General features: G+C 39.0%; 1 protein-coding gene and 2 non-coding genes across 11 annotated transcripts; all 3 read left to right on the top strand.

Annotated features, from left to right (window-relative positions):
• Positions 1–26,107: 26,107 nt before the first annotated feature.
• Positions 26,108–26,244, top strand: LOC118710512. The gene has a single exon (XR_004985431.1). It is a non-coding gene; the product is annotated as a small nucleolar RNA SNORA43 (small nucleolar RNA).
• A 652-nt stretch (positions 26,245–26,896) lies between these two features.
• Positions 26,897–27,024, top strand: LOC118710554. The gene has a single exon (XR_004985442.1). It is a non-coding gene; the product is annotated as a small nucleolar RNA SNORA18 (small nucleolar RNA).
• Positions 27,025–42,361: 15,337 nt separating this feature from the next.
• Positions 42,362–69,890, top strand: PI4K2B (phosphatidylinositol 4-kinase type 2 beta). 9 transcript variants are annotated; one of them, XM_045573609.1, is made up of 11 exons: positions 42,365–42,844; positions 48,799–48,935; positions 51,016–51,216; positions 51,802–51,933; positions 53,438–53,591; positions 54,986–55,047; positions 58,681–58,780; positions 62,194–62,327; positions 62,863–62,922; positions 66,618–67,422; positions 67,743–69,890. In XM_045573609.1, exons 1-10 carry the CDS (start codon positions 42,541–42,543, stop codon positions 66,789–66,791), a joined length of 1,458 nt encoding a protein of 485 aa, XP_045429565.1. In that variant the 5' UTR covers positions 42,365–42,540; the 3' UTR covers positions 66,792–67,422; positions 67,743–69,890. The 9 variants fall into 9 exon arrangements, with proteins under 9 accessions (XP_045429574.1, XP_036275152.1, XP_036275131.1 ...); XM_036419231.2 differs by having other exon boundaries at positions 48,781–48,935; XM_036419259.2 differs by lacking the exon at positions 51,016–51,216 and having other exon boundaries at positions 42,363–42,844; positions 48,781–48,935.
• The last annotated feature ends 223 nt before the right edge of the window (positions 69,891–70,113 follow it).

Here is a 70,113-nt window from a genome sequence, read left to right as displayed (position 1 = left end):
AGAAGCAAAGCAAGGGCTCCAAGCTATAGTTGAAGGCCTTATATCCTTCAACCATATGGGTTTTCTCAGACCCTGCACTAGCCCTTCTTATGCTTTGGTCTTGCAAGGGAAGAAACTAGATGGATAAGGTATTTATTTTTTCAAGACCTCAGGACAATTAACAAAATTTTTGTTTCTCACTTGTCGTTAGTACTAATCTTGGCATCAGTTCTACCTGAAGCTACTTGCGCCACTGTACTGGACTTTTGCTTGCCTTTTTTGTTGTGCCCATCAGGATACCACATTGCTTTCAGTTATCGTGTCTCCCTAGTGTCCTTGGTTTATGACAATTTCCCAGTTTCTTCTTATTTTCCATAACTATGACAATTTTGAGGCATACTGGTTAGGTATTTTCTAGAATGTTTCATCGTTGATCTTACTAATGATCTCTTTGTTCTCCATTTCCCTAAATTTCCAGTCTCATCTTTATTATTTCTTTCCTTCTATTTTCCTTGGGTTTATTTTCTATTCTATTACTAAATCCTGAGATGAAATCATAGCCCAGAAAGGTTTGGTCATTTTTTTTTCTTTTCTTTTTACTCACTATTAGCAAAACCAATTATGGTTTCCATGAAAAAACTACGGGTGAAGTGAGAGGGAGAATCCAAGTCCAGTGGCCAGGAAAACTGCAAGGAAGGGGGATGGGTAGATGTGCAACAAGTGCCCAGGGAGGGAGAGAAGAGACCAGATTTTCAATCAGGTTTTAAAATGAAATGTTGAATACTCAATCCCCATCCCCCATGTTCCTATGAAATGCTTAGTAAAATCATTTTTTCTTGTTAACCCACTGTGGGATTATTAGCTCTATTTGGGGGATGTCTCAAAGCAGTAAATCCTGCAGTAAAGGTGGGTGTATAAGGAAAGCAGGTCAAAAGCACCTGATCCCTCTGACTTATACTAATATGAGCTAACTCTGAGCCTGTATGCCAGGTGCTGCTCTGAGGACTTTACCTGCAGTAGCTCTTCCAATTCTCCCAGCCACCCTATGGGCTAAACCTGGAGAAGCCAGGTGAGATTGCACCATTAGTCAAGGGAAACAGCCAGGATTCACACCAGGCTGTCTGGTCCTGGGGGGCTATACACTTAGCCATTTCCCCCCAATGTCAGAGCCAAGAGGCATCTCGGGCTGTAGGCTCTCGGCAGGTAATTAAGCAGCCTGAAAGTTCTGTCCACTGGGATGTGGATGGACTAACAAGAATATAGCCAGAAATGTAGAGAAGACAGGTTGCCAAAAGTATATTACTAAGTCAGCAAACCCACTAAATCCCGTGGGCAGAAAAGATCGCTGCCATACTGGTGTCAGGATTCCTTGATTCTGAAAACCCAAAAGTCATCACAGAAATCTCTGCTCTGCCACCACTCAGATCTCATCTATCGGCAGTCTTGTCTGGCCTCACCTCCCCCCTTTCTCTCCATCTCCCTCACCACCACTAATCCAGGTCTCTGTCATCTCCGCATGGCAGAGGACAACCTCAGTGGCCTGGCTGCTTCCACTTTTGGGTATCATCTTCCATCCCCCCATTCCTGTCCCATCCCACTCCACAGAGAAAATTATCTTTTAAGTATCCATCAGATCACATCCTTCACCTGCTTAGAATCCTTCAACTCTTTCCCATCACACTGAGCATACAATCCAGACTCTGCACCTTGACTTAAAAGGCCCTGTAAGGACTGGCCCTCATTGATACTGAGCACTATGCTCCCTCGAGCTGGCGGACTCCCAGGCATTGACCTCCTTGCAGACTATGAAAACACACCACATGTTCATTTTCCCGCCTCCATGCTGTGCTTGCTGCCTTAAATGATCTTTCCGTTCTCATCTTGCATGGTGGCTCCTGCTTTTCCTGCATTGTAAATGTCACCTCCTCTGGGAAGCCTTCACTGACCACATTATTGAAGTAGGAACCTAGTTTGAAGTAAAAACATATTCTCCCCCAAATTATGTTGTGAGTAGTTTACTTGTGTAAGTAACTGCATTAGAAGCTTCTGGAAGACAAAAGCTTGACTTTTTACCTACTCTTCCTAGCACCTAGCATGTGCCTAGGACCTGGCATGCATTCGGAAACATGTTTAAGTGAATAAATGATAAGAATGGGTCCCAGTGATGGCTTATCACGTAATGGTTGCTGAGTAAACCCAGATGTGGAGAGAAGAGAGAGGGCAGGAACCAGGGGCGAAGAGGTGACACCTCATGTGATGAGGGTACTCTGAGGAGATGGTTTACAGTGGCAGATGCAAATACACAAAGAATGACCACATGCCTTTGTCATTCCGTTCACACGTGTTCTAGAATGTTTGGGGCAGGAAATGACAAGTCTTTTAAGAAGCATGGCAGGATCTGGCTGTCATCAACCTCATTAATGCGGCCGCTCAAGCAATTGGAAGCAAAATAACTTCCCCGCCAAGGCCAAGCTTCAAAGAGCAGTTGGAAGGAGGAAGTGAGGGAGCTGTAGAATCAGTAACTAGGTTGTTCAGAGAAGTCTCCTGTGATTAGGAAAAGAAAAAAATATATATAGTAATTACATTTTGCTGAGACTCAGAGAATCCTGAAAGCCTGGTCTCGCCTTCATCTTCTCTACTTCAGATGGAGAGAGATGAAATAGAGGTAGATGTGGATGTAGCAGAAAGTAATTTCAGACCTTCCCTGGGATGAGCAAAGAAATTCTCTCTCCAGTGGGAGGACAGGTAGGGAGAGAAAGCTTCCTCCAAGCAGTGAAACTGCTGAGATAGTTGCAAAGTTACAATACCCAGGGAAGAGCAGGAGCCAGAGAAAAGCTGCAGGAGACTTGTCAGGAGTCTGTGAACTGGCCCAGAGCCTAGGCTTGCTGACATCTGAAAGAGAGTGAGAAAGAGGCTTTGGACTTAGAGCAATGGCAGGTGGTAGAGCAGTGATGACAGGATGTAGTCCAGGCGTGGTGGCGATCAGGCAGGTGGAGTTCAGAGCCTGGTTCCTCTTCTTCCTCCAGCATAAATTTGCACAAATGACCCCATCTCTGTAGCCCCCAGCTCACTCCACTGTGAAAGGAGCATAGTAATGGCAAGGGGTGGCAATGACGGATGTTAAGGGGTCAGCGTAGCATGTGCCACAGAGTGAGACAATGATCTCTGCTGTTGCAGAGACAGCACGTGTGAGACAATGATCTCTGCTGTTGCAGCCGGTCGTTGCCAGGAAGGTGAGTAAGCCACTAGAGCCTGGGTGTGGAGAGTGTGGCTGGCTGGGTCAGCGTCGTTCTCTGGGCCTTACCAGAGACTGGACAGCTACAAACTACATTTCCCAAACTCCCTCCCAACTAGCAATTCTTAATTCTAGAAGCAAGTTAAGTTTGACCAATTAGATGTACTTGCATGAGACTTGGAAAGTGTGCCCTGCTTCTTTTGACTGTGCGTCATCATTGGTGAGCTCCGCAGTAGACATGAGACGTGAACAGTGGTTTTAGCCTTTTGGAGTCCATTCCCCAGCCTCCTGGTGTCCAGACGGCTTCTCGATTCCAGAAACACAGCCTCAGCACTGAATTCTGGACATCAGTGGCCCTCGTGGTGGCCTCAGAAGTGATAGCTCCCCTGGTGGGTCAGTTCTGCAGAATCCTGGGAGCCATTTCTAGAAGCCAGTCTAGAGCCCACACCCCTAGACTTCCCGGGGATTTTGTACACACATTACTCCTTACAATTAGTCCCTTCTAGAGTCTTATCTACTTCCAGTCCTGACTGCTACACAAGCTGTTTACCTTTAGTTCCTTCACAATCTCAATTGTGTACCATAATTTTTAATGTGAAAACAAAACCTAAGCATTATTTGTTTCGCCTGGTAATATTACTTTTCCTGCATTATTCTCACCTACAGAAAAGACTGACCAATGATTCCATCCCTCTGTCCTTAAGCCTAAGGCATTGTCATCCCCTGGTGCCAGCTGCCCAAATGCAGCTGTGACACTGGGAAGTGAATTATCAGTCAGAATGGAGCAGACTTCGCAATCCAAACCAAGAGAGCAAAGCCAGTCAATATTGATGTCCTCCTGCAATATTGAACTTGGAGACGTTGAGAGAAGAGAATTTCTCCAGGACTGCCCAAGAGAGAAGGAACATTGATGACTCAATATGACTCTTCCTGTCAGCGTGGCAGATTCAGCATCTTAATTGAGAATGACTCACCCTGCCTCGATTGTGACTGTATTACTTAAAAATAGCCACTCCCTTTGCAATGGATTCAAAGCTTTTTTGGAAGGAGGCAGAACGTAAACATACTCTGCATCCCTCTTGTCTTAACTTCATTTCCCTTTTGATAAAACATTATGCTGACCAGTCTGATATCTGTGCTGATATGATTGTCACCACTTCATTACCCGAGACACTAATAAGTAAGCTGGCTAGATTGTTGTTTTTTGGTTTGGGGTTTTCTGTGTTGTTGTTGGTTTTTGGTTTTTTTCCCTTCAGTTTTCTGTGAGTCTGAAATAATTTGATCAATGATTCAGTTCTATAGAGCCTGAACCTAGACTTGAGTAAAAATCTGAGCTCATCCATGTAAGAAGCCCATTAACCCTGACACCTTCTTTTACCCCCAAAGCCTGACTTGCATTCCCAACAAGTGAAAAAAACATACACGCTCCTTGGTCAGTTCTTAATTATGGGCATGAGGCTTATTCAAACTGTTCTTTTTGATCAATGAGAAGACTAGTTAAAAAGGCCAGGCTCTGAGTTCAATGGATAATGGGTTCAAATCCTGACCCTGCCACTTCCTGTCTCTGTAATCTTGGACAAGTTACTTCATTTCTCTGTGTTTCATCTCCTAGTCTATAAAAAAGGAGCCAATAAGAACACTTACTTTGTATGAGATAAAATATTTATACATCAACTACACTAAAAAAATAGCACTTAATAAATAGTAGCAATTGGTATTATTTGCTGGATAATGTAGGAATGCAAAAAGCAAGCCCCAGTCAAGACCCTTTAGAAATATCTCATTTGTAGGGGAGAATATAACCTGTCCATTAGTCAATATAAGAGTCTGAATGAGATGTGCCATATGGCTGAAGAGCCCATCCAATGTAGACACTAAGCTTAAGTAGGAGGTACCATTGGAAAACAGCCAAGGGCTCTGTTCAAAAGTAAATATAAAGTGGCCCAGGAGAAATGAAGTGAAAAAGCAATAGTGTGGAGAGAACACAAGGCTGGTAGACCTCTCTGGGGAAGACCTTAAAGGCCAATTTACACTTGAATATTCAGATTGCAAAAGCAGCCACAAGTGCTTCCTCCTCCTAGTAGCCACACATCCCTCCTAGTAGCCACACCCTTAGGTAAATCGGCCCTGCACTGATGCTGAATTTTGTCATGCAACTTGCTTTGGTCAGTCTGATGGATGGTAGCACACAGGATTCAGGTAGAAGAGTGGAAAGGGCTGGCTTAATGCTGCACTTAGACCCTTCATGCCACCATATAAACAAGCCTGCTGAAGCTGGTTAGATGTTCTTGAGAAACCTGTGGTCCAGTGCTCTCTATAGCGCCAGCCATCAGTCAGCACTATCAGGAGAACAGCAATTAAGTGCAGCTGACTATACCCAACCCAATCACAACCCACAGAACCGTGCACAAAATGAATAGTTGTTGTTTTAAGTCCCTATATTTTGGGGTGGTTTGTCAATGCAGCAAAAGCTTTTATGATAATGGGGAACCATTAAAAGGTGGGGCAGCCCAGCCAGTGTAGCTCAGTGGAGAGCATCCACCTATGAACCAGGAGGTCACAGTTCGATTCTCTGTCAGGGTACATGTCTCGGTTGTGGGCTTGATCCCCAGTATGGGGTGTGCAGGAGGCAGCCAATCAACAATTCTCTCTTATCATTATGTTTCTATTTCTCTATATCTCTCCCTTCTTCTCTCTCTAAAAAAAATCAATAAAAATATATATTTTTTTAAACTTTAGAAAAATAAAAGGTGGGGGCAGGTCTGCGACATGAGCAAACATGGTATGTGTGCTATCCCGGTGGATGTGCACTTGGGAAATTAGAGGTACATCATAAATACTAGACTAGGCAAAATAATTATTAATGTAAGTTTGCTTCAAAATAAAGAAGTTGATGAGTGATTATCAAGGGCAGAAGGTAGCAGTTCATAATATCCTATACCTTTGCTACTCAAGGTCTGTGTGTGGACCAAAGGCATCACCTGGAGCTTATGAAAATATGGAATTTGGGCTCCACTCTAAACTCAGTGAATCAATATGAATGTCAACAACACCCTCGGGTGATCTTTGGGCACTATGAAAGTTAGAGAAGCACCATGTTATCCTAAAAATGCAAACTGAATCTACAATGAGCACTCACCTTGTCTTTCAAATTCTGGTCAGATACTTTTATTTTTATTTTTTTATTTTTTTACTTCTTTGGATGCTTCAGTATAGCTTCCTTCCTTATCATTGTTTTAGTAAAATAAAAGTGAACGTCCACCTTGATCTTTATAAGTTGCATTTCCATTAAAGCATGGATTTGGTGCATGTGCGTGCACGTGTGTGTGTGTGTGTGTGTGTGTGTGTGTGTGTTTTCTTTGAGTATGGTCCATAAATGAAAATGCTTCCACATTAAGGTTTTGAACCACTTGAAAAATAAGACAAAGTATAAGGCAGATAGAGACCAAAATTCATCTCAGTGACTGATAAAGTGTAGGTTAGAGACATTGTCAAGTGATTTCCAGAATTCACCAGGCTTATTCATAATCAGTGCTGGCACAGGGAAGTCTGGCTGCTGCCTTCCCCAAAGACAGGGAAGAAGAAAGACCTGGATGGGGAACAGTAGGAGTAAATGAGGGGCTGGAGAGAGCCACAGAGTTACCTCTACAGAAAAGGAAACAGTAGGAACAGAGGCAGATATGTGTGTGGTAGTGGTGAGGGAGACATTCTATAAAATATGGTCATCATAATTGCTTAGAAATTTCTTAAAAGCCAAATTCTTCAGAAATGATGTTTAATTGCGACTGATTAGTGGTATGGTCTTCTACTAAAATGAAATAATGAAGATTAGAATTTGTGGTATTTTTTTAAATGAGATTAGAGATTAGGCTGAATGGTATTGATAGCAAAGAACATACTTGAAAGTTTATGAACAAGAATAGTGCAAAAACTGAGGTGAACAAAAAGCAATGGAGATTTGGATGAAGAAGCAGGGCTGTATTTATGAAGATTTATATTTGGCCCAGGAGAGGAGAGAATGTTCAAACACTTCCATGTCACCCCATGACCTTGAACAGTATTCTATTACTGTTAATAATGATCATGATAACAATGGCTAAGCTCTTGGAGCACTTACTGCGTGCCAAGTCCTAAACTAGAGGAACAATATTTTAGTTAAGCCTCATAACAAGTCAGTGAGGTCGATATTTTTATTTCCAGTGTTCTCATTTTATGGATGAGGAATTCAAGACCTGGAAAGGTTGATAACTCATCCAAAGTAAAACAAGTCATAAATTGTAGAGCAAGGATTCAAACCCAGGTCACCAATTCCTTCTTTAACCTTGTGCCTTTTATCCTTGTTTTATGGTCACCAATATTCATTACCTTATTTTTAAAATTTTTATTCCCATTTCAAGTGTGATACATTTTTTCTATTTCTAAAGTCTTAGAAACTCCATATTTAAAAAAATAAGAATCACCTATAATTTCCCAGAGGGATAACCACAGTTGAAATTGTGATATACTGAATATCAATTCAGTCTCTCTTCTGTACACATATATATTGCTTTGTTGTTGTTTTACAAAAAAGGGAACATACTTTATATGTTAGTTTTGTTACCTTCTTTTTTTAAACCGACAGTGCATTATAAACATTTTCCATATCATTTTTAATCGTGTATACTTCTAAAACACCTTTTGTAACATTGCATTTTATTCTGTTGTATAAACCCATCATGATATATTTAACCACTCTCTGATTATAGCTTCTTTAAGCTGTTAGAATATTCTATTCACTATTATAAATAATTCGGTAATGAAAATTTTTGCAGCCTCATTTCCATACTCATTCTTATTTCATACACTTTTTTTTTTTCCCTAGGCCAAAGTCATATACTTCCCCCTTTTTCCTCCTAAGGAAACCTCCATTTCTATTTACTTTTTGATATGTGTTTATTGATTTCAGAGAGGAAGAAAGAGGGAGAGGAAGAGATAGAAACATCAATGATGAGAGAGAACCACTAATCAGCTGCCTCCTGCATGTCCCCTGCTGGGGATCGAGCCTACAACCCCAGCATGTGTCATGACCAGGAATCAGACTGTGACCTCCTCGTTCATAAGTCGATGCTCAACCATTGAACCATTCTGGCCAGGTGGAACCACCACTTTTTGAAAAGAGAGATATCCTTTGATCTCAAATTTTCTCAGGCCTTTTTGCAATTAGGAGTGGCCATGTGACTGAGTTCTAGACAAAGGGGACTTAAATGAAAGTTGTGTCATTTTCTAATCAACTTGAAGGAGCAGCTATGCTTCTTCCTTTCTCTCTGTGCCCATCACCTACAACTATGTCATGGCCTGAGAGGGTGGTTGCGTTGGTCAGGGTCTGTTAGGAACAGAACCAACAGGATGTATACATAGAGATTTACTATAAGGAATTGGTTGACATGACTACGGAGACTGAAAAATCTGAGCTCTGCAGCTGGCAATGGTTTGAGTCTGGAGGCCAGAGAACCAGCATAAAGTGTAAATTCTAATCAGAATTGAAATCCAAAGACAGGGAAGACCAAGGTCCCAGCTCAAAGACAGTGAGGCAGAGAGCAAAAATTCTTTCTTACTCAGCCTTCTGTTTCATTCAGCTTTTCAACAGATTGGAAGAAGCCTGACCACATTGGGGAGCAGGGGGAGTGGAAAGAAGGCAATCTCCCCTATTCAGTCTACTGATTCAAATGTTAATCTCATCCAGAAACCCCCTACAGACACACTCAGAAATAATATTTTACCAGATCTCTGGGCATCCATGTCCCAGTCTATTTGACATGTAAAATTAACCATCAAAATGGCAGAATCAGAAAATGAAAGAAATTTGGGTTACTTGATTGTCAATTGGAAGAAAAATCTTGCCAGACATAATATCTTCCTTGGATTTGTCTGTGGGTAAAAGAAAAACCCTCCTATTATGTTGGAGCCATGATGCAGTTATTTCTGCTGTGACACAGAATAGACATTGTGAGATAAGCCACACAGTCAGCAAAATTGTCCATTCAGAATAATGCTTTTAGGAATATTAGGATTCTGGTCAAAGCACTAATAATTTATGTAACTTTGCAACTAGAGTACTGACAAAAACAGTAATTGGTACCTTGAGAGGCAACTTGGACAGTCCAGGTAGGAAGCTCAGCATGGTTGGAGGTTGCCACAAGGCTATTAAAATGCTATTAAAAAATAATTGTGGGAAATTATAGAGATAGGAAACAGATTAGCTGTTGCTAGCATTTAGAGATGGTGAGATGGTGTTGGAAGGGGTGGGCATGGCTCTGGAGGGATAGCACGGGGAGCCTGGGAGACAGAACAGTTTTGTTGCTTACTTGTGGTAGAGGTTGTACTAATCTACACATGATACGATTCCATGGAATTACATACACACACACACACACACACACACACACACACACACACACACACTACACGTATAACTGGTGAAATCTGAGTATGCCCTGTGAATTGTAACAGAGACCAGTTTCAATTTCCTGGCTGTGACATTGTACGATAATTGTGCAGGATGTTACCCCTGGGGAAACTGAGTGCAGGTATATGAAACATCCCTGCGCATTTCTTGAAATTTCCTACAATTCTATAATTATTTCAAAATCAAAAGTTAAACACACACAATTGGGTAGAAATGCTGTCTGTAGTTGTAGAAACCATCAATAGAGATGGAGCCCCTGGTGGCCAGAGGAAGAAGTGCAGTCTGCCCTGAGCAGTGCTGGAGGATAGCTGTCTGAGGAGAAAGCCCAAAGTGTTGTTGCACTTATTTTTATTTTCTTAACCAATACCTGTGAAAGGGCTTTTTTTTTTTTGCTTATGGATCAGCCAAGCTGAGGGCTGTTTTTCTTCCCGTGGGAGGTTAGAATCCTACTCCTGTTCTTCAAGCTCTTCTCCTTTCAAAGTATGTGACTGTTTTGAATTTGACTTGTTTTCTGCCTGGACATTTAGAAAAGTATACTTGATTACATGGGGATATTTTCAAAATATAAGCCATAAAATCTTTTAAGGAACAAAGTTTTCTTGGATGATTTGAATCATATGAATAGACCTGTCCTTTGTAATATTTCCAGGTGTCTTTCTGGGAATGAGCTTCTAAGGTTTTTGATGTCCCAGAGTGTAAAGGAATACAGAGGCTCAAGGTTGTGGGCTTGATCCCCAGTGTGGGGCATGCAGATATATATATTAATTTAATACAAGAGTAACATGCTAATTGACCTTACCTTCATGACACCCACCAGCCAATCAGGAGTGAGTAAACAAATTAACAAATTAAGTGACTGTAAAAGTCTTCAACTCATAGGCCTTCACCACCAGTGCATAGGAATCCCTGGGCCAAATGCAGGTTACCTGATCTCCCACCCCGAGAGTCTCTGAATCCATTGGTTTGGGAATGAGGTCCAGAAATATGCAATGTAACAACCACCCCAGGCATGTGGATGGTGCCTACCTGAAGATCACTCTTTGAAAAAGACAGGATTTTAAACTCAACACGGAGGAAGCAAGCCCACTATCTTTTAAGGATTTAGCCGAGTTCCTGCTGAAATAGTGTAATTTGGCTGAACAGTGAGCTGTGGAAGAGATGAGTAGAGGCAGTGCTTCAAAGACATGCTGAGCAAACTGAAAAGCAAGTTAAAGCACCGTGACATTGCTTCCAAAGCCCGGGATTGACAGCCGCTGACAGTTGTGCTTGTACCAGTGTCACCTCTGAATACAAAGAACATTGGGTATTTTGACTTATTTCAGCAGGAATAAAATGTTAGGGAGGAAAATAGTCCCCTAACTAGTTTCCTCCTCTGAAGCCTCACTGGGGAATAATAATGCCTTATATTCATGCATCAGCTTCCCAATCACCAGCGTATTTGAAGCCATCACAGAGAGATCTTTTAAATCATCTGCCCTGAGGCAAATGGTACATTTCTTAAACTTCCTTAAATGTTGAAAAAAAAAATGTACTTTTGAAAAACACATTCCAAGTTCTTTATAGCTTAGAAACAGTTCCTCCTCGGGATGTTAGGAGCTGTCCAACTGAAATAAAAGTGAGCACAAACCGAGGCAGAAAGCTGGTTAGCAGATGGTAAGGACATCAAGGGAAAGTCCATGCCCATGTGACACTGTGTAGCATCTGAATCTATAAAGATTATGAGAACTGCAATTTGCCAAACACTGTCCTGAACATTCATTGAATATCACCCCTCTTACACTCTTGGAGACTCTGAGGTCTGTCGGGTCCATTTTTAGAATGTGGGTTTGGAACCAGGATAAGAACCATGGCTTGTTGGTTTTGTATATGCCACATTTAGTACATGGCTCAATGTGTGAAAGATATCCAATAATGTTTAAAGAATAAAATATGGTTTCTAGAATGCACCAATCAAGAGAGTTCCAGGATGGAGTGGGAGGAGGGGAAGAGAATGATATCTCTTGGCCCCATCCTTCCTTTTCGCTAATAATTCATTCAGATCCAAAGAGTTAACCAAAGTAAATGAGGATGTTTGTAGGCCAGAGGAGGCAATGGTGAGTATGAACCTCAAAAAAGCTGGAGATCTTCAACAAATAAGACCAAGTTCCAAGGCAGGCTGCTCTAATTAGGCATTTAAATCAAATATAATTTAAAGTTAGCTTGCCCAGCATGGCTCTGGTTTTGTGTCAACCTATGAACCAAGAAATCAGTTTGATTCCTGGTCAAGCCCAGGTTGTGGGCTTGATCCCCAGTGTGGGGCATGCAGATATATATATATATTTACTTAATACAAGAGTAACATGCTAATTGACCATACCTTCATGATACCCACCAGCCAATCAGGAGTGAGTAAGCAAATTAACTAAACAAAGATGGTGGGTTAATTTGCATATGCAGGCGCCAAGCAACGGGCAGGGCAGGACACTTGCAGGCATTTTGTACTACCCTAGTCGCTCCAGGCCACTGGGCAGCATGGAAAAGTGGAAAGATGGTTCTGGCCAGAGTGAAGGCAGTGCTGGCAGCTAGGAAAAGGAAGGCCATTCCTGCATGACTCTTTGTGCATCAGGCCTCTAAATATATATATATATATATATATATATATATATATATATATATATACACATACATACACACACACACACACACACACACATATATTTTTTCTTTTTAACAAAATATAATACATTGTGGAGATATGACAAGACACCATTACCTCATGCCCATAGTGACCATTTTCAGGCTGGGCCACATTTTTCACCATGGGGTCTTGGCAGCATCGGCTGTGATTTGGTGGGGTGTCATTCCAGGGTGGTGGGGCCTGTGTTGGGGGAAGCCAAGTGTTGCTTTGTGGACGTCAGGTCAATGGTGCTGTTCCTCTGTAAATGGCCAGTGCACATCAGGGCTGCTCCTGCATTATGCATCTGCCCCCTTGTGGTCAGTGAGCATTATAGTGACTAGTCAGATGGTTGGACACTTGGCATATTACCTTTTATATATAGATTTTAATTGCTCATTTCTGCTATTCTCTTTACTTTTGTAAGCTTGGTCAAGTTTCTGTATATTCATAACACTTCCTCTTTATTTTAGTCCCTAGGTTTCTGAAAGTTTTAGGACTTTGGAATTCCTCTGGTATTTATTTTTCCCTTTTTAACCTATATTTTTATGATTAAAAGTACTTATTAATAAGCTGTCATGTGCCCATCCCTTTGTTAGGGACCATAAAGGATACTAATACAAGGAAAGGACATCTCACTTCTGTAGGCTTCAGATGTGTACAATTTCATTACTTTATGGTAGTGGCTCCCAGTCAATTGCCACTTATCTTTGTACATATTAGTTCACAAAATTAGATTCCAGTCTTCTCTATTCTTATTCTATTTTTTCTTGTGGATTCACAATTGTTTTAAAAGCTATTTATTGTAGTTTTCAGTGAGATATTTGTAGAGAACAGAGTAAAATTATGTGCTCAATTTTCTATCTTTAACCAGCAACTTTTATTTTTCAACTAACAGAGAAAAATTAAATAACATTTATGCACCTCTAATAAGCTATTTTCTTGCCTGCTTTTATAGGCTTTTAAAATTTTTTACTTATTTAGACAAAAATTGCTCACAAACTTGTTCAGAAAGACAACATTTCTGAAATATAGTGTTTCTGTAGATCAATTTCTCTAACTGCAAGCTAATAAAATTACGTCAACAACAAAATTATATCAAAAAATCTTAAATAATTGACAATTTTAAAACTATCTTTTGAAAATAAAACAAAATTGAACAACCTGGATCAAAAAGAGAAATCAAAAGTGTAACAGTTATATGGAAATCAACAAAAAAGGAAATATCTCATACCTAAGCCTATGCATACAAGTAGCATTTTACTCAAGTGGAATTGTATAAACTTAATTCTTTTATTATTTAAAAAAATCTAAAAACATAAGTGGTCAATTTAAGAAACTAGAAAAAGAGTAAATAAAGCAAAATAAGAAAGTAATGAATGAAAGCTAAAATTAACAAAATATAAGAGACAATAGAAAGGAAATTCTCTAAGCTTTTTTTCTAAAGAACATTAAATAGGTTCAGGTTGAGAGGGTGACATGGCCTCTTCACTGGTCCATCTGCTTTCACCCTTTCCCCATCAAAGTGATCTTTTAAAGATATAAATCATATCCTGTTGTTCTCCTGCTTAAAACCCTTTAATGCTTCCCATTGTGTTCAAATTACAAGACCCTCCTCTGGACCTTAGATATCACCTTCTATTATTTGCCATCTTGCTCACTCCACTCTACCAGACTGGCCTTCCTGGTAAGCCTCAAAAACCCAATGTTTGTCCCTAAACTAGGACCTGCATTTTGAATTTCAGTTGACTCCACTAGCCTGCCCTTCTCCCTAGTCCTTGCATTGTTTTATTTTTATATATTTTTAAAATACGTTTTTATTGATTTCGGAGAGGAAGGGAGAGGGAGAGAGAGATAGAAACATCAATGATGAGAGAATATTACTGATCGGCTGCCTCCTGTATGCCCCCCTGAAACCCTGAGCATGTGCCCTTGACTGGAATCAAACCTGGGACCCTTCAGACCAGAGGCTAACGCTCTACCCACTGAACCAAGCCAGCTAAAGCCCAAATCCTTGCATTGTTGACTTCTTTCGGGTCTCTGATCAATGTCACTGCCTCAGGAAGGCCTTCCCTATGGCAGCCCCCCAACCTCAACATTCTAACCCATTACCCCGCTTTGTTTTTCTTCAACTACCGTGTTTCCCCGAAAATAAGACATCCTCCGAAAATAAGACCTAGCACATGGAAAGATAAGACATTGCCTGAAAATAAGACCAAGCGCAACTTTGGGTGAAAAAATTAATATAAGACACGGTCTTATTTTCGGGGAAACAAGGTATATATCTCTGCCTGAGATATTAAATGATGTGTTTTTGTCTGACTTCCACACTAGAAAGTTGTCCAAGAAGACAGACTTTTCTTATTCACTGCTCCATTCTTAGAGCCTGGAAGGTACTTGGTTCATAAAACATGCTCAAGAAATAACTGTTGGGCGAATAAGTAGAGATTGAGTTCCTTATTGTCATTTCTATGGATTGGCAGTCCCTAATGGTGGGGTCTTCGATTTTGAGGTTTGAGTGGTACCACAGGTTGGGTCTCCCAGAAATCAGACCCTGAGATGGAGATTGGCATGCGGGCAGGGTGTCAGCCTCTGTGTGAGGAAGGGAAGGAAGCAGAATTGGGCAGAGGGACAGGTGGAGCTGTAGCGCAATCTTAGTAGGAGCCTCAGCCCACTCCACTGGGAATTCTGGAAACAGGTTGAGCCTTTGAAACTGTTGGAGCTTAAAAGTTGGAGCAGTTGGACAAGGCAGCTCTCTAACGGGTGCAATGCCTTTAGACAGCTGAGGGCTGGCTGCCAGCAGCACACCCAACAGCTGGGGAGTGAGTCCTTCGCTTCTGACTAGTACAGCAAGAATCACCCACAAATGGGAAGGCATGTGGTTTAATCGTAGAAATGCTAGGGAAGTCTATAGCTCTTCACCCAGGGTCCTCATCATGTGGCATCTATTTCCTTGGCAATGTTACAACACTCCAGGGACTGGTTCTTGGTCTGCCAAATCCAAAGCTCTGATGGTGTGTGAGCACAGAGAAAATAGACCAGACTCATTGGTGGACTCACATGAATTCAGGTTCCCAGAGAGCATGCATGCAACTGGAGGCCAATTTATTTCACAACGAGTGACATAACTCTCACTAAAACTACAGGTGCTGGCAAGACTAGTTTATTATTTCCAGAGCCACCTGCTTATACCATCCCAACATGCACATTGCAGAACCCTAGGCCTGCCATTCCTGTGGACTACAATGTGAATGGTGCACCCCTCACCCCCACAATTGTTCAGTGCACCAGCGCTGAATAACTAGCAGTTTCATTGTTGAACATGGAACCTTTCGGTAAAGGGCCAGAAGGGAGGAGAGTCAGGTAGGGAGAGTTTTAGTAGTGGTCCTCAGATAAGATGGCTTGAGGCATTCTTCCCCACTGCAATGATAGTCTTGCCAATAGAACCACAGTGCTATGTGAAATCTGTTGGTCAAGTTTCCATCCCATGTGTAGCTTTTGAATGAGATCTTCATTTTAGTCATGCTTTTAACCAAGAACAGAGGGCTCACTTCACAGACGAATTCATTGACTCTTTGCATATGATAACTTAATTAAATACTAACTAAAATATGCTATAGCTTATTTTTTATATTGTTCTAGTAAGCCTTAAAAGCATTTTTTGCTGCCAGTGTGGCTCAATGGTTGAACATCAACCTATGAACCAGGAGGTCACGATTTGATTACCAGTCAGGACACAAGCTTGGGTTGAAGGTCAATCCCATTCAGGAGGCAGCCTATCAATGATTTTCTCTGTCACCATTGATGTTTCTATCTCTCACTCCCTCTCTCTTCCTCTCTCTGAAATCAATGGGGGGGAAAATTTTTAAAGCATTTTTGTGTTTTTCAGAAAGCAACAACAAATATACACCAATATATATACTACATTCTCTTTGGTTCTCTGTGCTAATTTAAGTGATTAGGAAACACCAAAGTTGGACTTAGTTTGATGAATGAAAACTCTAGTTCAGTAATAAAACAGATAGCAGTTCAAGTCCCACTGCTGTCAGTTAGTAGCTTTGTAATCCAAGGCAAATTGCTTAATCCTTTAAGCCTCAATTTTCTCATCAGTAAAAATAGAAATAATAATAACCAATTTATATAGTGCAGCTTTGAGGATGAAACAAAACTATATGGAAAAGACATTTAAAACAACATAGCATCTAGCACATGGTACATGTTCAAAAATGTTAAATATTATTGAGCAGAATCAGGGGTTGGCAATCTTTTTCAGTAAAGGGTGAGATAGTAAATGTTTTTGGCTTTGAGGACCATGATGTCCTGTCCAGACCATTCAGCTCTGTAGTGGAGTGCAAAAACAGCCATAAATAATATGTAAGCTAATGTGCATGATTATGTTTCTACTAAAGGCCTGGTGCACGAAATTTGTGCATGGGTAGGGTCTCTGGCTGGCGATCTGTGGGGCAACCTGCAGGGCAATTGGGGCCCCCACTGGCACCTACTTTGGCTTGCCTGATGCTGCCTGCTTGCCAGCCCCCATACCCCCACTGCTGCCCCACCCACCACTCTGATCACCTTGCTGCCCCACTGGCCAGCCCTGCCCCCCTATCGCCCTGCCGCCGCTGGCCACCTCCCTCTGCAGGGTGACTGGTGTGGCGATTGGGGTCCCCACTGGCACCCACTGTGGCTCACCTGGGGCCTGAGGGCTAAGGACAGTTCCTGCACTGAGCATCTGACCTCTGTTGGTCAATATGCATCATAGCGACCTGTCATTCCACTGGTGATTCTACCATTCCGCCAATTTGCATAATAGGCTTTTTATTATATAGGATAAAATTTTATTTACAAAACAGCAATAGACTACATTTTGCCTGAGACCAAGCATTTTGCATAGATCACTAGACTACGTGAATGGACTGATTTCATGGCACTACTTTTTCCATTAATTTTATTGTAGACTCTAGAATTGATGCTTAAGGATTCCTAGAGTTAATTTGCTTCTCCTTGCTTCTTCCTTAATGAACATAAAATATCATTAGCAATAAGGGAAAAAATGGTTTCTATCCCTTGAGAAAAATAAACTTTCCAACTGTTCTTACTGGACTCAACATGTCCAATATATTTGTATAGCCATTTTATATTTTCAAATGAGCTAACAGGTACCATATAATTAGGTTTACTATCTGTGCCACCACAGTTATTCTGCATTCAATGTTTTTACTGCAGAGCTCTGCCAGTTGGGAATCTTAGCAACTGGAATCCCCATTTAATATTAATACTAAATGTTCACCCAGTTGCAGCCCCTTCCAGTTTGAGAAAATTAGACCCCTTTCAAAATAATTTATTATATTTATTTAAGGTGAAGTCATTCCAATGGCTTTTATAAATGCATTTAAAATTACTATTTCCACTTAGTGATGAGTTGATTTGTACTCCCCCTACCCTTCCCAAAAAGGTATGTCCACGCCTGCCCTACTCTCTGGAGCCTGTGACCTTTTTTTGGAAAAGGGTCTTTGCACATGTAATCAAGTTAAGTATCATAGCAGGAGATCATCCTGGATTTTGAGGGTAATGCATCCAATGACAAGTGTCCTGAGAAGAGACAGAAGAGAGAAGACAGAGATAAGCCATGTGAAGATGCAGGCAGAGATGGAGTGGTATAGCCTCATTGCCAAGGATCGCTGCCAGAAGCTGGACGAGGCAAAGAGGATTTTCCCCTCAGAGACTCGGGAGGGAGCACAGCTTGCCAACACGTTGATTTTGGACTTCAGATTTCCAGAACTGTAAGAGAATACACCTTTGTTGTTTCATGACAACAAATTTGTGTCATTTGTTATGCTAACCTTAGGAAACTACTACACAGTCTAAGTAAACAAAACTGAGCCCCACACAAGGCAGTTTAACAAAATCATGAAGCTTCGAAGTCAAGTAATTAATCAAAATGTTCAGCCTACTAAACTGTACATCTTCTGTGCATATATCATCTTGAGCATGAATGTTGATATCATTTGTGAGGCAGAATTCTGTTGGAGACTTGTGTTTTGATTTCCCCAAATATAACAAATATTGTCTCTTTTCTACTCCCATACGACATTCAGGAACAATGAGGCATTCTATTTTCCACAATAACATTTCTAAGTGCAATATTAGAACAAAGTAGGGGCCACATGGAGATAAACACGCTTTCCAGCATCTCAGAATGAGTCATTCTTGTCTTATTTATCATAACCTTGCATAGGCACTCGGCCAAAAACATTCAGCAAGCATTTATGGGGTACCTACCAGGTACCAGGCATACTGCTAAGTGCTAAGGAGGCAATGATGAATCAGGTAAAGTTCTTATGGTTCAGTTGAGAAAATCAAAGTTGACTGACAGAGACAAATAAGGAGGCAGATATGATACATGAGTGAGAAAGCATGGTGGTGAGGGGAACAGAAACAGAGGCACCCAGGGGCAAGAGAAGGAGGAGATGGAACCAGAGCTGAATCTTGAAATCTTGGTTATCTGGACTGGAGGTCTGGACACCAGTGCAAGGTGGTAGAAGTTAGGGCATAGCGGTTTGGGGAACTGCCAGGGGGTCTGGATTGGGGGTTTCTGTTACAGAATGGCTGGAGCTGCATCAGGGCTGTGATGGTGAAGGGCCTTGGTAAGGGGTTCAGATTTCATCCTTAAAACAACAGAGGGCCATTTCCAGGCTTTGCATTAGTTAAGGAGCAAACTGATTAGATTGGTTTTTGGAAACATTCATCTGCTGATATGTGGGTTCTGGCTTCGAATGAGGCAGGAGTAGCAGGGAAACCAAATCAAAAGAGGCTGCTGCAGCCATCATCCAGCCATAGGGGTGAAGAAGAGGAAAAGTCTGGACAGGGTGTGTTAAAGGGCTAATACTTTAGCACTACCATGTTTCCCCAAAAATAAGACATCCTCCGAAAATAAGACCTAGCGCATGGAAAAATAAGACATCCCCTGAAAATAAGACCTAGCGCATCTTTGGGAGCAAAAATTAATATAAGACACTGTCTTATTTTCAGGGAAACAGGGTAGATATAGGGGCGGGAGGAGGGAGAAATAGTATTCAAGAATCACTCTCCCGAGTTCTTGAACTCCTGACAGATTAAGGACTATCTCTTTATTCGTGTCTGTGCCAGCCCAGCCACTTGTACAAAATAAGCCTTCAATTTGTTAGTGGTTGAATCAAATTTCCCAGGTTTCTATTAGAAACTGAGGTCCCAGGTACTTTTCTACGGTGTCTGGATACCCTTCACTTTCAAGTATATAAAGCTGTTACGAGAGATAATTTACGGCTCTCAGAAGGGCCTCCTGTTTTTGTTCGTCTGCCCATTTAGCGGCTTCTTACTGGATTAATGGCCTGGTGCATGAATCACCGTGGCTACCTGTGCAGAATTAAGTGCCAGCCGGAGGTTTCCGAAGAGCCATCTCGGAAGCCACGGGAGTCCCAGGCAAAGGTCAGCCACCGCCGAGGGCCCCCCAGCCCCTCCCCAGGCTCTCACGGGGAGCTGTAGCATACATATTTATACTCTGTTCTGTAGAAAGGCCCCCTGTTTGTCTCTCTAGCTACAACCCCTAAAGAAAGTCCGACAGCACTGCCACAGCAGCCTTTTTAAATCATTTTGTGACTGACCAGAAAAGTCAAGCCTGGTGCTCCTGAGCTGCTGCTGGGTACAACTGAATGGCAGGCTGGCTTCCTGAAGCCACAGTGCCCCCAAGGTGCTTTGGCAGACAGGCTTTTCTCCTGAGAAGCGAAGAAAAACAGAGAACGGAGAACTAAAGGCTTTGCAGGAACAGCAGAGGTAGCGACAGCCTGGTGTCATTGCGGAGAGGTGGGTGACTTGGCCCACACTGAGCAGAGAGAGCCTCACAGAGGTGACTTGAGTTGGGTTTCCAAAGACCGGAGTTAGCCAAGGTTTTGGGGGGAGTGCTATAGCGCTGTTGGCGATTTGGAGCTGGATGATTCATTCATGCTTCTCGTGTGACATAATATAATATTTGGCATCCCTGACTCCTGTCCACTAAGTCCCAGTAGGTTCAAAATGCCCCCTGATACCAGGTTTCCAAATACTCCTTAGAGGAATGTCTTTACTAGATGTGAACCACTGATGGACAGCACCGGAGAGTGTCAAAGGGTAATCAAACGGAGGAAACTAAGGCGTGGAGGAGGGCACATGAGACTCATTCACCGACCACTGGGGAGCATGGTGCTTGTGGTAGAGGATGTGATAGGAAAAGTTTGAAACAGCTTAAAAGTGAGCCCAGCTGGTGTGGCTCAGGGATTGAGTATTGATCCAGGAACAAGGAGGTCCCAGTTAGATTCCTCATCAGGACACATACCCGGGTTGTGGGCTCAATCCCCAGTAGGAGATCATCATTGAGGATCATCATTGATGTTTCTATCTCTCTCTCTCCCTTTTCCTTCCTCTCTCTTAAATCCATCTGTGTATGGGTATTTTAATGAGATTTATCATTACATGCTAATGACCACAAGTTCAAATGGCCCCAAAAGACCATGCTAAATGCTAATGACAAGGAAAATAAGACATTGGGGGGAGGGGGTTCCTAGCAGCCTTTGGTGAAGGGCCTTGGTAAGGAGTTCAGATTTCATCCTTAAACCAATAGAGGGTTTACTTAATCATTATCCCTAATGCACATACTTGTTAGCCTATAATCAAGTCACTGCCCTTTCCTGAATTATCTGGTCTTGCAACACCTATTTACCTAAATACTCACTTTTTACAGAGGCCATAAATCATGAACAATACACAACCCCAGGCTGAAGGCTGTGAGCACAGTGGTGGTAACAGAAATCTCCTCGGCAGCACCAAGGATGTCCAAATAAGCCATCAGTCAGACATCCCCTGAGGGTTCCTGCCAGAGGGATATCTGACTACCAGCTTAGGCCTGATCCCCCAGGGAATGGGCCTAAGCCACCAGGTAGACATGCTCTGAGGGGTCCCAAACTGCGAGAGGACACAGGCCAGGCTGAGGGGACCCCCCAAGTGCACGAATTTTTGTGCACTGGGCCTCTAGTTTTATATAAATAGACTTATCTAGTATACAATCTTTGTGTTTTAACTTCTTTCACCTAGCATAATATTTTTGAGATGTATCTATATGGTTGTCTGTATTCATATTTCTTTCCTTTTTATTGCTGAGAAGCTTTCCAGTTTTATTGCTGGTTTTGAGCTATTTCCAGTTTGAGGCTATTAAAAGTAACTAGAGGCCCTCGGCCTAGACTGCAGACATTGGGCCGATACTGACTCTTCAACATCCCCCGAGGGGTCCCAGATTGTGAGAGGGTGGTTCTTAGGTGATGCACCCTGGAATCAGGCTCCCTCCTCTCTGGTTCCAGGTGCATCACCTGAGAACTATAGCTGCCAAGTCACTGCAGCTTGGCAGCTCCTGCATTGAGCATCTGCCCCCTGGTGGTCACTGTGCATCATAGCTATCGGTTGGATGGTTGGTTGATCAGACATTCGCTTAGGCATTTATATATATATATATATATATATATATATATATATATATATATATATATATATTAGAGAGAGAGAGAGAGATATGCTGCTATTATATTATCATTCATGTACATGTTTTCTCTGGACATATATTTCATTTCTTTGGAGTAGATATCCAGAAATAGAATTTCTGGCTTGTACGGTAATGAATCTTTAAATTTATAAGGTAATGCCATACTTTTTGCCAAAGTGACTGTATTCCCACCAGCAAAGTCTGAGAGTTTCAGTTGTATCACATCCTTGCCTACACTTGGTGTTCTCAGTCTTTTTTACTTTATCCATTCTAGTATATAGTGATATATCATTGTGATTTTAATTGATATTGTTCTGATGACCTATAAAGGTGGATATCTTTCCATGTGCTTATGAAATTTTTAATCAAAGTATTAATCAAATAAATGCTAAAATGTAGTTATTGGAAGCAAGATTTGCAAACAGGGAGACTTGAAATTTATCCTTTCATAAGCACGAGATACCAAACAAATTAAACAATTAGCCCTCAAATGGTATACAATATAAATATTGAAATTCTGTAATTACATTTTGGAATATCTCAACTTGCAGGATGACTCATTTGTTGAAGCACCTATTTTTAATTAGATAAATTCACGTTCTCTACTGAAATGAAATGAAATTTAGGAGGCCTATAATTATACAGAATCATAAATAGAAACAACTTATTTGATGAGGTTTTTCTTATGAAATATATGTTGAAGAAAGGTATTCTGAATTAAGGCCAAAAGGCAGCATCTGTGAAAATGTTTGAGCTGAAATATTTACACATTTCATGTTAAAATTGTGAATTAGTTTGCTAAGCTGTCTTAACAAAATACCACAGACTGGGCAGCTTAAACAACAGAAATTTATTTATTTTCTTGAAGTTCTGGAAACTGGAAGTTCAAGATCAAGGTATCTATGGGTTTGTTTATTTCTGAGGCCTCTCTCCTCGGTTTGCAGGTGGCAACCTTCTCACCATCCTCACATGATCTTTCCTCCATATTTGCACATCCTAAGTGTCTTCTGTATGTCTGATTTCCTCTTCTTCTAAGTCCATCAATCAGGTTGGGGTAGAGCCACCATCACAGCCTCGTCTTAATAACTTCTTTAAAGACCCTACATCCAAACACAGTCTCACTCGGAGGTGCTAGGGATTAGGACTTCAATATATGCATTTTAGGAAGATGCGGGTCAGCCCAATACACTCCCCCAATGAGCAAACCAGTTTCTGACATCCCTTTTACTTGACCACCAGCATCTTGTGAGGGATATAGCATGAGTCAGTGCTCTTCCACAGGAAGTAAATGCCCTCTGCCTGCAACCTGGAATCACCCTTGCACTATATGCTTTTCCACGTGTCATCGTTGACTTGCCAGGCTCCAAAGTCTAAATTATTTAGGCCAATAATATTTATCAGACCCTGTTATATTGACATATTTTTTAAAAAATAGTTTTATTTCTTTTGTTTATAAAAGTAATAGGTGCATATTGAAAAAGAAAAATATTAGACAGTGGTGAAGTATAAAGAAGGAAATAAGAATCACCTCCTAAAACACACCACCCAAAAGAAAAGATAAATAAAAATACTAAATAAAGAAAAAAATTAAAAACAAAATAATAATAATAATAATAATAATTGGCCCAGCCAGCATAGCTCAGAGGTTGAGCGTCGATCCATGAACCAGAAGATGTTGGTTCGATTCCTGGTCAGAGCACATGCCTGGATTGCAGTCTCAGTCCCCAAAGTGGGACCTGCAGGAGACAGCCAATCAATGATTCTCTCTCATCATTGATGTTTCTATCTCTCTCTCCCTCCCACCTCTCTGAAATCAATAAAAATATTTTTAAAAATAATAATAAAGTAAAGAAAACACACCATCCAAGAATAGCCACTTGTATGTCCAGCAAAATGTTTTCTCTATGCAAATACTTGTATGCTTTTTAATATAAAAAGTAGAAATCATAACATATACAACTTTTCACCTTTATTTTTTTCTACTTTATATATTAATAGTAGCTCTGTGCACAAATCCATGCACCAGTTGCTGCCACCCTCCTGTAGCTCTCTGCCTGCCACCATGCCCCGTCCTGTAGCTCTCTGCTGCCCACTTGTAGTTCACTGCCCTATTCTCCTGCAGATCCGTGATCCGGTCATTATGCAATCAGTTATTATTCCTCACAGTGTAATGGATAATTTGCATATTCCTCTCTTATTATATAGGATGGTGAATGAGACATTAGGCTCTTGTCCAAGTAAAGCTGAAGTTTTGCCCAGTTTCTTCTTGAACAAAGGGATTTGTGGAAAGAAAGAAAAAATAGGAACTAGAATAACCAGGTTCCAATCCCCAAACACACAATCACCATCACTACAACTATGTCACTCTGGGATCAAATCTTGCCCACTTATCTCTTAAGACTTTGGTGGAGCAAAGGAGGAGATAAAAGAAAAATAAATATGGAGATAAATGAAATAAAACAAAGGCTATTTAAGCCAAAACCGGTTTGGCTCAGCGGTAGAGCGTCAGTCTGCGGACTGAAAGGTCCCGGGTTTGATTCCAGTCAGGGGCATGTACTTTGGTTGCGGGCACATCCCCAGTAGGGGGTGTGCAAGAGGCAGCTGGTCGATGTTTCTCTCTCATTGACGTTTCTAGCTCTCTGTCTCTCTCCCTTCCTCTCTGTAAAAATCAATAAAATATATTTTTTTTAAAAAGGCTATTTAAAAAGTACAATAGGAATAACTCCTTACTTCAAAAAAAGTTTTAACAACAGGTACAGAATAGGCACTGCCCAATCTAATGGCAACTATAAACTGCTGTCCCACCTGTATGGCTGCTATCTGGCTCAGTATCAGCCTGGTTCTTACCCCTCATTCTCCACAATGGACACCTTTTCCTGGAAGTAGTGAGGAAAGAATGTATTTTATTTTCTGCTGAGAAGACCAATGTTGGAAATCACCCTCTCACCACTAGAGACCAGCCTATCTGAAAAAGGAACCACCATAAAGGAAATCAGAGGAAACACAAGACATGTAAACCAATCCTTTGACAACATTCGAGCACCTGGATCCAACCATACCTGAGGTCAGCAAGGCCTAGACTTTTCAGTTATATGAGCCAATCAGTATTCCTTTTTGGCTAAGAAGTAAGCTCAATTTCTGATATTAAAACCAAAGAATCTTATCACACTCATATATTCTTCTCCCTGTTAAAGTTACATGACAAAGAAGCCACTATATGCCTTACATAGTAACGGGAAAAGGTTTGTATCTAAGAATTGAGAATAAACCTGAGGAATGCAAAAGAAGTTCATACCAATTTCCTAGGCACCAACTCCTGAAATTATCAACCCTGATACCCATATTCACAGCCTGCAATTTTTAGAAAAGCATGATAGCAAAGAGGAATTGGCCACAGAATGCATGGAGAGATACCAGTATACTCAGTATCTTACCTCTCCACTAAAAAAGATTTAGTACTAGTTGCATGAAGTTTCATATTTCTAAAATTCATTACAGCTATAAAAAAAACAGCACCATTTTTTCATGAGCTATTAAAACAAACAGTTAAAAATAAAGCCCATTTGCTATCCAATATCCTTTGGATGATCATATTTTTCCTTGTATTTGGGAAGCAACAAAATTTGGTTAACTGCAATACATCTTGTAACTGATGCAGATGTCCACGTTCTCCTTTACCCCCTAAAATAATAAGCTACAATTTCTCTAGCTATATAATTTGTAAATTATATAGACATATAACATGAAATACATTCTCTTTGTTTCTCTTCTTTGTCTTTCTCAGCTGGCCTTTCATTTTAACAGTTTTCTGTGAATTCTCCACAAACATTGAATGGCATGAGCATAAGAATAATATAAAGAGCATATTAACATGTAAATTTGGCACATGTTATGTGCCTATTACATCACATGCTATTTTATTTAATACTGATCCTAGCTTTTAAAGCAGGTGTGATTGCCCCCATTTTCCTAATAGGAAAGCCTTTACCAAGTTGAGACAGCTATAAAACAGCTATAGTAGACACTGTTGGTTGCTCATTCATAATTATTTTCCTTCTTCTTCTTTGCTGGTTGAATATGCTTCTCACTAAAGAAGTTGAAAACACCGAACACACTTTATCCCAGAGTTCTTTGCTGCTAGAGCACAAGCATATGACCCAAGCTAGCCAATGGGTCCTGAGTGAAAGTCTGCTGGATTTTGGGGAAAGTTTTCTCCCTGATTAAAAAATAAAATATACCGCTGCCCTGTGGGTGCAGGACCTGCCCGCACCACAGCCCGGCTGCCATGCCGCACCTCTGACAGGCCAGGGCGCAGAGGAAGGGGCTATTTCTACGCTCAGCGCCCCGAGCAGTGGGCGCTGGGAATGGTTTGTAGCCTGACATGTCGGCGGGAAAAAAAATAAAAAATAAATAAAATAAAATAAAATAAAATAAAATAAAATAAAATAAAATAAAATAAAATAAAATAAAATATACCCACATAAGAAGGGCCTTCTTTCCCCCTATGTTTTGTTGTTGGATGAAGTCTTATAATGATGTCATATCTGGAGCTGCAGCAGCCTTCTTGAGGGTACAAACCTAAAGATGAAATTATTATAAATACTCAAAAACTCTAGAAATGGCGAAAAAGAAAAGTGGTCTTTAATGACATCTTTGAACTTCTCATTTAACTAACCCTGAAGTCCTCTCCCTCAAGACTTAGAACAGTGCCTGGTGATTATTAGACACTTAACAAATATCTATTAAATGAATAAATGAATGATTTTAACTTTCTAAATTTGGCATCATAGAAAATGAGAAAAATATCTATCAAAGCTATATGACCCAGCAATTCCACTCCTAGGTATGTTACAAGAGAAATGCGTGTTATGTGTGCCAACATTGGTATTCTCAGCACGCATTTTTATAGTAGCTCCAAACTGGAAACAATTCAAATGTCCATAAACTGGGTAATGAATAAATAAGTGTAGGAATATTCACATATTGCAATTCTACATAACAATACAAAAGAACAGTCTGTTAATGTTCACATTAGTAATTGAGGTCTATCCCGATGGGTCTTTTTCTGTAGACCTACATCTTGGAAATACCTCAGAATAAATATGTAGCTTTCTTTATTCACAGAACTATGTGTTAGATCTGTGGAAAGCAACTACAAGACAGCTGCTAAAACTGTGAAAGACCTAATAATTAATTTTTTTAATCTTAGATATTTGTATATCCTGAAGATCTGTTATTTTATTCTAGGGAGTGATAGCTTAGGAGTGAAGATGATTTGAACTTATTCATGTTTAGAGGGTGTCTGAAACTTAAAAACAGGCAGATCCATTTACTCAGACCCTAACCATGGCCCTGAAGTAAATTGCTTGAAAAAATTGGGTCCCAACAATTATAGGTGGAGTGTTTTTGAAGTATGTCCGTATTCAAGTGTAGATCAAAGAAACTCAGTTAAAATAATTGTGGACTGAGTGAAGTGACAACTGGAAAAAAGGGGATTAAGACTCAAACTTGGGAGGAACTAAGGCAGTGAAAGGACTCAGACCATGTGAAATTTCTTAAATAAAAATTTATTAACTTTAAATAATTGTGCCTTTACATTTTAATTTTTTGCACTAAAATATGTCATTACATGTTATGCAACTTTACCATGAGATTAACTACCAATAAAAATTTTAGTTAACATTTTAGGAACAGCTTTTTTGTCCAGTACAATTGATTTTTCTAAAATATTCACTTATTTCAATTAGCCAATTTAAATTAGCCTGAAAACCTGACTACTATTTTACTGTCAAATTTAAAAGCTATCAAAATTACATTATAAAATTTCCAAAAGCCTCCTAATATTTAAATAAAAAAGGGAGGATAGTAGAAGAACATCATATAAGGAAAAATACCCTGTAAGTAAATTACATCTAGAAAATTTTTACTTTAGAAAATTAACTTTCATTTTGTAATGCTAACAACAAGACACCCATGTAAAACATACATGGTGTCAAAACAAGCCAAAGGAAAATCATTTGGGCAAAAATGAAAAAGGATCACAAGTCAAATTTATAGAAAAGATTCCTTTATTAACTTTTGATCGAGAATATGTTTGTATATTTTCACAAAACAACTCCAAGACCATATGTATTCCTGCAACAGAAAGGAATTGACATGAGTGCTCCAGCCATAAAGACAGAAGAGAAACAAACAGTCCAGAGATGGAAGACACTGATGATGCCTTGCTATTCTAGCAGTCAGCAGCAGTGCATTGCTGCTGGTTGCCCAGGACCAAACCAGAGAGGGTCGGACCTGCATTACCACCATTTGTCCACCATCCAGAACTGAAATATCATTGCTGACATGTACACATAAGGAACTGTTTGACAGAAATTGAGACTCAAAAGAACTGTTGGTCCAGAAAGAAACTCACTATAGACTGATTCATTTGCCTTTCAGTATAACCATTATGGCTTGTCTCATTTTCAGTTTTTATAAGTGTATTTCTAGTATTACATGAGCTCACTCATCTAGGGGAAATGAAGAACATAGACTGATGAACAGAAACAACATTGATCAGACTGTTGGACCTCAGAGGGAATGTAGGGGAGGGTGGGGATAAGGGAAAGAGATCAACCAAATGACTTGTATGCATCATTTGAGCCTAACCATTGGTCACAGACAACAGGGAGGTGGGGGTATGCGTGGGGAGGGGTTTGGGATAGGAATAGGGGGATGAGGACAAATATGTGATACCTTAATCAATAAAGTAATAAATAAATAAATAAATAAATAAATAAATAAATAAATTGTGCCTGTTACAAATAATAAAAACCCTTTATACTTAAAAAAATATATATTCACATTATCATAGACAAATCTCACAGACATGATATTGAGGGGGGAAAAAACACACACACACACAAGACTACATACTATTTTATTTCATTAAATAAAATTCAAGAATAAAAAAAATGAATCCATGGTGATACAAGACAGTGGTGGCCTTTGTGACAGGGGGATGGTTATTGAAGTGATAGGGCTTGAGAGACTCTCCTGGAATGTGGATTTTTCTATCAAAAGTGCCTAAATAGAGCAGAAAAGACTTTATGTATAAGGATAGTCATTGCAGAATTTAAATTAGTGAAAAACTGGAAATAACCTAATTATTCAACAGCATATACAGTAATTAAGCACATTCTAATACACATACATTAAAAAGAATGCTCAGGAAAGCTGATGATATAATGTTAAATGAGGTAAAATGGAATTAAAATTGCAAATACTTTAAGAATACAACCATGAAAGAAAATTTAAGCCTGTAGAAAGAAAAAGCCTGGAAGTGTTTGTAGTTAAAAAATTATCAGTGTCTGCTCCTGAAGAATGTGGTTCAGCAAGTGGTTGTAGGAGTTGGGGTGTATGTGTGGGAGTGGGGAGCAGGGAAGTGGGCCAGTAGAAAGCAGACAAGGACTTTCATTTTTTGCTTTATGACCTCTGTATTTGACTTTTTTTTTTTTACAATGAATATGCACAATTATATGATTAAAATTTTAATTCATTAAAAGCAACTGGAAGGAAATTTATAAAATGTTAACAATGCTTATCTTTGGATAATGGGATTTAGAAGATATTTTAAATGATTTCTTTCACTTTTCTATAATTTCAGATTCCTATGATGAGTACATGTCTTTTAAAATTATATATATATATATATATATATTTGTTAATCCTCACCCCAGGGTATTTTTCCATTGATTTTTAGAGAGAGTAGAAGGGAGAGGGAGAGACAGAAACATTGATGTGAGAAAGACACATCAATAGGTTGCCTCCTACACCTACCCCAACCAAGGTACATGCCCTTGACCAGAATTAAACCTGGAACCCTTCAGTCTGAGGACCAAAGCTGTAACCACTGAACCAAACTGGCTAAGGCTTAATATATTTCTATTGATTTCAGAGAGGAAGAGAGAGATAGAAACATCAATGATGAGAGAGAATCGTTGATCAGCTGCTTCCTGCACACCCCTTTCTGGGGATCAAGCCTGCAACTCAGGCATGTGCCCTGATCGGGAATTGAACCGTGACCCCCTGGTTCATAGGTCGATGCTCAACCACTGAGCCATGATGGCCAGGTAGTACATGACTTTTTTTTCAAATATATGTTTTATTGTTGATAGTATTACAAATATCTCCCATCCCCCCACCACCACCCTTTACCCTCCTCTTCCAAAACCCCCCAGCAAGGTCTTCACTATCCTATGCCCCTTGTCCATGGGTTATGAATATCCTATATAATAAAGAGGTACTATGCAAATTATCCTCACACCTTCACAAGATGCCTGCCTATGACCAGGCCAGCGGGGGGATTACTGAGGGATGACCAAATAACTGAACAGCAGGCTGCGTGGGGCAACTAGGCTAGTGGGGGGGAGATAGGTCATGAGTGGCAACCAGGCCGGCAGGGGGAGCAGTTGAGGGCAACCAGGCCAGCAGTGGGGGCAGTTAGGGGTGACCAGGCTGGTAGAGGAGTACAGCTGGGGGCAACCAGGCCAGCAAAGGGGGACAGTTGGGGTTGACCAGGCCGGCAGAGGGGGAAATTAGAGGTAACCAGGTTGGCAGAGGGGGGCAGTTGAGGGCAACCAGATGGCAGGGAGGGGACAATTGGAGGAGACCTGGCCGGCAGTGAGGGGTGGTTAGGAGTAACCAGACTGGCAGGGAGGGCATTTGGGGGGATCAGGCCGGTATGCAGAGGCAGTGAGGGGTGATCAGGCTGGCAAGGGGGGCAGTTAGGGGCAACCAGGCAGGCAAGCAGGTGAGTAGTTAGGAGCCAGTGGTCCAGGATTGTGGGAGGGATATCCAACCCACAATCAGACAGTCAGACATCCCCAGAGGGGTCCCAGATTGTAGATGGTACAGGATGGGCTGAGGGGACACCCCAAACCCCCCCACCCCCAATGCATGAATTTCGTGTACCAGGCCTCTAGTAAGTACAGCAATTCTTTGGTTTAACTCTTCTCATCCACACAACCTCACATCAAGGTATGTCAGTCTGCTCCATGCCTTCATATCTTTATATCTGAAAAAAACTTTCTTTGATGAGATGATACATTTGAAAGCACACTGTAACCTGTGAAGTGCTTCTGTTATAAAAGTGGTTGTATTACTGTTGTGAAACAGTGAATGCTGGCAATGCCATTTGTCAGGGCAGAGGGCAGATCCTCTATCCAGCCTCCCAAGGGCTCGAGTTTTGCCTCTGCTGCCACCTTTGGAAGGTGTGAGGAAAGCTAAGCAAACACCAACCACCCACTCAGAACAAGTGTAACTACTTGAGAGTTTTCTGGTGAAACTGCAGATATTAGATCAGAAAAGTATTTCTTGGGGCAGTGCTTCTCAGCCCAGGCTAACACATTAGAATCACCTGGGAGTTCTGATGCTCTCCTACTTCCAGAGGTCAGAATTCAATTGCTTGGGGTGAGGCCCAGGCAGGAGTATTTTTAAGACATTTCCCAACAACTTAAGGGTGATAGAGTGTAGAGTGATGCCTTTGAGTGATACTGTGGATGAATTCTCTATGTCACATGCAGGCAAAAGTTCCAAAACTCCTCTAGAAAGTTTAACTCTCTAACCCAGTGGTCAGCAAACTCATTAGTCAACAGAGCCAAATATCAACAGTTCAATGACTGAAATTTCTTTTGAGAGCCAAATTTTTAAAAATTATACTCTATAGGTAGGTACATTGTTATTAACTTAATCAGGGTACTTCCAAGCTGGCCTTTGCTAAAACTCCAGGGGCCAAAGAGCTGTATGTGGCTCGAGAGCCGCTGTTTGCCGACCACTGCTCTAACCAAAAAACAGAAAAAACACTATTTTCTTCAAACCAACCTGAGTTTTTGGTGTGGTCTTTTTAAGTAAGAATTTTTTTTTAATGTCTTTTTATTGGTTTTAGAGAGAGATAGACACAACAATGATGAGATCACTGTTTGGCTGCATCCTGCATGCTCCCTATTGGGGATCAAGCCCACAACTCAGGCACGTGCCCTGGCCAAATTGAACCACTGAGCCACACTAGCTGGGCTTAAGTAAGAATTTTAATCACCACTCCTATATTTACAGTTTACACAGGGTACTGGTGGAGATGATCTCATTTGATGATCTCATTGAACTGTATGTACACTGCTAAGAGGTGTGACCACCAAGACACTTCTGGAGGTAAGTAGGCAGAAATCATTATTTACATTTTTCTCAGGAGAGAATTGAGATAGAAGAGTTCAATAGTTTCCCAAGACCAAATAACAGCAAACTTGAACTCAAGTACTCCTTTCTCCAACTATAAAGTTCTCATTACAAGAACTGGCTTATATCTTTGAGTCACCAATGATATTACACTAGGACAAAATATTTTAAAAATATCTTTCCTGCCTTTTTTCCCATCGCACCTTCAGAACCTAGAAAGCAAAGTGAACATATTTTGTGTCTGTATCAGGCATGACATTATGCCATCCAATAATACTGCCAAGGACAGACCTGGACACATAAGTAGATATTTAATGAAAGAATGAATGACTGTATCCTCCAAGATAACATTACCTCCATTTGTCTAAGTCCTTTCAGGCTGCTATAATAAAATACTGCAGCTTGAATAGCTTATAAACAACAGGCATTTATTTCTCACAGTTCTGGAGGCTGGGAAGTTCAAGATCAAGGGTCCTGCAAATCCAATGTCTGCCAAAGGCCCACGTCCTGGTTCATAGACAAAAGTCTTCTCCATGTAACCTCACAGGGCAGAAGGGATGATGGATCTCTCTGGAGTCTCGTTTATAAGGACACTAATCCCATTCATGAGGATTCTACCCTTGGACCCTAATCACCCCCTAAAGACCCCACTTCCTAATACCATCACATTATTGGTTGAGATTTAACATATGAATTTGGGGGTGCGAGGAGACACAAAAATTCAGTCTATAGCACCATTTTATAGAAGAGGTAACTGAGACTCCAAGGGGAAAATACATGCCCGAGGTAAGAGAACTTGTAAGGGACAAAACTGGAAGGAAAGACAGCTCAGTACAACCAACCTTGTACTCCTACCCACCATACTAAACTACCAACTAGTTGTAATTTTTAAAGACCAAGCCCTAAGAATGACAGCCTTAGAGATAGATAAATTATGAGAAAACCTTCTCTAGATATGGCATGCAGAGAGTATAATAGGAGGGATATTGAAGAGGAGTTGGCAGCAGTGATTTGCTATTATAGTGTTCTATTGAAACAATTCATTTTACTTAAGATTGATATTTCCAAAATCCTGTCTGACTAATGACAACCTTCTGAAATGATTATAAAAAAGCAAAATCATTTTGCTTCCTGAAAAATTCATATAATATAGTATATGACAGATTACCATAGTCATATATTTAGATCCAAAATTACTAGATACAAATAAAGGAGAGCTGTAGAGAAGATACCATACATGCTTTTAATCAGGAAAGAAAAAGATCTCTCTAATCAGTGTCTTGAAAAAGCCATTAACCAAAGTCCTAAACTGAAGCTCAAATAATTGAAAAATGAAAATGATCCATCTACTCATGACAGGAAGATTGCAGTCCTATAAAAATGTTGAATGCACATATGGATGAAGAGGGTTGACATTGCCATTTGGTAATTGGCTAAATAGCAGTCATAAACAAATGGAAGAAATAACTAAGTTGAGAGAAGAATTCAGAATTTTCCCCATCAGTATCAAGAGACTATGACACATTCATCCAGAATTTTGAAGCTTAAGTCATTAGTTATGATGATTAGAACTGACAATGGTAAAAGTCATTACAATCCATCCATTCATTGTCTATCTGTCCATCTATCTGTCCACTGGGTTTAACCACATGAAAATGCCAACATTTGCTTACTTTTGACTTGGGAAAAAGGCAGCTTTATATACTTTAATATAAAATATTCAATGAATACTTACTGAACATGGTATCATGTTCAACACACTATGTGATGGTGGGATACGGGTTGAATAAGAAATACTCTCCATCTCTTCTATGGGAAAACACATACCAACAACTATTTATAAGAGAACTTTGAATGTACAAAGTGGTATAGGGTTACATTAATAAGTATGCATAGAAAAAACATGCAAAAAATTGTCAGTAGAAATGGGTCAGTGGGGGTTTATTATTTTTCCTTTTGCTTGGCTCTATTTTAACACTTTTTTATCAATAAAAAATGTATTATTTTTCTAGTTATATGGTTTTTGAAAATATACCATGGGTTTTTCAGAATTGATAGCTTTTAATATACATGATTAAGATAAAGGATTAAAAGTTAAAATAGATGAAGCAACATAGGTAAAATAAGAAGTGAGAGACTGAACATACAAACAGACAATGGCTAGACCACTTATAAAAATAGAACTCAGACCCCAAACCTACAGCAACCAGCCTGGGAAACCAACCTATGCTCTCAGTTATCCAACCCAGGAAGCTAAACAATAATCTCAGTAACAATTGACCCCAAAGAGCCAAGACTTGATGAGTAACTGAGCTTCCCTAACTTTTGTCCCCACTTCATACTTAGGACCAACCAGACAGAGCCCAATATGCACCTCTAATCAATCACATAACATAACCCACTTCCAGTTAGCCCACCTCCAGCTTCCCTAAGCCAATAACCTCTAATCAGGACACATCCAAAGATTTCCCTTTGTTCCCCTCTAAAACTCTTCGACTCCTCTCCTTTGAGTCTCTGCCAAAACACAAGTGATGGTGATTGACTCCCTTACCATACATAGCAAGCTCTAAATAAAAACACCTTGCCCGTTCTCATTTGGTTGGTCTTCATTTATTTCTACAGAAGAGAAAGAGAAATGATTCAGGAATTAGCTTAGTACACAGAATGCCAGAATGCAATGACAAAGACATATACATTCATGAAAAATAAGCATTATAGCAACTCTCCATACCCTACTGATCACAGGAACTAGCTGAGTTCTGAGTAAGCCCCAGGAAATGAGGTTGTTTTACCTCTGTCTATTTCCTTCTTCACATCCCCTTCCAGCATACTTTATCCGCCTTCCCCTTTCCCCCTCCCAGCCCCTTAACCTGAAAAGAAAATCTAGAGCCACATATGCTTCTGTTTGACCTTTGAAGGTTGAGTCAGAATCAGGAAGACCTGGAAACCAGATTTCATCACTAGAATACCAACTCCATGAGAGAAGGGAATATGGCTATTCAGACCCTCTCCATGTGCCCCGTTGAATGACTGACATAAACACATGGATGCATCCAGGACATAAGCACCACGGAGTACCTGCAAGAAGACAATCTATCTTGCTTCCCTGAAGCTCCTGAGCCAAGGCACAATCAGAGAAAACCTGATTCAACACACCAAATGTGGCCCAAATAGAGGAACCAAAGATCGGGGTCATCGCTCCCTGGTAATTCGTCCTATGATGCTCAGTGCTTACTTGGATACAGCTGCATTTCTAAACTCCATCTTCCTCTTGTGCTCACTGGATAGTAAACATGAATCGCTATTAATAATAATTTTCCACTGCACGTCCAGAACAATCCATCCAGAGAAAATTGGAACTTCTTCTTTGCTGAGGTCCGGTCCCATCAATTTGATGCTCATTTTATAGAAAGGCCATTGAGCAAAATTAATGTACCCAAACAAATAGAGTTTGTCCTTGTAACTGATTCAGAGTATGACAGGAAACAAGAGGGCTGCCGTAATAGCTTCCTCTGGGAAATTTATTTTCAGAACATTGAGTTATTTTCTTCTACTCTACCAGATTTCATTAAAGTCTTTTTTTTTTAAGAGAGAAGGAAGAAAAATAAAACTTAGTTGTCTGTTTTCATAGAAATCACTTTGAGATCTAGCTTCATTTAAATTCATTGTTATTGTCCAAGTCAAAGACTGTTATAATATCAGGGTTATTTTACTTCTTTCCGTTATTAATTTTCCCCCATTTTCTTCACACTGCCCCCAGAATGTTTTACTTCCACCCTTTTAACCTGAAAAGGAAAACCTAAGGCCAGCACATGCCAGAAATGAAGGAGCCTGACTGAGCCTCTTTAAAATACTACTACACCTTGCCATGAAATAACACTTTGGACTGCTATCCAAAAACTCTAGTCATCTTTTTCCTGCATGTAGACAGATCAATGATGGTACCTGCCTCACTCTCAGTCACCAGAAGGAAAAATAAATGCTTCCTCTATGTGATCTGTCTGCCTCTTGGCCCCCATCTGTCACATCCGATTGGACCTAAAAACAGCCAGTTCATGGGCTTACCTGTGAAGGCATGAAAACCAGGCATGAAAAAAAGGGTACAGACTATGTGATTCCTACTATATGACATCTGGAAAAGGCAAAACTATGCATTCAGTAAAAGAACCAGTGGTTGCCAAGAAGAAGGGATGAACAGATAGAGCACAGAGAATTTTTAGGGCAGTGAAAATACTCTGTATGATACCAGATGGTGGATACATATCATTATACATTTGTCCAAGCCCATTGAACATGCAACACCAAGAGTGAACTTCAGCGTAAACTATGGACTTTGGGTAATAATGGAAAGTCAATGTAAATTCAGGGATTATAATAAATGTACCACTTAGGTGTGGGATGTTGATAGTGGGGAGGCATGCATGTGCACGGACAGGTGGTATATAAGAAACCTCTGGCCAAAACTGGTTTGGCTCGGTGGATGGAGCATTGGTCTGAGTACTGAGGTGTCCCCGGTTCAATTCCAGTCAGGGGCATGTGCTTTGGTTGTGGGCACATCCCCAGTGGGGGGGGGGGGGGGGGCGTGCAGGAGGCAGCTGATCGATGACTCTCATCGATGTTTCTGGCTTTCTGTCTCTCTCCCTTCCTCTCTGTAAAAAAATCAATAAAATATATTTAAAGAAAAAAAAAAAGAAATCTCTGTATCTTCTGATCAATATTGCTATGAACTTAAAATTTCTCTAAAAAAATAAAGTCTAGCCCTAACCGGTTTGGCTCAGTGGACAGAGCATCAGTCTGCCAACTGAAGGGTCCCAGGTTCAATTCTGGTCAAGGGCATGTATCTTGGTTGCTAGCACATCTCCAGTAGAGGGTGTGCAAAAGGCAGCTGATTGATGTTTCTCTCCCATTGATGTTTCTCTCTATCCCTCTCCCTTCCTCTCTGTAAAAATAAATAAATAAATAAATAAATAAATAAATAAATAAATAAATAAATAAATAAAATATATTTAAAAAATAAAGTCTATTTAAAAACAAAACAAACAAACAAAAAACAAACCAGGCATGAAAAGCTGTATCCAAACAGGAAAAATAGTAACAAAAGAAGCCAACCAGAGTGCCTTGGTCAGAGAGTGGATTTGGAAAATACGAAGAGTCAGTTAGGTGGCAGAAAGAGACACTGAAAGTTTTGAAAGGGAAGGTATGAGTCTACATTATTCCTAAGCAGTAAGGAAGGTAGGAACAGACCAGCCGATGGTGAGTAGCAGCAGGAAAAGAAGAGCAGAAAAGAATGGAGCAGAGCTGAGTCAGCAGCATGGCAAGAAACTGTGGTCACTGGCTGCTGAGAGGCAAGGTGAGACCCTACTTCCTGGTCAGTTTCCCCAGGCTCTGCAGGCAGTTCCGGTACATGAGTTTCCTATCATCCTGTGCATACTTAAAAAACACAAACCCTATTGCAGGAACCCAAGTCTGCCTCTCTTTTTAATAGAAAAGTGCTGAATATACACAATTTGAAAACTCAACCTCACCACATCTGGTGGATCTTAACCTTCCTGCACAAAAGGGAGCAGCGAAGTGGAGAGGAGCCTGAGGTCACAGGCAAGAGCCATGAGTTCTAATCCAGCCCTGCTACTAATCTGCACGGTAATCTTCAGTAAGGAGTACGTTATCTCTAAACCTATTACTTCAACCAGGGAGTCCAGTTGGACCAGACGCATTCACTTGGGAACTATTAATCGAGTGCTTGCTATGTGGCAGGTCCAGTGCTGGCTGATGAGCATAACAGTGAACTAAGCAGAGTTTTTGCTCTTCAGGCTTATGTTCTAGTTGGTGAAGAGGTAAAAAAAAAAAAAAAAAAAAAAAAAAAATTATCACTAAATTGTATAATGTTACTGCTACCTTTAGAGAATTCTTTTGGGGTTAATGAGGAGGGACATAGAATCTGGTTGGTGAAGGCGGCCTCACAGAAACCTTGCTGGGGACATCGAGAGGGCTCCAGATGAAGCAAGGGCATGAAATGGCCAGGCAGGGAAAGAAAAGAATGGCCCATGTGATGGTAATTTTATGTATCTACCTGATTAAACTATTGTATATCTCCAGTTATTTGATCAAACACTAATCCAGGTGTTGCTGTAAAGTATTTTGGAGATGTGGTTAACATCTATACTCAGTTAATGTTCAATAGCAGCCTGTACGTCCTCCACACAGTTCTCAGCATGCTGTATTGTCTACCAGTTCCATGTCATCATGATTTCTTCATGAGGTTAAGAACCTTGAGATCTTTGCTAATTTCTGTAAGTTGTTCTAGCAAGTTAGAGAACAAGAGGGCACCCAAATTCATAGCCTGTTGGTCATAAATGGGGGTGGCCTGGGGACCACCAAAATGAGGACAGTCTTTTGGAGGATGGAGCCCTTAATTTGCGGGATTTGTGCTAACTCTGGTGGTTAGTGCCAGAATTGAATTGTAATACCCTAGTTGGTATTGGAATGCCTATCCTGAATCTTCCAGTGGAGCCTGCTTCATGGTGCCAAAAACCTGGGGCCCCAACAAAGACTGGATCTGAAATACAGTTGGCAAAGCCTCCTCTAACGGAGGTCCATAAGGTAGCAGCAGTGCTTCATGTCTTTTCTCATGAAAGGAGCATTATTTTAAAAGTGATGGTGATACTGGACATGTGCTTTTAGGCCTGTGTTAGGAAGTTCTGAATACATAGGTATGGTAGAGTGAGGTTGTGTGAGTGAGGACAAGTTTCATTTAAAGATGTTGCCTTTTTAAAACCTTGATAACTATCAAAGAATACATTCCTAAGGACTATTCCATGGGAACAAATTAAAGAAAATATCTGTGAGAAATGCTCAAGGCAACAGAGCCTTAGAATTCAAAACCGAGATGTTCACATAGGGGTATATTTTAACATGTTCGTGTGAATTTTTAAAAGTCTGTTTTGGCCGGTTGGTTTGATAACGAAGGCTGGCTTTGCCAGTTAACTTTTCAGTTCTAGAGTACATCCAGTGACTGAGCTAAATCTGTAGTTCCAAGGTTTTAAAATTATATACTTAAAGCTCAGGATAAAATAAATAATTTTAATAAATAATATTGTATTAGCAAAAGGTTTGTAGAAATGTTAATGTCTTTATTTTCTCAACTCTCAGTTAAAAAAATAAGGTGCCTTGAAATGAAAGAGTTACAGTATAATTATTAATAATTAGAGATCTTTAAAAAGCCTTTTTGGTATACTTCCAAGAAATTGAGAAAGTGAATAACTCAAACAAAGGAGAATGTGCCTGAAGATAAATCATAAAAAATAATGTTTAGTAATAGAAGACTATGTGATTTTTAGCATTTATCTTGGAAGGAGATTAAAATTTTGAGTGACACTGCTATTAGAAAATGTTTTCCACATTTACCTATTTATTTGGACAGATTTTCTCAGTGTTTATGACTATAAAAACAAACTATGAATAAAACTGATAATGAATCTTATCTTATCTAGCAATAACTAATATTCCTCTGCTAACATGTGAACTATTGACAAAAATATAGCACCATTCATCTCACCAAAAGATGCATAATAAAATATGTCATAGAAGGTTATATAAGACTAACATTTTTATGGATAAAACTAAAGGCTCAGTGCATGAAATTAGTGCATGGGGGGAGAGGAGCCTGAGATCATAGGCAGGAGCCATGAGTTCTAATCCAGCTCAGCCTACTCCCTCTCCAATCCAGGTTCCCTCTCACAATCCTGGACAGCTGGCTCCTAATAGCTCACCTGCCTGCCTGGTCACCCCTAACTGCCCCCCTCTGCCGACCTGGTTGCCTCCAACTGCTCCCTCCCACCGACCTAGTCACTTGTTACTGCTCCCCCCCTTCCCCAGCAGCCTAATCACCCCCCAACTGCAACCTCCCACTGGTCTGGTTGTCCCCAACTGCCCCCCACCCCCGTCAGCCTAGTCACTGCTCACAGCCACCCTGCTGGTCTGGTCACCCCATGCAGCCTGCTTTTTCAGTCATTTGGTTGTCCCTCAGGCTGGCCCTAGGTGGCTGGGCAGTCGACATCCAAGGCTTACCTGTGCCTCGGGATGGCCTTGAGTGGCTGGGAGGCTGAGGGGACTGGGCACTGCCATCTTGTGGCTGTGGATGCCACCATATTTGTGAGTGTGTGTTGGTCAATTAGCATATTTTCTCTTTATTAGATAGGATTATAAACTTTGGACAAAATATAAGAACAGTTCTAGTCATATACCACATAAACCATGTTTTGGTCAGTGATGGATCACATATATGACAGTGGTCACATCTCTCTATATAAAAGCCTAAGCGACCATCCAACCATTCAACTGGTAGCTTGAAGCACACTAACCACCAGGGGGCAGACTCTCAACACAGGAGCTGCTGAGCTGCAGTGACTTGGGAGCTGCAATTCTCAGGTGACGCACCCAGAACCAGAGAAGAGGGAGCCTGATTCCAGGGTGTGTCACTCGAGAACCACCCTCTCACAATCCAGGATCCCTCAGTGGATGTCAGAGAGCCAATTTAGGCCCAATCTTCACAAGCCAGGTCAAGGTACCCCACCAGGCCTCTAGTAAGATTATAATAGAGCTGAAAAATGCGATCACCTAGTGATGCCATATCTGTTATAACATCATAGTGCAATGTGTTATAGTTGCCTACAGTATTCAATACAGTAACATGTTGTACAGGTATATAGCCTTGTTGCAATAGGATATGTCATTTAACCTAGGTGTGTAGTAGGCTATACCATCTAGGTTTGTGTAAGTGTATACTCTGTGATGTTTGCACAACAATAAAATTGCCTAATGAGCCGTAGCCTGTTTGGCTCAGTGGATAGAGTTTCGGCCTGTGGACTGAAGGATCCTAGGTTTGATTCTGACCAAGGGCATATGTCCAGGTGGTAGGCTTGATCCCCAGTGGGGGGCATGCCTAAGGTAGCAGGATTCTCTCTCATCATTGATGTTTCTCTCTCTCTCTCTCCCCCTTTCCCTTCTTCTCTAAAATCAATAAAAATGTATTAAAAAATAAATAAAATTGCCTAATGATGCATTTGTCAGAGCATATCCCCATCGGTAAGTGATGCATACTTATACTTGAAGACATGAGAAAGTAATCAAAAGCCATCTGGCAATAACTGAAGAGATGGCCACTCTTCAAAGAATTGAAATATAATGAGTATAATTTATGCTCATACATCTTTTCATCGGAAAGTATTACTCAGTTTGCACTGTAAAAGGCAGCTGGAACTCAATAAAAAAGCCACTGTCTTAATGGCTTAAGCCTTAAGGAATTAACAGATGAAGTAGGGGCTTCCAGAGCAGCTAGAAATTGAGGGGGGAGGAAGGAAAGGGAGGAACAAGGGGAAAGCGTTCCAAAATTTATACGTGCGCTCTGCCCAAATCCTTGGCTGACCAATTAATGGGATGATACAAATTAATAAAAAGCAAAAGTTGAGGAACTAGAAAACAGAAAATCAATGGTACAAGAGATAGGTTTATTTGAAGATTAAAAAATGTGATAAACTTTTAGTTAGATTAGTCAGGGGGGGAAAAAGAAAGAAAATGCCAACTACCAGTATCAGAGTGTCTGAATAAAAGACAAGGTATAACCATTATAGCTTGTCTCAGTTTTGGTTCTTATGATTTCACACATCTAGGGGACATGATGAACAACATAAACTGATGAACAAAAACAGACCAGGAGCCAGAGAAGCAATGATCCGACTGTCAAACCTCAGAAGGAAGGTAGGCGAGGGTGGGGGCGAGAGGAAGAGATCAACAACTGGATTTGTATGCATGCATATAAGCCTAACAGTGGTCATGGACAAAAGGGAAGTGGGGCATACGTGGGGAGAGGTTTGGGATGGGAATGAGGGGATGAGGACAATTATGTAATACCATAATCAATAAAGAAATTTTAAAAATTAACATAGTTAAAAAAAAAGAGAGAGAGAGAAAGACAAGGTCCTTTCGTGAATTTCTAAGGGCCAAATGTTAGCAGAAATGTACAGGTGGACTGAGGCAAACGCTGTGAGGGAAATCTACAGTGGAAACAGGCCGACATAGAATGGAGAGAGTACGCTAAGGAAGTAACTGAACTCTGCCCCAACAGCTCCACGAGGTGCTCCTTCAGCCTTCCCCACCCGTCTTCCCCAACGCTCAAAGCAGGGGAGGTTTCTAGTCACGTGCCGTGCCCCGCCCACCAACGCCCGCGACCCGCCCCCCGACGCCCGGGCTCTTACGCGGCAGGCGCAGGCGCGCGGCGGGACAAGGTGGGGCGCGGCGAGCGGCGGGGCGGGACCTCCGCTGGGCGGGAACCTGCCCCGCCGCAAGGTAGTGAGGTGGCTTCGTCTAAGCCAGCTGCCCCGGTGTCCCCGCGATGCCGAGTCCAGACCCGGACACCCCGCCTCTCTGAGCCCCGCGGGTCTCGGTGCGGAAAGCACAGAGCGGGGCCCATGGAGGAGTCCCCCGAGCCCGAGCGGCGGGCGGCCGCGGGCGGCGCCCTCCTGGACGGGGAGGACGAGGAGCGCGAGCCGCTGCTGCCGCGGATCGCCTGGGCCCAGCCGCGGAGGAGCGCCCCGGGGACCGCCGTGAGGATGGTGGAGGCCGCCCAGAAGGAGGGCTTGGCCTCCCTCAGCGCGATCGACGAGAAACTGCTGTTCGGGCCCAAGGACTCGCCCCGCTGCCCCTCCCTGGATTTGGGGCTCCCGAGGAGCTCGCCCACCCACGGGGGGGACTGCGACCATTCCCTGAGTTCAGGTGGGACTCGGCTCTCCCGTCCTCCCCGCGACCCTCCCAGGCCCGCCGGCCGCCGCTCAGCTGCCCTCCCCTCCTCGGGTCCCCGCTGCGGGCCCCCCGCCGGCCCCGGCCCCCTTCTCCGGGTCTCACACACACTTGTGTGGTAGGAAAGGCAGGTCGCCGGGCTTCCCGGCCGGGACACCAGCCGGGGACCCTCCGCTACTCAGACCCGGACACCTCCCCGGCCTCTCTCTCCTGCTCCCGGGTGTTCCGTCCCCTCTGCAGCGGCTGCTTCACCTAAGGGCTGTGGCTGTCCCAAACCCTGACCCCCCAGCCCTCCCTGGAGAGGGAGCCTCAACTTTTAGCATCACACACCGAACGAAGCGTAACACTGTAAAGTGCCGTTACGTTATTGGCCTTGAGTTTTGGGTTAAGAACCCTGAGCCATCAAAAAAAAAAAAAAAAGTTCCCCGAGTTGTGAGCTTGCAACATGGTGCAGTAATGAATGTCCCGTTGCCGCTGGGATACGTTTCGAAAACTTTTTTTTTGCTGTTAAATGTTATTGTGATTGTGACGTTGGCCAGAGGGGGCAGAGGCAGTTGAATTTCTGTACTTATTTTCTCTCCTGCAGTGTTTTGTTTTGTTTTGTTTTTTCTTGCATCATTTCTATTTACCTTAAGAAGAAGAAGAAAAATTGTTATTATTAAGCGGACTGATAGCCTCAGGTGAAAAAGAAGGTAACTGAAATGATGTTGAAAGTTAGTAAAATTTAGGGACACTCCTGCAGGCATGGATATTAAGAAAGCAAGTTTTTTGACATGCCAAGAGTAGACTTGTGAGAGTCCTAGCTAAAGACGAGACAAGCTAGTTGGTAAAATTGTGCTAACACCTGTGTGTGCTAGTGGTTTGGAGGGTTTAAATGAGATGGTTGGTGTGTGCCCTGTGCCATAGCTTAAAAAAACACCTGGTTTTCATTAATACTGCTCTTTCCGGAATCGTTAGATTTTACCTCTGCTGCTGCTAGTACATTAACAGGCCTTCTACATTATGAAGACTTTTAGAGAGATTAGGTTATTTAAATTGTAGGTGAACTTAGGAGTCAACATATTCTAGAGTAAATAAATCAGAGAGGCCTATGGGAAGCAGACTTTCCAACTCAAGGGTTTCACTAATAATTAAGCTTTAGCAAACTGGTTCGGAGGTGCAGGTCGGTCATCATTATAATGTCAGCTAATGGATGCATCGACAGGACAACATCTAACAGAACAAGCATGAAGTTGGAACCGCATCGCAAATGGACCCACATTCCCCTAGCTACATTGATAATTTGGGTATATATTACGTAGAATCCAGTCTGTGAAGTAACTTAAGATCCTTGTGGTTAGCTTGCCTTTTTCTACCCCAAAGTTAATCTGTGTAGCTATATTTTAAGAGCCTAAAACCTTAAAAGGGTGTTTATTTGACGTTTTCTAAATAATATGAAGGCTAGAAAAAGTAAAAAGAGGGATAATGTACTCAGAATACTAGGACAAATGGATTAATAAAGAGAATCCTACCTTTTTAAATGATAATAACTTCTGTCACAGTTTATGGTTTAAGGTTTTCTTTTTTATACTTCATTAAATCTCACTATAGCACTGCAAGTAGTAGTTATCCCGCCCCCAATCCCTGTTGTGAGGATTGAAAATGAATAAAACTGTAATGACTAGTAGTTGGAGAACCTCAGAGGTCAGCCAAAGTTAAGTATCCAGGAAGTGGTAAAGCCAGGCCTACATTTTTTTTTTCCATTTTGCTGTGCATCCCCAAGTGTTATAAAATAGTTGTTACTTTTGGTGGTTTATTATGGCGGTCTTATTTTGATGTATTTAAAAGTAATTCTGAATTGTAAATGTTATTTTACACATTTTAAACCAGTCTTCTAAAAATTTATGATTGAGTAATTTAACTAGATTTTTAAGTTTAGTTATTTTTCAGTGAGGACATTAACTTCCTTTGTCCTTTCCATCCATTTTCCACAAAGCCACCTCTCTAGTTTCAATAAATTCTTGCCTGTAGTTTAATAGTAGCATAATTTGTGACTATCCTGTTTATGTAATTTGTGTACTTTAGTGATGGGTGTCATGTGTCTCATCTTTAACAAGGCATTTGACAAAGACTAGAATCAGCATAAACCAGTGTCGCTGGATCAATGTCAAAGTAGAAGGATTAGTGGCACTCCCTGTCCTGTCATTTTAATCAGTGAATTGGAGAATAATAAAGATGGTAATAACTAATAACTACATAACAGTAAATGCAGGGTATCCTATAGAATAAAAGGGTAATATGCAAGTTGACCCTAACTGCAGAATGACCGCTCTCGACCAGTCACTATGGGACCTACTGACCATCTCTTGGTCCCTTTCCTTGCAGGCTCCCATCGCCTGATAGCGAACAGGGAAACCAGAGGTGGGTGGTGGGTAACACTAGTGGCGCCAGGCCGAGGCCCCCACACACACAGGGCAATCCGCAGCGGGGCCACCAAGTGGATGGAAACAGCCAACCTCTCAGTTCCTCCCCCAGCTGGCAGGCTCCAATCAACTGATGGCGAATGCGGAACTGGGGGTGGGTGGCAGCAGGGGGTGGGGCCGACTGCAGGCAGCTGAGAAAGATGGTTCTAATCTAAGGCCATGCCTAGGGACCTTACCTATGCACCAGGCCTCTAATAGTTCTATATGCATCATTTATTACTCATAACTGACCCTATGAAGTGAGTACTATTTTTTATTCTCATTTTAAGGAAGCAGAGACAGATGAAGTGACTTTCCCAAGGTTCCAGTTAACACAAACGAGGAGCACATATCAGTTTTGTTAAGAGAGCCTAACAAGAGAACAGAGGTCACAAAGAGTTACTAAAGTAAAAGGAAATGTGTTTTTATAAGCCATTTAGTGATTCATGGTGGCTTATAAATGTTGGAACAAAATAAAATCACTTAAAAGTAAAGTTGCATTTTTATATATTGGAGAAGTGTACACTTGAAACCTATATGATCTTACCAACCAATGTTGCCCCAATAAGTTTAATAAAAAATAAATAAAAGTAAGGAGAAAAGATGAGAATGGGAAATAAGGATAATAAATTACATAAAATGAAGGCTGGATAAGTACACAAATTGCACATCAGATACTTGATGCAGGCAGCCAAAAAATTTGATTTTAAGATTACTGAGCAGCCAGCTTGAGAGAAATATAATCACTGAGCTCATACAAGTTAAAACAATCATTATTTGGAAAAAAAAAAAACACCAAAAAAACAAACAAACAGAACTGACAAATGATAGCCTATCATGTATTCTCTTGGAGAAGAGACTATATGTTGAATAATACCTTTGTCATAAAAATGTTTGATTTTATACTATTCCTTGTAACTTCCCTGAAGCCCATTTCAATAGAAGTAATTCTACGGGGTGGTGCTATCAGCATTTCTGGATCTAGATTCAAGATGCTGATAATTTGGCTTAATTTAGAAGAAGTTATTAGAAGAGTAGAAGTTCTATGTGTCCGAACAATTCTCCATAATAGCTTTTGAAAGGTAGTAAGCAATTGTGTGTTGGAGATTATTCCAGTAATAAGAATAAATCTATTATTTATTTTCCATTTATTGCAGAGATTCAGCATTCATGAAATGTTTGAGTGCCTTCTGGGTATTAGTAGAAACGGAGGTCTTGGGAAATCAAATGGAATCTGGTCATCAGCCTTGTCCCCACATAGCTTTGTAGCCTAATGGAGGAATTGGTCAATTAAAACAAACAGTTCTAATAGATTGAAATAAGTGCTTGATGGGGCAAGCTGAGGGTTCCATTAAGCTATGCCCTACATTTTTAGGGGCCTGGGAAGACTTAGCTGAGGAAGTTGCATCCAATATGAGAACTAAAGGATGAATAGCACTGAGGCAGGGTTCAGGTCACCAAACTTATGAACCTAATAATGATTACTCTAGCACTTAAATAATACACTTATTCAATTCATTATTAAATATCACCTCTTCAGGGATACACAGTGAACAATAAAGACAAAGTTCCTTCCTTTTTAGTGATTTTCATGTGGTAGATTAGAATTATTTGGAATTAGCATATCAATTGGATAGCCATGACTAAAATCCTTAGATTACTTTTTTAAAATATGGAATTAAGTGTTTATTTAGTGCCTGATATGTTCCAGGAACTTCAAAAGTGCTGGCCATCAGTGGTGAAAGAAATTCTTGTCTTCTTGGAGCTCACAAAATAAGTACCGTATTTTTTGGACCATAAGACACTCCGGACCATAAGACGCACCAGTTTTTAGAGAAGGGAAATGAAGAAAAAAAGATTCTGAAACAAATAGTGTCCTAAAATATTTTATGTGCATTAAAACCCACCATCACAGTCATAAACACATGTAATCAACCCTGTAAAGTAAACAGCAGCATTTAGAACCATTTTAGAGCCGGGCAAGCACACAGAGACCACACAGAGCCGGGCAAGTAAAAAAACTTTTTTTTTAAAGTATATGTGTAGGCTATATTTGGACCATAAGACTCAGGGAATTTTTCCCCCCACTTCTGGGGGGAAAAAAGTGCGTCTTATGGTCCGAAAAATACGGTAAATTATATGTTAAGTGAAAAGAAAATTAAAGTGGAGGCTAAGGGAGATTGGGCAGCATCTTGGAGACCATTATAAGGACTCGTACTTTTTCTTTAAGTGAGACAGGAAACCATTGTGCTGTTTCGTACAAAGGAATGGTATGATCTGATTTATTTTAAAAGGATTGCTATAATTTCTCTGTTGAATGTAGAAAGGGCAGTTAGGGGTGACCGGGCTGGCAGGGGAGGTAAGTTGGGAGCAACCAGGTCTGCAGAGAGGGGCAGTTGGGGGTTACTGGGCCAGCAGGGGAGGGCAGTTGGGAGCGATTGGGCTGGCAGGGGAGCAGTTACGAGTTGATTGGGCTGGCAGGGGAGTGGTTAAGGAGTGATCAGGCTGGCAGGCAGGTGAGCAGTTAAGAGCCAGCAGTCCTGGATTGAGAGGGATGTCCAACTACTGGCAGTCAAACATCCCCTGAGGGATCCCAGATTGGAGAGGGTGTAGGCTAAGCTGAGGAACACCCCCCCCCCTCCCCAGTGCATGAATTTCATGCACTGGGCCTCTAGTCTATAATAATCTATAATAAAAAAGCGTAATATGCTGATTAGACCAAACAGCTGAACAACCTTCTGGACATCATTCTGGATGTCCTTCCAGACAACCTTCTGGACAAAGCTGTGGAGGCAAAGCAGAGGTGTTCTCCATAGCAGGCAGAGGCGTGATCAGGCAGGCAGGTGAGCAGTTAGGGGCAATCAGGCAGGCAGAGAAATTAGGTGTGATCAGGCAGGCAGGAAGAGGAGTTAGGGGCAATCAGGCAGGCCAACATGCAAGTGGTTAGGAGCCAGTGGAGTGGTCTCGGATTGTGAGAGGGATGTCAGACTCTGGGAGATCATGCCTAAACCTGCAGTTGATCATCCCCCAAGTTTGTCTTGAATTTCCAGAGGGTACAGACTGAGCTGAGGGACCCTTCCCCCAATCCCGTTCTGTGCATGAATTTTGTGCACTGGGCCTCTAGTTGGTAATAACAGATCTGGGGTGTGACCTTGCAGTTGGAGACTTTGGTAGAATGGAAAACAAAATCACTGGAAGAGAGGAGTTCAAAGTATTGTGTGTAGTAGTATGATTATTCCATAGGGATCTTATGTTCTATATGTCATTACCTGAAGCTTAAAGAGATGTGGGGGTAGTGTGAGAAAAAGGGAGGATCAAAGCAGCCTATATAATACTTAATTATATTTTTATACTTTCATGTCCTAATGTTATTAGCCTGATCCAATATTACAGGTTCACATCATGAGCATTTTGATAGCTGGTCTTTCTTTTTCTTCATGTGCTATATTAACATTGATTTTCTCAGTGCAATAATTGTTGGTTCTTCAGAGTTGAATTCATTCGTGGATGATCCAGGGTTTGCTGATGCTATATTGAAAGCGGAGCAAGCAATAGAATTTGGAGTTTTTCCAGAAAGAATCCCTCAAGGTTCAAGTGGAAGTTACTTTGTAAAGGATCCTAAGAGGGTGAGAATTTCACACACCTACTACCTATAACAGAAATTAGAAAACACTAAATGTGAAGTGACTGTGAGTTTATAAAGATATTTTCTTAATCTGATTGCAGCTTCTTTTTAGAAATAAAGGTCAGGTTGTGTGTGTGGGTCCTATTATTTTAATATTTGGTTTCAATCATTTATTGAAATGATTTCAATCTATTCACTTTCAGCTGTAGATTTGTTGTGTTTATCATAAGTCCTTACCTTATAGTAGTCTATAACCCTATTAGCCAAGCAAAGTAGAAGCTTAAACTTTCAAAATCTGTTTAATGTCTTTTCCAAGTTGCTTGATTTTTTTTTTCCCCCCAAAGGTTTATTTTATGCTAGGAATATTTTTTCCTGTTATTACAACCAGAGAAGGAGCCTGGGCAGTTTGAAGTTTGAAAGCATTAGAAAGGGAAATGAATCAAAGTGTAATTCTATGGCAGAAAAGAGAAGCTGATATGGGACTTCGTTCTACTTAGTCTAGAATTTTTCTAGTATCGATATGTTATCATTTATAAAAACTTTCTGAATGATGCATAGCCAGCAGTTCTTTTTTTTTTTTTTTAGGAGGAACAGAGATTATAATTTCATCCAGATGTGTGTTTTTTTGCACAGATTGAAGTTATATTTTAAAATGAAGTATTTTTTTTTAGCTTTAAGTATATAGGTAATGTCAGTCTCAGTTTTTATTCTAAATCTTTATTGATTTCTCATTTTGTTCTTGTTGACTTTTTTTTTTTTGTAATATATTTTATTGATTTTTAGAGAGGAAGGGAAAGGAAATGAGAGATAGAAACATCAATGATAAGAGAGAATCATTGATTGGCTACCTCCTGCATGCCCCCTACTAGGGGTTGAGCCCGCAACCCAGGCATATGCCCTTGGCTGAAATCGAACTTGGGACCTTTCAGTCCACAGGCTGACGCTCTATCCATTGAGCCAAACCAGCTAGAGCATCTTGTTAACTTTCTTACTAGTGGTTTAGACTTTTTACATTATAAAGCAATTGCATACTTAAAATAATAGTAAGATTTTTATTTCTTATCTAAGGATAATTCAGCCCCTAATTTTTTTTTTAAGTATACTCTATTGATTTTTTACAGAGAGGAAGAGAGAGGGATAGAGAGTTAGAAACATAGACCAGCTGCCCCCTGCACAACCCTCACTGGGGATGTGCCCGCAACCAATGTACATGCCCTTAACCGGAATCGAACCAGGGACGCCCCAGTCCGCAGACCGATGCTCCATCCACTGAGCCAAACTGGTTTGGCCAGCCCCTAAATTTAATATGAATATATGTTATCAGACCAGTAATAAAGATTATAGACTATAAGATATCCATGAGCAAATTTTTTTAAACTAGAAACTTTATTTAAAATTGGTTCATAAAAAAAAAATTGGAAAAAAGATTAGGGTCAGAGAATCTGACAACATAAATGTTTACGATAGCCTATTATTACTTTCATATTTTATGTTTGTCACCTGTGTAGAGAACACATATTGTCATTAGATTTATTAATTTAACATGATTGAATGCCTGCCGTGTGTCAAGTACTGTTTTGAGTTTTTGGGATACAGTTCTAAGACAGTTCCTGCCCTTTTAGAATGTACATTGAGTGAGGAAAGTAGATAATAAGCAAAATAACATATACTTTGGATATTTAACAGATACTGAAAAATAAATATTTGATCTAGATCAGTAGTTTTTATACATTTTAAAATCAGTGGGATCCTTTAATAAGTTGGAAGTCCAGTAACATAAAGCAGGTGGCATAGAAGTCTGTCTGGTTAAGTGTCAAGAGGTTTTAGAGCCCTGGCCTCACCTTCCCTCTCGCCTTCTCCAGGGTTTCTCAGAGCACAACTTGAAAACCACTAGCCCCAAGGATTACTGATTTTAGACTGTTAAATGAGAATGAATGTAAAAATGTAATTGGAATTAAATCCTTTAATATTTAAGGGTTTTATGCCCAAGTCTGTGGTAGGAAGATTTATCAGAATGAACTTTATGGATGACTGCTTCTATATTAGAAGTCTAATAAAATTTTCTACTTTTTTCCCTATAGAGAATTGTTGGTGTGTTTAAACCCAAATCAGAAGAGCCTTATAGTCAACTGAATCCAAAATGGACCAAATATATTCATAAGGTGTGCTGCCCTTGCTGCTTTGGCAGAAGCTGCTTGGTTCCTAACCAGGGATACCTTTCTGAAGCCGCTGCCTCCCTAGTGGATGAAAAGCTTCATCTGGGCATCGTACCAAAAACAAGGGTAAAGGAGAATTTGTTTTTAAGCATGGACTTTGGTTTACAGCCTACTTCTCTAAACGTATTTCTAACGACAGAGCCTAAAATTGAGCTCCCTTTTTTGTTAATTCAGAGTCATGAGGGATTAACAAATCGATTCCAGTGTAGAGCCACTAAGTACTCAAGGGAATGTCTCTTGCATACATGAGCTGAGGTGATGCTAACAAAAGAGGAAAAAGAACTAGTTTTTAAAAAGCAGGTAAAGATCAGGGATCTAGAAATTCTGTTGAAGGTAGAGATAACTAATGTGCTCAAAAGACTGTTTTTACTTGGAAAACTTCCTCAAAATATTCATTCCTAATTGTACATTTCACGACTGTTACTTCCTTCCTCTACTGCTTAATTTTAGGCTGCTTCTCTCAGAGGGAAAGATGTGCCATTTCATTGACTGCAAATTCCCTTAGCCTTTCTATTTTAGATCCTCTCTGAGGCATTTCTTGTAGGATTAAACTTTGCTAATTTATAGTATTCAATTGAGTTTCATAGTGTATATGAATATAAATAATATTATGCAAAGTCTAATAACTTTTTCTAAACCATATGTTTCTAGGTGGTTTGGCTTGTCAGTGAGACATTTAACTACAGTACAATTGACCGTGCAAAAGCTAGAGGCAAAAAGTATGCTTTAGAGAAAGTGCCAAAAGTAGGGAGAAAATTTCACCGAATAGGACTGCCTCCTAAGGTAAGTTACTGTGATAAGCTTTATTTGGGGGCCAATTCAGCACCTATTACCTGAGCTCCATGTGCTGGGTATTATAGTAAAGAAAACACTTTTTTCATCTGCAAAACTTTATAGTAAAGAAGCAGTCTCAATGCAAAATAGTAAGTGCCAGGAACTCAAAATAGAGGAGGAATATGTAACCCATTTTTGAGGACTAGGAAATGTTTACAAGACATTATAACTTTATAAAATAATGGCTAAAAGCACAGATCCAGAGTCAAACTTCGATTTCACTCCCAGCCTCTCTACCAGTTAGCTCTGAGACCTGAGGCTAGTTCCTTACTCTCCAAGCCCCAGATTCTATAAAATGGGGGAATGATCGAACCTACTTCTTAGGGTTGTGAGGATAAAATGAAGAAATTTCTGTCAAGTACTTGATATAGTTCTAGTCGCACATACAAAAGTAAATAGTAGTAACTATGTTTACTCACTGCATGTTAGCTTTTGCTTTTTCTTACTACTTTTAAATAAAATTAAGGGATGATTAGCAGCTAGCTAAGCAAGGATGGGAAGGGTTAATGGGAAAGGTATATTAGAAAAAGATCTAAGGTTTGTTGTTGTTGTTGTTTGACCTGCAGTTTTGTTGTTACAGCTGTGCATTTATCTAGATAAAAGAATTTGAATAGAAATTCATGGTCAGTCTAACTCATTTTTAAAATTGTACTCAAAGTGAGCAAGGAGTTGGAAAATTTTTACAAGGCCTGCTACTCCTTGGATATGCTGAATAAGTGTGACTAAAAAAGAATATTATTTACATATTTATGACTACTAGGACTTAATTGTCAGTGCTTTAGAGAAAACCTTTAGGAAATCATTAAAAGTTTATGCCAACAAGAAGAACATAAATTGTTAAGAAAGGGTAAGAAATACATTTTCTTTGTGGTGATTTGTTTGTATTTATGAGGCCAACTAGGTTACCCCTTATCTGTGTGTTGTGTGCTGTTTATTTATTAAATATTATTTTATTGATTTCTGAGTAGGAAGAGAAAGGGAGAGAGAGAGAAAGAGAGAAGCATCAATGTTTGAGAAACACCGATTGGCTGCCTTCCACATGCTCCCACTGGGATTGAGCCTGCAACCTGGACATGTTCCCTGACTGGGGATGGAGCCAGTGACCTCCTGGTGCATGGGTGGATGCTCAACCACTAAGCCACACACAGGCTGGGCTGTTGTGTACTATTTAAATTTGTATTTCCTTTAATAGTAACAACAATAATTTAGTGGTAGAAATGCTTTTATTCTAAAATAGCTGCTATGCCTTAAACATTTTTTATTAGCTATATATTTATGTGATTATTTAACATTAGTGTGTAAAAATAGTATTCTTGATAAATATGGCTTATCTAAATTAGTGTTAAACCTTCTATTTTTCTTGTTGTGTATTTTATCATACTGCTGAGAAATGTAAAAAATAATTTCTTTGCTCTTGTACTTTCTTTTCTAACTGTAGTTCTTAAAATTATAGATTGGTTCCTTTCAGTTATTTGTTGACGGTTACAAGGAAGCTGAATTTTGGCTTAGGAAATTTGAAGCTGACCCTTTGCCTGAGAATACTAGAAAACAATTCCAGTCGCAATTTGAGAGATTAGTGGTTTTGGATTACATCATCAGAAATACAGGTATTAAAGTTCTCTCGTTTGTTCACTCAAATCTTGTTAACTTTCCAACTATATTCAATTCCTGTCATCCAAATCAAAGACATAAGGTTTTGATGCAGAAGTCTTGAGACCACTTTTTCTTTACCTGCCTTAGGAAAGAGAGATGCAGTGGTTCCTGATCTGTTTGGCAGAATTGGAGATACTGATTCATAGCAGGCTCCTGTCTTGGTGATCATGATCAGTTCCTATCCATAGTGTTGTGTTTCTTGGCAGCCAGGACAAAGCCAGTTAGAAATGATGTCTGCATCATATGAATAATTAAAACTTGATTATATAAATTATTTTAGATGCTCATGTTGACTATAGATAACTTAGTATAGCCTATAAATACATTAAACTCTTAATTTTTTATGCACTGGAAGGGAACAGTGATGTAGGTAATGTAGCATAGTGGTTTCCAAATGTGGTTTTTGGCCTATCAAGGTCAGGGTTATATGAGGACTTGTTACATCTTCTAGTAGCCCACCCTAGACCTGGCACAGAATCTGCATGTAGGGGCCAGAAGTTTGGGTTTTAACAAGTCCTCCAGGTAATTCTGCTGCACTCTGAAGTTTGGGAACCACAGGTTCAAATAATCGCTCATTTGTATTGGTTTCTCAACAAATAATATATACGTTTCTAGATTTAAAATCTTAATTAATATGGTTTTAGGTTAAAGTTAAAATTAGTGTAGAGTCTAGACTACTCCTGTATGACATTAGGTGAGAGTGTTACCATATTTCTGGTAATAGGGTTAGATGCTTTTTCTTTCTAAGGCAAAGAAAAATTATCCCCGATTTTAATAACCTTGATTTAATAGCTTTGACCATCATTGTATCTACCTCATAGAGTTGTTATGAGGATTAAATGAATTAATATATGTTGCCCAGCATGTGTGGTTCAGTGGTTGAGTGTATGAATCAAGAGGTCATAGTTCATTTCCTTGTCAGGGCACATGCCTAGATTTAAGGCTTAATCCCCAATAGGGAGTGTGCAGGAGGCAGCCAATTGATTCTCTCTCATCATTGATGTTTCTATCTCTCTCATTCACTTCCTCTCTGAAGTCAATAAAATATACACTGAGTGGCCTGATTATTATGATCTCTCAACGTATAATAATCAGGCCACTCAGGGTATAGGTATGTTAAGCACTGGCAAAATGTCTGGCACAGGTAAATGTCAAGCTAACATTTTTTAATTTGTAACATTTTTGTTGTGTTAAATTGTAGCTTTAATGTGTAAATATATGTCAGATAACCAATGACAGTTGGAAATCAAGAAGTGACTATATTTTCCCCTTTGATATTAAGCTATGATATCCATAGAAAAACAAAAGTAACAGATTTTTGTTTTATTTTGTTTTGCTATTTTGAAAGACAGGGGAAATGATAATTGGTTAATCAAATATGAAAAGCAGAAAGATGGAAAGGAAATTAAGGTAAGGATATTTAAAAAGAATACATATCTATATATGTGTACATACACACACAATTTCTGCAAAAGATTCCTTGAAGCTATTCTTCATAATTTTCTCATTTCCTTCACTCAGATCCTTGGTTTTTATCTCTTTTTTCTGTGTGTTTTTTTTTCCTTCATCTTTTTTCTTTTTTTTCCCTTCTTTTTACTAATATTTTTTAATTCAATTCTTTTTAAACATCTCATTACAACTTTATTTTTTATGTTGCATTAGAATAGAATGATTCCAGATTGGTACCATACTTTTTATAGAGCTTGAGAAATTTTTGTAGGACCAGTTTTATTTTGCTTTTATGTAATTAAGGCTTCTGGTATTTTGGGTCATGTTTATATATTACTAATTCACTTCTTTCTCTGAGTCTTATGAGTCAGTATTAGGACATATAGTACTATGGAATATGTGTGCTTTACCTGTGCATCATATACATTGTACTTAAAAAAATGTACTACTTATATATGAAGCTGGGTTTAGTGTACACATAATGGACTGCATAGATCCATAATACTACCAATAGGATAGAATTTAGATCATTTTTTATTGACTTTGACAAAAATTTTAAATATTTACATAATTTTAAATATTTGGATAAAAGATATTTTCAGAATAGTTTTACTGGTTTAAAGCAACCTAAACATTTTAGAAAGTTCTAACTAGTTAAAAAAAATTATTCCTCCAATACTTATAATCTGTGTTATCATCACTTAAAGCTATGGCATCACTCTAGAAAGTTTCTATATTTTTCAGTGTTTATCAAAGAAATTTAAACTTTATAGTCATAGTACTTGGCAATAAAAAGAACAAACTCAGGCGTAATGTGGATGAATCTCATAATCCTGCTGAATGAAAACATCAGTGAAAGAAGCTGCACACAAAGATAACATACTGTCTGATTCCAGTTTATAAAACTCCAAAGAGTACAAACTAATTCCTATGGCAGAAAGTAGACTGTAATTGCCTGGGGGTCGGGTGGAGGGAGGGACTGCAAAGGGACACAAGGAACTTTTGGGTAAAGGTTTAACCTCTATTAGTGCTTATCAAATTGTACATTTAATATATGAAGTTTATATTATGTCTGAATTATGCCTCAATAGAGTTATAAGCAGAAAAAAATGATAGAAATAAAAATAAATGCCAGTTATAGCAGAAATGGGTTTAAAGTACAGACTTAAATATACATATTTATATTGGTATATCTTGAGCAATTAGATTTTACTGAAGACTTCATTACTTTGCTTTTAAGTATTTTGTGCATTTTCATTGAGATAGTTGATATAAACTAAAGGAAATAAACCTGACATATATCACACAAACCTTTACTCTAATACTTTTAAATTTAAATTTGTTTAATTTATTGGGGTGACACCCTATCTAATAAAAGAGTAATATGCAAATTGACCATCACTCCAACACACAAGATGGCTGCCCCGATGTGGTCAAAGATGGCTGTCCCCATGTGGACACAAGATGGCCACCACAAGATGGGCAGTTGGGAAGGACCAGGCCTGAAATGGAGGTCAGTTGTGGGTGATCAGGCCAGCAGGGGAGGGCAGTTGGGAAGGATCAGGCCTGCAAGGGAGGGCAGTTGGGGGCAATCAAGCCTGTAGGGGAGGGCAGTTAGGGGTGATAAGGCCTGTAGGGGAGGGCAGTTAGGAGCAATCAGGCTGGCAGGGAAGTGGTTAGCGGGTAATCAGGTTGACAGGCCAAAGCAGTTCAGGGCAATCAGGAAGGCAGGCAGGTGAGCAGTTGGGAGTCAGCAGTCCTGGATTGTGAGAGGGATCTCAGATTGGAGAGGGTGCAGGCTGGGCTGAGGGACACCACCACCACCACCACCCCATGCACAAATTTCATGTACTGGGCCTCTAGTTAGTTAATAAAATTATATAGGTTTCAGGTATACAATTCTATAATCATCTGTATATTGTATTGTGTGTTTACCACCCCACTTCAAGAATCCTTTCATCACCATTTATTCTCCCTTTACCCTCTTTGCCTACTGCTAACTCCTTTTTCCTCTGGTAATCACCATACTATTGTCTGTGTCTGTGAAGTTATTCTTTTTGTTTGTTTGGATTTTGTTTTGTTTTTTTGTTTGTTTGTTTGCTTAATCCCTTCACCTTTTATACCCAGTCCCCCAAACCCCCCCTCTCTTGATAGCTGTTAGTTTGTTATCTATGAGTTGGTTTCTTTTTGTTTATTATTTTATTTTGTTCATATTCCACATATAAGTAAAATCATATGGTGACTGACTTATTTCACTTAGCATAATACTCTCCAGGTCCATCCCTGCTCTTGCAAAAGGTAAGATGTCCTTCCTTTTCACAGCCAGGAAATAACCCATTGTGTTAATGTACCACAGCATTTTTCTCACTCATTTACTTTTAATTTTAAAATTATCAAGTTTACCTTTTATTATTTTTCCTAGGCTACTTGATAATGGCAACTGTCTATCTTTAAATAATAGGAAATACTCTTTAACACATAAACCTTCTTGCTCCTGAGGTCTTTGTTTCTGCTATAGAAGAATATAGATGTTAGGAATGGCCTAGGTCTAATCAAGAGTTCCTTGAGGTTCCTTTTTATTAGCTATAATAAGGTCCAGTAGAAGATCTTCGGGCAGTTCTGTTTAGAAACATTTTGTATTTTTTTTATATAATATAATTTTTTGAATGTGACAATTTAGATTTAAATTCCATAGGGTAGGATTTATATATATATATTATTGATTTTTTTTTTACAGAGAGGAAGGGAGAGAGATAGAGAGCTAGAAACATCGACCAGTTGCCTCCTGCACACCTCCTACCGGGGATGTGCCCACAACCAACGTACATGCCCTTGACCGGAATCGAACCTGGGACCCTTCAGTCCGCGGACCGACGCTCTACCACTGAGCCAAACCAGTTTCGGCAGAAACATTTTGTATTTTAAATGAATTATTTCTATGGGTCCCTAAGAAAAGGCTAGATTTTTAATAAGGTAACTTATTGAGTTGTTTAAAATGTCTTATTTTGTAACTTTCATACATTTAAGCAATGCATTGAGCAATAATTATCCAGAAAAATAAATCTTTTTTAAAAATATATTTTCATTGATTTCAGAGAGGAAGGAAGAGTGAGAGATAGAGACATCAATTATGAGAGAGAATCACTGATCTGCTGCCTCCTCCACGCCCCCTCTGGGGATGGAGCCTGCATCCTTAGCATGAGCTCTTGACCAGAATTGAACCCAGGAACTTTCAGTCCACAGACCAATCCTCTATCCACTGAGCAAAACCAGCTGGGGCCAGAATAATACTTTATGTCTTAATAATTCCAAGCCCTCTTTCCTAAAGAAGGGGGAAAAAAACAAATCATTACTACCTAAATTTATATTACAAATTATTTTTTACTAGTTATTTGAAATTCTTACTGATTTTTAAGACAGCCTCTGCCTTTTAATGGTGAAATTGAACTTTCTGGGGACTTATTTTTTATATAGACTTTTCAGATAAAGTATATTTAAACCTCAATAATTACTATAAATACTTTATCTGTTGAAAATGTTTATATACTTTTTTTTTATCAACAGACCATTTTTTATTTTTATTTTTATTTTTAGGAAGCAAAATGTGTTGATGAGAAAGAATCGCTCATTAAAGTAGCTGCAATTGATAATGGTCTAGCATTTCCTTTTAAACATCCTGATGAATGGAGAGCATGTGAGTATTTAGAACCTTCTGTAGGTTCTCTAATTACCCTTTTACCAGAAAAGGAAGGGAACAAAATTTATGGTAATTAAACTGGCAGAATAAAAACCATTCATTTTAGGCACTAGATGCAGAGATGTGTGCTACTTGGGACTTACCATGTATGTTTGCTTATCTTTGGATAACTGTGTCTATTTTTTATTTTTATTTTTTGGCTTGTGTTAGCCTTGTAAAGTAACTTCGATAGCTTTCCTAATTTAAATATATACATGTACATATTATATATAAATAACATGGTAATTATCTGTTTAATATTTTTGGTAGAACTTTATTTTAATGTTTTGGGGAACATTCATTGATTAAAAACAATTTAAGTCTTAGCCCTCTCCCTCTTTTTTTAAAAGTGATTGGTGCTTTAACTGTCTCACCAGTCTCTACTGGTTTGGTTTCTATGTCTCAAAAGTCTGGTTTCTGTGTCTTCTTAAGCCAGTTTTAGACATTTTTATTTTGCTTAAAATTGTCCATATCTTGAGCTGTAGATTTATGGGTATGAAGTTTTTTATATAATTATTTTATAAATAAGAAAATTTCTTCGGTGTTTATTAAGTATTTAAGGGTAAATTGTTGTCTGGAATTTGCCTTAAACTACCCGAGGATAGATGAAACCAATTTTATAAAAATCTGGGAATAATTGAATGAGATTATTTAGAATAGGGGAGCTCATAGTACTAGTCTTTTTTTTTCTTTCTTTCTATTTTCGTATATGTTTAATATATGTGTAATAAATTTTAAAAGTAATCCCTGTATCTATGACTATGTCTCTCTTAAATTTCTACTGTTCAATAGTAGCCCTTTTTCTTCATTAAAGTTACCAAAGATTTGCCTATTATAAAACACTGATCAGATTTTCAGTTTATTTGCTTTTCCTTTTTTGTTGATAATTTATGTTTTTCATCATCATTATTTTCTTCTGCCTTTATCCTATATTGCTTTCCTATGTGTTTTCCTCTAGATATCATTTTGACTAAGTCATAGATTGGGCATGCTGCTCTATTATTCTGCTTTATAGATTCATACTTTCAGATTTTCTTTTATATATATATATATATATATATATATATATATATATATATATATATATAAAATATATATATATTTAGAGAGAGGAAGGAGAGGGAGAGAGAGAAACATCAATGTTGAGAATCATTGATTGGCTGCCTTCTTCACTCCCCACACTGGGGATTGAGCGCACAATTCAGGCACGTGCCCTTGACTGGAATTGAACCCGGGACCCTTCATACCTCAGGCCGATGCTTTGTCCACGGAGCCAAACCAGCTAGATTTTCTTTTTGACAGGAGTGATTTAGGAAGTATTTTGTTTGATTTTAAAATTTCTAGATCAGTTGATTTTTTTTAAACTGCCCATTGTTATTTTCAAGTTTTCTTACTTTTTGATCTGTGAATGTGTCTGTGTGAAATCTGCTTTTTGACATTTGTTAATAATTTCTGTTATTAACAAATAATCTAATATATGACCAATTTGAAGGACTGTATTTGAAAAGAATGTGTTTGGGCACATTAAAGCTTTTTAGTTGTTAGTCAAAATACTCTTGACTTATTTTTTGACTATTTGATATGTTAATTTTGGAGAGAAAGTTAAAGTTCATTGTGATTGCAATTTTGTCAATTTCTTACATTTCTATACAGATTTTGCGTTGTATTTCACATTCCTAATGGCCCAGCATTTTATTTTGCCTGTGGTTTGTTCTTTTATCAGTGTGAAATATATCCCGCTTTATCCCTCTTAATTTTTTTTTTCTTTTTTTTTGTCTATTACAACAGTGGTATACTTTTTTTTTTTATTAGCATTTACCTGGTATTATTCTATACTTCTATTTTTAACTTCCATCATTTTGTTTTAAGTATATGACTCATTAACATCACTTAGCCAGATTATTTTTTAACCCAGCCTGGGATTCTTATATAATAATAGGTACACTCAATTCTGTAGCTTATCTCAATAAACTATTGATATTTTGAACTTTTACTGCCATCTTTTTTTTTTTTACCTTATATCCCAATTATTTCTCCTTTTTTCCTACTTTTATTGAACTGACTTGAGATGTCTTTGTTTTATTTATTTTTCCTCTCATGATTTGGAATTTGTATACATATTGCACTTTAAAGGTGTTAAGTTGAAGTTGCCTGCAATACATGTCGAAATTTTATCAAACACACAGTTGGGAATTGAGGATCTTTGAACTTGAAAGAGGAAATATTGTAGTATTGAGAATATAGTTTTTAAACTGTAACTTTGGTAGTGGGAGCCATGGTGTTGTTTGCTATTACCCAGGGAAATCATGGTGAACAAACCATCACTAGGATAATTCAAAGTACATAAGTACTCAGTGTTTTATGAATGTTTAGTAAATGAATGAGAAAAAAAGGAGTAAGGATAGATTCTGAGGGAGTGGTGACATTGAAGAAGAAGTGGCTTAAAAGACAGAAGGTAAACTTTGAGAGTGGTATCTCCAAAGGAGATAAGGAGATGATAGAAAACAATGTACTGTGATACAAAGACATTAAGGAGGTGAGGACTACAAATGGACCTTAGGAGACTCCAATGCAATGACTGGTGGTCATAGGGGAGAGAGTGACAATAAAATTGTGGTTAGGGATTGGAAGTAGAGTCAGGAGTTAGAATAAAGGTTTTTCTTTTTATGTAACTGATTAGGGAAAGGTAAAAAGGAAATTGGATATAACTTCAATTTCCCATGAAGAAACGGAGGAAACTGAATACGCACTCTCACTACTTTACAAATCTCTTAGTCCTGGCTCTGTGGAGATAATGGTCCTCTTGGAAGAGAACTACAGTTAGCTAGGAATGGTGGGTCTTTTATCCCTGAAAGCCACTCACCTATTTACCTCCTAATGATTTAAAATTTTAGATCATGTGGTGTGTGTGTGTGTGTGTGTGTGTGTGTGTGTGTGGCCAAATCCTGATGATTTGTGGCTGGAAGAGCAGGGAGATCTCAGCCAATGAGTTTTTGCTCTAAACAGCTTATAGCTGTCTCTTAATTTCCAAACTTAGGAAGCAGAGACTCAGATATATGTATCTATATTCGGCTGTTTGAAATACTCATATCAAAAACTCTTACTCTTTAAAACCCAGAAACCTAACTACTTCAGGTAAAACCTTGTGTATGATGTCTGAATTGAAAATCCAAACTTGGAATCTGAGTAATCTAGATAGCAAAGGATAATTGTTCTCTGATAACATCTCTCTCCTGTTTTTTGTTTGTTTGTTTTTGAGAACCTGGTTATTGTAGGAAAAGAACTAGGATATACAAAATTAAAAAAACACACACAAAAGAACAATGACAAATGTGAGTCAAAATATATCCTTCCCTCCTTTTTTCTGTTAGATCCATTTCACTGGGCTTGGCTTCCTCAAGCAAAAGTTCCTTTTTCTGAAGAAACAAGAAACTTGATTCTACCAAATATTTCTGACATGAATTTTGTGCAAGATTTATGTGAAGATCTCTATGAACTTTTTAAGGTAAATAATTTTTCAGTTTTAATTATTACAGAAAATGAAATCTTAAAATAGAAGAGGTTTTCTCGACAGAGTTAATTTGCAGTTTACTGTTTTTTGGTATCACTTCTTGCAGTAGAACTTGACATAACAGAAAGAAATTAGCAATTTTATTCTTACTCTGCAGGATTTTGAATTTACACTTACTGAGTATTCTCTGAAGTGAATCTTAAAACTTGAGAAGTTGTTTTCTTCAAAAGTTGAATATTTAAGTAATGACTAAGAATTATTACAAATGTTTGATAACCTGTAATAATTTACTTCTTTCTAAAAAATCTAAACTCATTGGCTAGAGTGTCATCTTAAATTATTTCTGGAACAAGTTGAAGCATAAATGAACTATTCTTATGATTCTAGGGGTATACAAAAATACCTCAGGTAAACTCTTTCTAATGACCTTAGAGGCCAAGTTGAAAGAGTTCATTTGTTTTTAAATATTTGATTCAAAGATCTTGAATTTGGGAGTTATAATAATTTTTCCCCCCCCTTTCTGTGATAGACTGATAAAAGATTTAACAAAGCCACTTTTGAAAGTCAGATGTCTGTGATGAGGGGCCAGGTAGGTCACTTTTTTTTATTATTATTGATTATGGTTTCACATAATTGTCCTCATCCCTCCATTTCCACTCCAAACCCCTCCCCACGTATGCCCCCACTCCCCTGTTGTTCATGAGGTAGGTCACTTTTTTTACGCACTTGCTAAGAAAAGAATTCCTCTTTGAAATACTAATCAACTTTTTTCTCCATTGTGACCCAAATACTATTTTATACTGAACCAAAATAGATAAGATGATTAGAAATGAAGTTGATTTCAATAGTATCTTTCCTTTATCGTCTTATAAATTAGATATCACTGACTTTGTTGTATTTTGTTAGTTACCCATTTTCCCTCCTACTGTGACTTCTTTGTCTTTATTTTGGTAACAAGTATTTTCCTGATTGTTATGGTTTCCCTCCCAATTCCACTTGCTTCTGTTGCCTTTTGATTATTTGTCTTGTAATAATAGAACGTGTTTGGCCTTTGCAAGAGCAATCAGTAAATAACAATGTCACCAAGGTTGAGCACTGATTGGGCCATAAAAGTTCTAATTGTAACTCAGTCCTCTCACCCCTTCTCACCTTCTCTGAGTAGCAATACAAGATATTAAGTCCGCTGCTGTGGACCTGCAGGCTGGGCTGACTGACAGATGACAATTGGTCTTCTGCTCCGTTAGTAGTATTTAGATTCCAAAAGGAAGACTTGAAATGAAAATAAATTATATTGTTAACACTATCTTTTGGTGACTTGTTAATTTCTTCTTCCTAAAATGTACATTTAAGGTGGCTGTTTGCTGCATCCCTGAGGCAATAAAATGATGGGTCTAGATTTTGCACTGACTGTTATATATAACTTTAACAAATAAATATAATTAGTCCTCGCTGGTTTGGCTCAATTTTAAAAAGTAAAAATAAAGAAATAAATATAATTAAATTAGATAATCATTTACTCACCAATTGGTTGAGCCCTTTTGATTCCTGATGAGGGTGCATGCCCAGGTTGCTGGTTTAAGTTGGTGCCTTACCAGAGGCAACTAATTTATGCATCCTGCTCCTTCTTCTTCTTTCAAGCATTAATAATTAATATTTTGACCTTTTATCAGTCAAATTAATTTATCAGTATGCTCCATCTCCTGGAATTATCATATCCTTAAATATATATATCTTTATCATAGGAATAATTTTAAAAAATAAAAGCTGAAGATAATTTTGTAAGCTTTAAGTGTTGATTAAAGTTGGTACATGAGGAATTTAAATTTTAAAATACTTATCTGAAAAGATGTGGAGATATTCCATTACTGAATGTGGTCTATTACAAAGATATACCAGTCTCTATATGGTATTTTAGCTTTATTTATTCATATCCTATCACATTCAGAAAGGAGTTCTAGTATTAAACAGATGTGTATAATAAAATAGAAAAATCATAGGATCAAGATATGGGGCAAGAGCCTGACCAGTGTGGTTCAGTGGTTGAGCTTTAGTTGACCTATGAACCAGGAGGTCGAGGTTTGATTCTTGGCCAAGGCACATGATATTTCTATCTCTCTCTCCCTTTTCCTTCCTCTCCGATATAATATATACATATATATATATATATATATATGAATGATATGGGAAATAAAAAATAAAATGATGTCTTTATATGTGTTAATTTTTTTATTTTTTTATTTGATTTTGACTTCTCTGAAACGAGAAAGAGCAGGGTACCTGACCATGTACATCATTATGTAGCTCTGTAGTTTTAACTGAATTTTTAAAAATCTGATGTGAAAAATCAGGTAGTATTTTTTATATTCTAAAATAAATCAGTGCTTAATGAAACAGACTTAACAAACAAAAACAAATTACACTGACCTATGTTCCAAACAACAGAATCATCATTTAACTCTTTCCTTAATTGAGTCAAATTACTTGTGTTATTTCTATCATTTGTAATTATCCCTTAAATCCCTCTTCTCTTCAGTTTTGCCAATTAACTTTATGATTTGTGCTTTGTACAACCAAGTCTTTTGCCCTCATTTATACTAACTCTTTAGTTTTATACGCATAATCAGTGACATGCTCTAATTCTTCACATAAAGATGTGGAATGGAACTCAAAACTAGTATGAAGAGATTTCTTTTAAAATCTGGGCTAGTAATGTTTATGAAAGTAAAAGATAAATTATGTTTTGAATTTTACATTAAATAGCAGTAGGGCAAAATTAGGTTTATTTTTCCCTTTTTCCCTGTGTCAATATGGAACACTAGACCTCAGAAAATATGAAGGGAAAAAAGCTGAACAGCAAAATAATGTTTCTCTCAAGTCAATCATTAACTTGAAAAGTTATTAATTTATTTATTTCAACCCTGCTCCCAGTACTACTGTACTTTCCATAAAACGTGAGCTTTTCAAGAAAAAGCTCAGTGGATAGAGCGTTGGCCTCTGGACCAGGTTTGAATCCAGTCAAGGGGTGCATACCATATTTTTCGGACCATAAGACGCACCGGACCATAAGACGCACCAGTTTTTAGAGAAGGGAAATGAAGAAAAAAAGATTCTGAAACAAATAGTGTCCTAAAATATTTTATGTGCATTAAAACCCAACATCACAGTCATAAACACATGTAATCAACCCTGTAAAGTAAACAGCAGCATTTAGAACCATTTTAGAGCCGGGCAAGCACACAGACCACACAGAGCCGGGCAAGTAAAAAAACTTTTTTTTTTAAAGTATATGTGTAGGCTATATTTGGACCATAAGACGCAGGGACTTTTCCCCCCCACTTCTGGGGGGGGAAAGTGCGTCTTATGGTCCGAAAAATACGGTAGTTTGGTTTCAGGCTCCTCCCCCTGTGCACCTGTGCCTGGGTCAGGTCGCATGCAAGAGGCAACCAGTCGATAGGTTTCTCACACATCGATGTATTTCTCTACTTTTCCCTCTCTCTTCCACTCTCCCTAAACATCAATAGAAGAATATCCTTGAGATTAACAAACAAAAAATAAAAATAAAAGAGAGAAAGCACTTCTTTTCCCATGCTCCTATTGTTTGCTTGAAAACACGTGTAAACTTCTTACTTTTCCTAGTTTATGTTCCCTACTTAAGAGTTAGCTCTGAAATCTTTATTTTAAATGGTTGTCTTCCCAAATTCTGTAACCCACTTGCCTACTGGCCATCCATCTTGCTTTTTCATGGCACTTTTGTCTTCTAGTACATGGTATAATTTACTTATTCATAATGTTTATTGATTCTTTCTCCTGCTAAAATATAAGGTATGTGAAGGCAGAGGTTTGGTTTGCTTTTTTAGTGTTGTATCCCAACACTAGAATTGAATCTCCCATGTAGTTTGCTTGCAATAAATATATTTATTGAATTAATGGGTAAGACAAGAATTTAGTTTTAAAACTGGACTATTTAGACCAATATTTGTTTAGGTTCTATGCCAACAATGTGTTTATTCAGTCTCTGATTTCATTTCTCTTGGACACAGGTGCATTCTAGAATATTTTAAAGATACCAGTTGGCAAAAGTTATTTAATTTCAAATTTGTGCACTTGTGCTTATATGTATGTGTTTATGTACAAAATAAATTTGTGACAGTTATCCTCACAATCTATTGAGCATAAACAGATGAAATAAAAATTGTAATTATGAATAAATGGTTAAACTAATGTCAGTAAACTGAAGGGTTTTTACCTTGTTTGAACTGGTGGAAATATCTCTTCTTTTCACAGATCTTAAATCTGACCCAGGCTTTGAGGGATGGGAAGAGTCCTGTCCAGCTGGTACAGATGCCTTGTGTGCTTGTGGAGCACAGTCCAGGGAGAGCGAAGGGTCGGATTTCCCATCTCAACTCTTCCTTCACCCAGACTTTCCACTGCAGGAAGCCTTTTTTTACCTCCTGGTAGCAGATATAAGGGAACAAACTGTGTTGGCATCATTGTGCTGTTAAAATGCTTCAGTTGCCAAAACCTCAAGTAATACAAGTCTTTAAAAGGTTATGTTTTGAATGTAATCAAAAGTTTACAGTTTTCTGTCCAAATATTAAATTTTTACTTCAGGGAAGAAGTGCTGTATCTCCTGTGTAGTTTTTTTGTAGGAAAACTTGTACTTTGTTGTTGATGTTAGTTTAAAAGGTAATTTCATGGTTTACACATTCTGAAATGACTGTAATTACTTTAGAATTCCAAATAGAAAAATAAGGTACTTGTTGACTTTGAATAAAATAACTTTTTATATACTTTCTAAACATAGCGAAGAATATTCGCGTTAACTCTTCTTACATTAAAAAGGCCTTTGAGTGTAAAACTGCTCTTCTGAACTCTAATCAGTTAGTTAATAGAAAAACAGGTAAGAATAAAGCAATGCTGCCTTAATTAAAAAGCTGCTATTTTAGAACTTGAATAAGTGCCCCTAAAGTGACCAATGTGAGGGACCAGAAAAGTATATCTTGGTTAAGTAATAGATGACCATTTTCTTTTTTGTACTTAAGAATATTTTTGCTCAATTACTTTACTATAATGAGAAAAAGTTCTAAAGGTATCACCTTTTGCCCTAGCCCATTTGGCTCAGAGGATAGAGCGTCGGCCTGTGGACTTAAGGGTCCTACGTTCTATTCTGGTTAAGGGTACATACCTCAATTGCAGGCTCCTCCCAAGCCTGGGCCATGGTAGGGGTGCGTGCAGGAGGCAACCAATCGATGTGTTTCTCTCACATAGTTATTTCTCTGTCTTTTCCTCTCTCTGCCAATCTCTCTAAAAATCAATGGAAAAATTTCTTCAAGTGAGGAATTAAAATAAATAAAAATAAAGTGGCTTTACCATATTAAAAAAATTAAAAAGTGGTACATAAAAAAAAAGATATCACCTTTAAAAAATGGAAACACTCAACTGAGACTTGAGGGAAATATATAAAATTATAGTATTTTATAATGTTTTTGAAATTCCAAAGTAGCATTAAAATTTCTTTTTCTTTGCATCAGATCAATTACATAATAAATTATGTACTACCCCAAAATATTTGTACTACCCCAAAATATTAATCTTGTATAATTAGTACTTTAGTTAGTATTAAACTTCACTGAAAATTAAATCATCCCACAAATTGTGTATCGGATTGTATTTTAGAGTCCTAGGACACAAACTATTAAAAAATGATAGTAGTGTGCCCAGTGTATGTGGCTTAGCTATTGAACACTGACCTATGAACCAGGTAGTTAAGGTTCGATTCCTGGTCAGGGCACATGCCCCAGATTACAGGCTCCATCCCCAGTGGAGGGCATGTAGGAGGCAGCCGATCAGTGATTCTCTCTCACCATTGATGTTTCTATCTCTTTCTTCCTCTCCCTGCCTCTCTGAAATCAATAAAAAATATATTTTTTTAAATAACAGTAGTGTTTTAAGGGACTTGAAAATCCCAATGTCATAATTACAGTCACATTTAGAATATCAGCCCTAATTAAAGTGGACCATAACAGGTAATCACAAAATCATTTCTGTTTGATTTTACATATCTATATGTGTATGACATCCTGGGAATTTGTCGCACTTATAGCTCACCAAGTGATTTCAATTAAGATGAACCCAATGTGAAGATGTAATTCCAAAGAAGCAGAAGTTTCATTCTCTTCTTCAGGCTCCAAACAATAACATCACTTCTTGGGAAAAACTGGGTGGTTTGTGGTCATGGCCATGATGAGTGAGAGAACTGCTCTCCAAGTAGAAGTGTTCTCCTACCTCCCCCCCACCCTTCATCATTGAATGGGTGAGGTGACGGAAAACTGGAAGCTTAAAGCTCAAGCTACTCTTTTTAGATAAATACTACTAATTGAAATGTGCCTTTGAAGATGTGTTCTAAAAGAACTAAGTTGTTATGATGTAGGTACTGCCTTCATAGCATGGTTGTTTTCAATATTTTGAGAATTGCTATATTAATTTTTATAATGGAAACTTTAGTAAATTGCTACAGTTTTATATCCTAAAATTAAAACAGTGTGTAAATATTTTTTAATGGTCTGATCAGGCCAGAAAAGTTGTTGAAATATTTAAGATGTGATTATAAGTCAGAGTATACATGGGTTATATTTTGTGAATTTTCATGAACTTAATTGTTATTTAAATATTGTGTTAATTTTTTCAGTGAGTATGTTATAGTGTCAAATGGTAAACTAAAGGGAATAAAAACCATCATTGTCTTAAGGTGAGATTTCTCCTGGTTTATATATTGAATATTTAGCAAGTTTGTGAACATATTTATGTTTGTAAATGATGGCAAATGACCATTTTCTTGCTTTATATCATAGTGGTATAGTTTAATTCTTTATAATTCCAAAAGGTATACTTAACTGGAACCTTTATAATTAGAGACATTTTCATTTTTATTTAATTATATGCTGCCTTTTTCTCCCCCAAATTTGTCAGCAATTGAAGACTGTGGAAACATGGTGTTTTACAGACTTGAAAACAATTTGATTCACAATTTATTTTTAAACATTTAAAAAACTATACTAATGGAATTAAAACTTTTATTTTAAAATGCTGGTGCCATGTTGCTTGATCAGATTACGTCGAAAGTCCTTTACAGATATGTGAAGGGACAGGCAGCGTCTACCTTCTCTCCCAGGATGCTGAGCGCCTGTGCAGAGTGGTGGCGAAGACTCTCAGTGTCCTCTGTTTTCAGGCCTACGGCGCAGTGAGTTTGGGGCCATGTGACTTCCTTCTGACCAGTGAGCTGTGGGGACAAGTGATGTGTGGCTTCAGATTCGGCAGTAAAACTCACTGCCATCACAATCCATGGTCATGACTGATCAGTCTCCCAGCTTCCTGCTTGGCTGTAAAAACACAGCAAAATGGAAGCAGCCAGGACCCCGTGAGGCACTTAGAGAGGAGAACCTGCTGACTTCATTGGACTGACATGAACAAGAAATAAATGTATATATTTAGTTACTAAAGCATAATAGTCTGTCCTGTCCTGGGCATTATAATATAAACAGAAAAATAAAATAATTTTAAAAATCACTTATAGGAGTCAAGATGACAGCAGCAGTAGGTCTTATTTTAGTCTCCTAAGTCCCCATGGAGCTATCCTATAACAAAAGAAAAACAAACACAGTGGCCCCATCTTCACTAAAATTAGGTACTGGACTGTCCCTGTGAATCCTATAATCTGACTAAAACCATCAATAGAACAAGATCATATGGGAACGAGCTTTGAGGAGCAAGCAGAGAAAAA

This window comes from Pipistrellus kuhlii, unplaced genomic scaffold, assembly GCF_014108245.1.
Source record: "Pipistrellus kuhlii isolate mPipKuh1 unplaced genomic scaffold, mPipKuh1.p scaffold_m20_p_1, whole genome shotgun sequence".
Classification (NCBI taxonomy): domain Eukaryota; kingdom Metazoa; phylum Chordata; class Mammalia; order Chiroptera; family Vespertilionidae; genus Pipistrellus; species Pipistrellus kuhlii.
This window is presented reverse-complemented; position numbering and strand designations above follow the sequence as displayed.

Excerpts from the sequence above, each read along its gene's own strand:
- PI4K2B (XM_036419231.2), top strand. The coding sequence starts at position 42,541 with ATGGAGGAGTCCCCCGAGCCCGAGCGGCGGGCGGCCGCGGGCGGCGCC. Across the intron at positions 51,217-51,801 it reads GCATCGTACCAAAAACAAGG|GTGGTTTGGCTTGTCAGTGA; the intron begins GTAAAGGAGAAT and ends ATATGTTTCTAG. Across the intron at positions 53,592-54,985 it reads TTACATCATCAGAAATACAG|ACAGGGGAAATGATAATTGG; the intron begins GTATTAAAGTTC and ends CTATTTTGAAAG.